This window comes from Phragmites australis, chromosome 11 (assembly GCF_958298935.1).
Source record: "Phragmites australis chromosome 11, lpPhrAust1.1, whole genome shotgun sequence".
NCBI lineage: Eukaryota > Viridiplantae > Streptophyta > Magnoliopsida > Poales > Poaceae > Phragmites > Phragmites australis.
The window spans coordinates 28,097,712-28,169,800 of record NC_084931.1 but is presented as its reverse complement, the minus strand read 5'-3'; the positions used below and the strand labels follow the sequence as shown (position 1 = coordinate 28,169,800).

At 44.7% G+C, this 72,089-nt stretch overlaps 3 protein-coding genes and 2 pseudogenes across 4 annotated transcripts; 2 read left to right on the top strand and 3 right to left on the bottom strand.

The window, feature by feature from the left end:
• Positions 1 to 9,213: 9,213 nt before the first annotated feature.
• Positions 9,214 to 10,393, bottom strand: LOC133885807 (cytochrome P450 89A2-like; annotated as a pseudogene).
• A 10,513-nt stretch (positions 10,394 to 20,906) lies between these two features.
• Positions 20,907 to 21,837, top strand: LOC133885564 (uncharacterized; annotated as a pseudogene).
• Positions 21,838 to 36,470: 14,633 nt separating this feature from the next.
• LOC133884271 (uncharacterized) lies at positions 36,471 to 41,588 on the bottom strand. 2 transcript variants are annotated; one of them, XM_062323622.1, is made up of 3 exons: positions 41,241 to 41,588; positions 37,366 to 37,739; positions 36,471 to 37,292 (listed from the first exon to the last, which is right to left on the bottom strand). In XM_062323622.1, exons 2-3 carry the CDS (start codon positions 37,702 to 37,704, stop codon positions 36,738 to 36,740), a joined length of 894 nt encoding a protein of 297 aa, XP_062179606.1. In that variant the 5' UTR covers positions 37,705 to 37,739; positions 41,241 to 41,588; the 3' UTR covers positions 36,471 to 36,737. The 2 variants fall into 2 exon arrangements, with proteins under 2 accessions (XP_062179606.1, XP_062179604.1); XM_062323620.1 differs by lacking the exon at positions 41,241 to 41,588 and having other exon boundaries at positions 37,366 to 38,491.
• Positions 41,589 to 43,043: 1,455 nt separating this feature from the next.
• Positions 43,044 to 53,155, top strand: LOC133884118 (uncharacterized). Its single transcript, XM_062323487.1, has 12 exons — positions 43,044 to 43,168; positions 43,949 to 44,073; positions 50,237 to 50,405; positions 50,508 to 50,781; positions 50,904 to 50,985; positions 51,102 to 51,232; positions 51,329 to 51,410; positions 52,017 to 52,395; positions 52,506 to 52,576; positions 52,694 to 52,769; positions 52,887 to 52,954; positions 53,071 to 53,155. The coding sequence occupies exons 3-12, from the start codon at positions 50,262 to 50,264 to the stop codon at positions 53,153 to 53,155; spliced, it is 1,392 nt and encodes a 463-aa protein (XP_062179471.1). The 5' UTR covers positions 43,044 to 43,168; positions 43,949 to 44,073; positions 50,237 to 50,261.
• Positions 53,156 to 65,297: 12,142 nt separating this feature from the next.
• LOC133885613 (protein NUCLEAR FUSION DEFECTIVE 4-like) lies at positions 65,298 to 67,434 on the bottom strand. Its single transcript, XM_062325343.1, has 2 exons — positions 66,133 to 67,434; positions 65,298 to 66,020 (listed from the first exon to the last, which is right to left on the bottom strand). The coding sequence occupies exons 1-2, from the start codon at positions 67,275 to 67,277 to the stop codon at positions 65,597 to 65,599; spliced, it is 1,569 nt and encodes a 522-aa protein (XP_062181327.1). The 5' UTR covers positions 67,278 to 67,434; the 3' UTR covers positions 65,298 to 65,596.
• Positions 67,435 to 72,089: the final 4,655 nt, after the last annotated feature.

The following is a 72,089-nucleotide window of genomic DNA, read 5'->3' as shown; positions in this document are numbered from 1 at the left end:
GCTTGAGTCGGTGGCAGGAGGCTGCATTGTAACATCCTCAAGTTCGACCAAAAAAAAAAGAATGATAAGAAGAGAGGAAGAACAGTGGCTCACCTGCTCTCATCGTGCCGCCGTCACTGTGCACACGCTGATGTCAGCCGTAGTGTTGCCCAAGCTATCGCATGTTAATCACCGCCGTCCATCACGCCCACTGCAGCCACGCCGCCGCCCATCCCCATCGCCTCCGGCCTGCGACTATAAAGGGAGGGTCGGTCAAACATAAATTTGATGATTTTTCTTGTTGGACTGATTTTTTAAATGTTAAGCCTCTATATCTTTTTAAAGAAAGTGCATTGTAGGTAATGACTTTAAAACAAGATTACTGGAAGATGTCTGGATTCTATTTTTTCCTCTTAGCTGCCCTCTATAATATTTGTTTAAATAAAACTTATTTTGTTCATGAGGTTACTATGAATCAATGGCCGGTCTCCTTTAGGAGATGGATCACTAATGATCTTTTTGATCAATGGAGACTTATAACTATTAGGTTTCCCAATTTTAATTGTCTACCGAGGAAGATACTGTGGTCTAGAGCTTTAATACTTTTAGTAAATTTTTTGTTAAATTCATGTATACTTAGTTGATGAGAGACACTCTCAACCATTCATATAAGCATATCTAAAAGGCAAAAATTCCTGAAAAGATCAAAATATTTCTCTGGCTCCTTAAGCATAATGCAATTTTAACTAAAGACAATATGATAAAAAGAAGATGAGCTGGTGATGGTACATGTTATTTCTGTACATAGCTAGAGAGTTGTAGGCATATGTTTTTCATGTGTCCTATTGCAAAGGTAGTGTGGGGCTTAATGGCTAGTTGGTGTGGGGCTAGCACCACTGCTAACTATATAAATCAATATTATAGGTGGATTGAATCACATATGAAAATTGATAAATCTTTCTATACCATGGGCATTGCAGTTGTTTGCCGGTCTATTTGGAAAGCTAAGAACAAAGTTTGTTTTGAAAAGAAGCTGATTCGTCATCCTAGTGAAATTTTATTTCATACTTGTTTGCTAACCATGTGGGTAGATTTTTCTTAAAGACATGACCAAGAAGGAGTTGATTCGAGGTGCCCATAGCCTGCTACAATCTATGTTCCAGATGCTCGCACAACATCAGACACCACAAGCTCCTTATGGCGGTCAGCCGAGGCTTCTTCATGAGGATAAGTAGACTGATAATGAACAGGAGAATGAGGAGGTTGCAAAATAAGTGCTTACGTTTTGTTATCTCTGTGATCCCCTAGTTATGTTGGTTTAGTTCTTGTTAGGTGGTGACTATCCATTCATTTAGACTCTGGTTTCTATGTCCTGCTTCTGATTTTGCTTCTGGTAATTCTGGACTAGTTCTTCCTCCTTTTGTCTGCGTCAATATGTTTGAAACTATGGACTGATGATATTCCATTACTATGTTAATAGAAATGGGGTTTCCCCGCCTTCGATAAAAAATAAAGGGAGGGCCCGAGCCCAGTCGTATCCCCTCTGCACCATCCCCTCGCTCCTCACCTCGCGTCACGCATCGCCGAGGAGAGGCTCCCCCGACCGGAGCTGCCGCCGGTGGCCTCCCCGTTGATCGGATTCGTCACCGCCATCACCTTGCCGCATCGAGCCATCGCCGCCACCAAGGTGAGGGCCTCCTCCCCTTTTCGTTTACCCTCCTCCTTTTGATAGCCCTGTCGTCAATCTGCTACCGCTGCTAACCATAGCCACCGCCTCTGTTGCTCTGTGCGGGAGAGAGAGCAAGAGTGAGAGAGAGAGCGAGTGAAGAGAGTAGACTGAGGGAGAGAGATAAGAGAGGGAGGGAAGATTGTCCAAGGCCCATATGGCATGTCGGGCCTAGTAAAGAGAGAGAGAGCCCAAGAGAGGGAGGGAGAGATGGGTCGAGCCAAATGCTGGCTTGGGAAGAAAACGGAGAAAAATAAAATGAAAAGACAATCCAGGAGCAACCCACATATATAGTGACGTTTAATAATTTTCTGGTTCATTTTTAGAGCTAGTTTATTTAAGATTTATGCCTAGAATCAATTAGCAAGTAATTAATACTAGTTTATATTGTAATTAGGCCGCATACTACTGAGAGTAATTACATTAATTACATACCATAATTAATTATCGTAATTACAATAAGTAATATAGTTTAATTAGGGACTATAATAAATAACCATGATGTTTAGAAAATAGTTTAATTTATTATGACTTAGGTATAAAATATTGTATATGGCCATGTATATACATGCGCCTCTACATATGTGCATATATGTGTACTTGCCTACCTATATAAATGTACAAATACATGCATATACGGGTATGTACAAACCTACTCACACCTATGTATGTATGGGAAATCACAATTACACTCATATAGGATCACCCGCACATGTACATAAGTATATAAATATATACATGTGTGTGTATGCGTATAGATGCACATACCTGATCACGCTACACGAACACGAGCAACATTGATAATTGAAATCCTATAGCTAGTAGATGATAAAACATGACAAAAATAGATATTTGATCAAATTTTCTCTTCAAACTCAAATAATGATGAATAGTATAACTTTTGCTAAGTCGTCAGTAGGATGACCATCCAACGAACGATAGTGTTTTAATGAACTGAGCAATAGATACATTCCTAGATTCACATAGTACTAATGAAAGAATTCATAACCAAATAAAGAATATAACACCACTAAGACATAGCCCTAAATCGTAATGTTGTTTTTAAATTGGATGTTATTTCTTAGATAGTTATTGGATGCATCGTTGTCATGATATTAGAGTCCAAAACTACCGAGGAGTTGATCGAGGACCAGGAACAATGCTTGGACAGCGTGGAGCAAGGCAAGTCATCACATTGATCATATTGCACTTACTTGTGAATATTATTTTGATTTAAATTATCACGTTGCATGCTTTACTCTTATGCCAACTGAATTAGTAGCTTTGAGTAGTTCTCCTATCATTGAGATGTTGGTTAGTAATACCATGTCCTTAACATGTTGAATAATCATTCCTTGCCATCCTAGATGGAGTCATGATGTCGTTCGGACTTCCAAAAGTGTTCATGGATATGCTTAGCCCTGCTTATAGTCTCAATCACAAACATATGAGTTACATTCATATTTCTCAACCGGAGAAATTGCGAATGGGTAGCCATTGGGCAGATGGATGGTGCATGTGTCTTTCCAAAAGTGTGTGGTTATGGGATGGAAGGAGCTAGGGGGTAAGTATGGACTAGAGAGAATGATGAGGGTGGAATGGTGTCGTTGGCATGAGAGTTCGGTTTGTGGAAGTTTCGCCCTGGTCGATCAAGGATTGAATCCCATGACCATTCACTAAGCATATATAATGCAACCATAGGTGCTAAAGTGGGACGGCTCTAGCCAAGTAATTTGCAAAGTTCCAGGGCTAACCCTATTCGGTGGAGTACTAGAGGAATCGTTCGGGCTGGTGTGGTTAGTGGTTGGCAATATCCCAGAGAATCGGTGGGCCTTTGGGGACTGATGTCTCGATAGGGTGGGGTACCAGCTAGCACAGGGGGACCCTTGTGAGGCAAGGTCACAACCTATCTGGTGTGCAAAAGGGGACACTCGCTATGGTGTTCTGAAGGCATGGAGTTAGGACTAAAATGGCACATTATAAAGGCCTTGTTATGACACCCTGATACACTCTTCGTGTCGAGTATATCACCAAAGGAAAGTTCATGATCGGTGGGTAAAGTGCACAACATCTGCAAACTGTAAACTATTCGAATATCCGTGCTCACAGTCAAGTGCGGGGCATGGTGTCATTAGGGATATAGACTTGTGATTGTTTTAAAATGGGAATTGGTGTGAGCCTGGGTAGATGCGAATCATCGAGCCCAGTGATGGCCGAGTCTGGTGAAGTGAGGTTGAGGCAATGGATTGGTAAGGGCGTTGACCCTATGATTGATGGATTGGAATGGTGTGGCCCTTGGTGCAAGTAATGTGTTGGCTATGAGAGTCATGATGGTTTAGATGATGGTGTAGTCGCCAGTATGAAAGAGAACCCCTTGATTCAATATAGGATGGTCATTTATATGCTAAGTCATAGGTTTTGGTGATCTATGATAATGATATTACAACTTTGGTTTTACGCGTCAAAGGAACCTTAGCCTTTCATTGTTAAAGTTGTGCATAATATTATCTGTATTTTCTATTGCGGTGACTTGCTGAGTACAGTGAGTGATATTCACACTTTCTCAGTATAAATAAACCAACAGAGGAGGAGGATCATACGCATATGAGAGACAAGAAGACGAAGACAACACATTCTAGGTCGGAACCCCAATCGCTTTCCTGTGGCATAGCATGGGGCTCCATCACCTCGATTCTTTTCCGCTGCTATGTTTTGGCTGAACTCAAATTATCTATTCAGCTAGTAGGCCATATGTACGTCAACCCTTTGCGATTGAAATTGTAAGCCACAATATATGCGTAATCCAAAACTGTGATGTATGATTACTATTACCAGAAAAGCTTATGCGTACATGGTCTAATGTTCTAAGAGCATCTCCAAGAGACTAGCCAAATAGCACACTCCATATCTTCATATAGAGTGCCATAAAAAAAGATGCCCCCTCCTATCTCTTCGCACTCCAACAAACTATCCATATTGCACCCTACATATTCCATTCTCCTATATTTTAGAAATTTCCTGTAACTAACTATATATTTGTAACAACTATATTTTCAAAAGTTATATTTCGATGGTCTATATATGCAAATCCATCCGCTATTCCTAGTTGTATCTTCTCTACCACATCGCAATGAGTCTTCGCAACCCCATCCTGCAAATGCTATTGGATTTGTCATCATCCTCGTACGACGACGATGAACTCATTTTTGCTACAACATTTGTTGCACACAATGAATAGCAGCAGTAGAATGCTCCATACCATGGTGGTTCCATACCAGGACATCGGGTTATTCATCACGCCAGACAAGCCAGACATGATAGACTATAACAAGACTACTTTTAGAGGCTCCTCCCTACAATTCAACTATCTTTCGGTGAAGGTTTGCAATTAGTCAATATATTTTTGTTCACTATTCTTGTTGATCCTCCCGTCTTATTATTTTTTACCACGTAGGTTTAGAATGGCTCGATCTCTATTTTTATGCATAGTGCATGTTGTAAAAGACCATGATATCTATTTTGTGCCAAAAAGAAATAGTGCTGGAATTCTTGGGTTATCTTCTTTGTAGAAGATTACAACAGAATTTTGAATGCTAACTTATGGAGTAGCAGCATATGCTACAGATGATTATATTCGGATTGGAGAAAGTACCGTTATAGAGAGTCTTAAAAGGTTTGTGAAAGTAATTGTTGAAGTCTTCATATATGAGTACTTAGATCTACAAATGATTATCATATTACTATATTACAAGCTAAATGCAGTCATATAGACCACACAATTACACAACATCACAAGATCCAAATCCATGCCCACCCTACAATATCCATGATGGCTTGCTCAAACAACAAGCAAGGAAGAGCAAGCTTTTGCCAATTGCCTCAATTGGAGAATCAAGTTGTTACTACTTACATTCTTAGCTCATCACACATAGAGATTCCTGAGGTCGCATTGCTAAAATCGGAGCCTCAAACGGTGACCAGCTGCCATGATCAGTTGCCTGTCGCTGGGATCTGAGCTCAAACTGCTTGGACCAGCTGCCATCTGAGTTCCATCTGAGCATGCTAAGATCCCTAGGCTACCAAATCACCGCAAGTGGTAGGGGAAGGGATATGTACCTTTTTTGGACGAAGGCGAGGTTGGAGTGGATGTCGAGACCGGCCTGGCAGAGGTAGGCTCCATGAAGGCAACCACCAGGATGCAGGCTGGATCATGGAGGCCGGAGGGGAGCCATGGAGGCTGGTGGTGTCGAGGGGCTCGCGACGGAGCTGCGAAAGCCAGAGGTGTCAGTGTCCCGGGGTGGAGCCGCGGAGGTCAAATCGTGGCAGGAGCGCATGGGGGCGAGCGGGGAGTTGGAGGATGTCATGCGGGAGGGAGACACCAGATTTGGCGTGCGAAGGGAGTGGGATAGCACGCCCGACAAAATATCTTGGGCGATGGAAGCACTACTGGAGAACCAAATTTGCTGAATTTGGCTACCAGGTGGGACGGAGGGTGTCGGTGTATCAGGAACTGGGGGTCCCCGAATCCCGAGAGCTGGTCAGCCATCCGCCACATGGTGCCATCCCGCGAGGTCTCTCCTGTAGGATGAGAAAAGGTCAAGTCCCGGGAGAAGGTGCTCGGGGCCACAGTCGGTGGCCCCCGAGTACACCAGTTCCCCGATGATCTACGGAATCCAAGTACCGGGAAGAAAGTGCTCGGGGAGGTGTACGGTCACCCCCGAGCACCCTAGTCCCCCGACGATCAAGAGTGCTCGGGGCTGCATGCGGCAGCCCCCGAGCACTCGGTTCCCTGAGGATTCGTACAAGAGTTCTCGGGAGAGAGTGCTCGGGGTTGCATGCGGCAGCCCCCGAGCACTCTGTTCCCCGATGGTCCGTACAAGAGAACTCGGCACTCCGAGGACAAGGAAATGCATTCTCGGGAGAGAGTGCTCGGGGATGTGAACAGTACCCCCCGAGCACTCGGTACCCTGACGACCTAGAAAGGCCCCCGAGGGGCCCACCGATGAGGTGTCAACCAGTCAAAGACCCGAGGCCACATTTAATGAGCGTGCGTGGCCTGTCGCCTCCAACTGCTCCCGCCGCGCTCAGCGTCAGTTCTTGTCATGTTTTGGCAGAGAGGCGTGGGGTTATTAATTACACGGGTCTCGTCCCGTGCCATCCGGCCTATCTCGGGATAACGTCGTAAGAACCAAGGCGTTCCGTCTGCCACGCTGCTGTGGCAGGGGAACAAGACAGAGAGGGCACGCCGGGTTGCTCTACGGCTGCCCGGTGGGCCCTCTCTACGGCGCTCATTGCCAGGGCATTTATGGTGACAGATGACCGGACGTGCGACGTATTTTCCACCCCCGGTCACTTCGCCCAGAGGAAATGATGATGCCCTTTCCATTTATGTCGTCTCGAAACTCGAGCCCTCTCCTTCCGTTCGGGGCATGTTACGGCTGGCGAGTACTTAAAGCAGCCGGCGGCACAAACGGAGAACAGGAGACGAAGAATAGCAAAACAGAGACCAAGCGAAAAAAGAGCAGAGCTGAAGAAGACGGTTAGAGGTAATGGATAGACAAGAACACAGCGCAAGAGAAACACTGTGAGGAAGGCTGAGCCCAGTCCCAGCCGAAGAACAAGGAGCCTCAAGCTCTTAGATAAACCAACATTCTTGTAACCCGCAACATCCTTTAGGGACTTCCTCAGGACAGTTATAGTATCCATACAGGAGTAGGGTATTACGCCCCCGTGCGGCCCGAACCTGTCTAAATTCCGGTGCATTTACTCCTTCTTGCACTAGGTCAACACCCCCACCACCGGCCATTGCATTCATTCCCATTTATTTCTCCGACGAACGTGTTTAGGATCATCCCACCGGCCGAATCTCTAAAAAAGGGTCTCTCGGGATCCATGCGACTGGAGTTAATCCTTCGACAAAGGGCGTGATGGAGGAGGTGCTGGAGATGCTTTAAGGAATAGTGATGTGGCAACATAGAGGGACTTGGGTGTTATATCCAAGGTCCCACATGCATGCATGCCTACACAGACTCGACAGTTTCCCATTGTGATTCCTGAACCATCATGTAGTTCAGCGTCACGTTCAGGCTTTAGGCATCCTTTTCTTTTTTAGGGATATGAAAATCTCGTCCTATACCCATACAGTGCCAGTGGTGGACTCATTTTTGGGTTAGGGAAGGGAAGAAGGGGCATGTGCATTGTGTCGTCCATCCGTTGCTTGCAAGCGCGACGTGGCCGTCGAGCAGCAGCGTGTGGACCAACATCGCAACACCATAGCCCGGGGTCATGAGCGGCTATGGGTGGGCATGAGCCGAGTCGAGCCAGCCTGGCTCGGCTCGGCTCGCACGAGCTCGCTTTTGGATGAGTCGAGCCAAGCTCAGCTCAATCAACCTGTCGAGCTAAAAAACAGGTTCGACTCGGGCTCGGTGGGAATTCAAGCCAGCTTGCCTGGCTCACGAGACAGGGCTTGCTTGACACTTTCCTGGTTTGTTGGACGATATGAGGGCTATGGTCTTCATGCCTAACGTTGTTGAGTGTCCAAGCATAAAGCAAACACTTCTGTCCAAATGTTGTTGGTCAACACTCCTCTGTTCCACCGATCATGTGAAGATTCAAATGCAAAATCAAAACTCAGAAGCAAAGCAACATGTGAACACATATGCATTTGCAAAATTAGAAGCAAAAAGCCAGAGCCAAAACCAAAATGATAAGCACCTACTGCATCTCTCTCTCTACACCTTCAGCTCAGATCGATGGACTCCTCACGGTCGTAGTGCAAGCACGAAAGCCACTCTCGATCATGTGGGCCTTATCACGAGCTAAACTTCGTGCGGGTGCACAGGGAGAGGGAGTGGTGGTGGTGCCTGCCGCTGGCGTGCACGCGGTGCGACGAGGAGGAGGCCGACCCACCTGCTGCAGCCTGTGTCTCCCGCTTGACAACCGCACACAGTTGGAGGAACTTATCGACGGAGTACGGCAGCCGTAGCGGCCCTGCCGAGTAGTTGTAGTCGTAGGTGTCGCAGGCCGCCTCCGGCATCCATCGGAGAGGCACTGGTGGGTGGAGAGGTGGTGGGCTGACGACACAACAGGACTACGGAGTCTACGGGCTGCGGCCAGAGCAGCAGGAGTGCAGGATCTGAGGGGTGAGGGTGGCGGTGCATCTCTGGGACTGGGATATTGAGAATTGAAGGGGTGGGGAAGAGGCTTGGAAGTTGGAATGGGCAAGTGCTGGGGCTTTGTGGGTGGGCTGGCGACCGAGCCATCGAGCCACTTACGAGCCCGCTCGGGCTTAGCTCGTCTGGCCACCAAGCTGGGAAGGTGGCTCAGGCTCGACGCGTTTGGCCACCGAGTCGAGCCTATTCGAACCAGAGCTGACTCGCAAGCGCCTCGAGTTTTATTTCCAGTCCTACGAGTGGCTGGTCGACACAGGCGAGCGCGCTCGGTCAAGTATCATTGTGCAAGTTGCTAGAGTGCAACAATTGTCAAGAACACAACACACCAACATCGAAACGTGTACTCTTTCGTTTTATTGAAGACATAAAAATACAGTATGTGCCGTGACGCTGATTACACTGTTACCATCGCCGTTGTTTGTGGCACGACATGTGCACGGAGCGGGTTTTGCATGGTGGTGAAGAACCCATGTTCCGCCTCGAGATCCACCTCTTCCCCCTTGATCGGATGCCATTCGAAGGCCGTGACCATGTTTGCAAGGAAGTACTCTAGGTGCAGGATGGCGTATCCCATTCCTGGGCATATCCTTCGCCCAGCCCCGAACGGCATCATCATCACCTTGGCTGCCTCCTTGCTGCCGATGGTCAGCCTCACCCCTGCTCCTTCCCCGCCCGGCATGAACCTGTCCGGACAGAACTCCTCTGGAGACGTCCATACCTGTCATTTTTTATTTTGCAGTCTGTTATTAATTTGATTAAACAAATTTCCACACAATATAATGGATGCAGTAAATAAAACTGGAATTGTTGGCGCCATATATTTTGCTTGCCTTGCAATCTCTGCCGATTTCTTCCAGAGAGAAGTTGACCAAGGTGCCCCGCGCGACGCGGGTGCTACCGACCAGCGCGTCGCTGCTCATGTGCCGCTGCACCGACGGGACCGGGGGGTGCCGCCGCAGCGACTCCATCACCACTGCCCGCAGGTACGTGCACGCATCGCTGCCGGACGCTTCGACCTCGCGGCGCAGCCGGCTCTGGATGTCTGGCCGCCGCACCAGGTTCGCCAGCGTCCACTCCAGCAGGGCGAGGACTGTCCCCGTCGCCGCGCCCAGGTACTCCGACACGAGACCCACCATCTCGCCATTGGAGAGCTTCCGCCGCCGGTGCAGGTTGCCTTCCGCCGGGACCTCGAGGTCTAGGAGAGTGTCCACGTACGTCGTCGTCGTCGTCGCACCGCGAGTACGGCGCCGCTCCTGGCATGCTCTGATCAGTGGGAGATACATTTCTTCTTGCCTCCGGCGGGAGCAGACCAGCTGCTTCCATCTATCAAAGTACAGCAGCCTCGCGACCTGCAAAAAGTACAGCATGAATTGGACGAGCGAAATTTAATCAGTCCGGAAGACCATGATAATGCATTCGCATGTGTGTGCAGCAGACGAACCTTCTGAAAGGTGGCGAAGACACGGAAAGTCGGGAGGATGCGGAGGAACTCCCGTTGCGCTGCGCGCATGGCCTCAATTTGCTCGCCGTCCACACCGTCGCCGAAGCACGTGGCCACGTTGAGCGCGAACAGCGCGGTGTACAGGCATTCGCGGACGGGCACCACGCCGCCGCCGCGCGCGGAGCGCGCGGCGATGTCGGCGACGAGCGCGGTGAGCGCCCGCGCGCGGTGGGGTGCCGCACGCGCGAGGCCCCGGACGGGGTGGAACGCCTCTGAGCTGAGGTTGCGGCGGAGCGCGACCCAGTGCGGGCCGTACGGCACGGTGGTGATGATCTGGAGGCGGCCATCGGAGATGATGGAGGTGGCCCCTCCGCCGGCGGGGCGGTCTGAGAAGGCGTCGGCGCGGTGGACGAGCGCGTCCACCGCGACGGCACCGTCTCTGACGACGGTCGTCGGCACATCGCCTAGGCGGATGCCGAGGAGGCGGAGGACGGACTCCCTGGTTATTGCCGATTGCGACGGCCACTTACGTGCGCCGAGCTGCCTAACGAAATTGCAAAGCACCGCAATTATCAATGTGGAAAAGGAAAGAATAAACGGTGAGGCGGAAGGCAGCAAGCTGCTTTCCATGGCCGTGCTCATGCATTTCGATCACACTCGATCGAACTTCTTTTTGTCCAGAGCGCGCGCGTACCTAAGTATTTATGCATGTCTATTGTGGCTGGAAATATCAGCAAGCAAAAAATCAGATGTTATGACATATATGGTGGATTAGAGCAGGGTTAAAAAACCGTCGGTAACCGTCTAAAAATCACGGTTACCGAACTTCTCGGTCCAGTCCGCTTTCAGAAACCGAACGGTAACCAAAATTTAAATTCGAAAAATTCGAAAAAAATAAAACAAATTCAAAAAAAATCTTAAAAAAACTAGACACAATTCTAAGACCTTCTGTGAAAAAAATTTCAAAAATAATGTCGTTTGCATCATATTCTATAGGGAGAAAGTTTGAAAAAAAATGAAAAAAATTGAAGCATGCGGCTCAATTATTAACTCACGTTAAGGAAAAGTGTAACATACAAACACATATTTTTCTTGTATAAAACGTATTTTAAGAGAATATTTAAAATTGATTTCACATTATTTAGAGTTTTATTAAATTCTCTATAATTTTTACAAAGTTCACAAACATAAAGTGAATATGTTAAGAAACAGCACTGTAATTAACCTTTTCATGTCTATTATTATTTTTTCTACGTAAATCATAGTATAAATAAGCTAATGAAAGCGGTTTCACTAATTTTTGAGGTGTGATGGGTCAGTTATGAATTAATCTAGTCGCAACACATTTACACAATCATGCATGTTACAATAACTAATTCATGAGTTCATGTATTTTTAAAAGATATAGGATCATGTAAGAAGACAAAAAAATTAGTTTCAAGATTTTTGGATTAGCAAAGAGTAAACTATGCATTTAACTTGGTTTAAAAAATAAAATTTCTCACAGAAAATTTCTCACATACTTTTATCATGTAGATCATGTTACAAGGAAGCCAACAAAATTTGTTTCACTTGATATGAAGCTCAGATGAATTAGTTATTGATTTTACAAGATTGAGCTCTTTTTTAGGTTTTTTGTTGAACTGCGCTGAAATTCGATAAAACCGCTCGATAAATCGAGAAAACTGAGCGGTTACCGACCCAAACCGCTCGGTAACCGGCCAAATCAAAAATGCGAGAAAATCGCTCGGTAACCGACCCAAACCGCTCGGTAACCAACCAAAACCGAGCGGTTACCGAGAGGGCAAAAACACGATTTTTTTCGCAAAAATTCAAATTTTGCCGAATGAATTTTCTCTGATTTTTTTGAATTTTTGACCAGTAACCGCGGTTACCGCGAGATTTCGGTTACCGCCGGAGCTCGGTAACCGAGCTCCGGTCGGTAACGTGAACCTTGGATTAGAGCGGAGGAATGGATGTTTTTTTTTCATTTCTCTATTTTCTGTATTGTTTTTTTAAGCTGATTTGTTTCGGTTTTTCTCGGTGATGGTAGTGTAATGGCTCAATGCATCATTGAAGTCCTATTTGTACGGAGGTTGTGTAGGATCGATAATGGTAACCAGAGAGAGGGGTGAATATACGCCTCACATATTTTTTTATGATCTTCTCCTATTTTATCATCCAACGCATCTCAAAACCAAGAGCGGAAGCAAAAATCAGAGAGAGATGAGTTGCTATGGAAATCTTCACGGAAAAATATGGCTCTCCTAGATGTAAATGAACTCTAAGTTCTATTGTAAATTATTCCACGAGTCATTACCATAAAAGATAGCAACTTGAAGAAAGAAATCTAAGACTCAAAGAAAAGATCAACGGAAGAAGAAATTCTCCAAATTGATGATCTAGAGGCAATTGAATTCAAGACCAACTCTGAATGTGAATTTTATGCCTCTAATAATATAAATAATAACTTCACAAAGTGAGAAAATTTTAGCTCATCGACCAAAACGAAAATCACAGCCCAAAAAGAAAAAACTCACAACACAGCAAGAAAGCCAATAAAAAGAAACTAGAAGTATATGAACACAAGCATCGAAAGAAACATGCACTTCAATTGTTGCAAAGGTCTGCCCTATTTTCAGAAGATTACAAAGTAGTTTCACTTACAAAAGCTCCCATCTATATATAGACTAAGCTATCATCTCCCTCTCCTCTAAAACCATAACACAAAGCTCTCAAATGGTTGGCTCAAGCTACCCTCACAACCCTACCACTCTATTTATAAGTCTAGGGAGGTAACTTAGCACTTAAGTTTTTCTGTTACCAAAATACCCTCTATTCTAATGCCTACCATCGGGACATTTTTGTCCTATTTTCACTTTGTCCATAGAACAGCTGTGACTTCTTCATGACTTAGCTTCACATCGACGCAAGCTTCGCGATGATGTTATGTGCACTCTATCCGTCTATGGTTTTGAGATCAAACCGCGAAACCGTCTTGCACGCTTCTCAAAACGTGACTCACTACCACTTGCTTAAGCCTTAAGCAAGCATCCTGATATCGACACATGTACTTCATCTTGCGATCTGGGCCACCGACAAGTCTCTCCCGCTCTCGATATCTCGGGCCGCCTTGTTATTTGCATCGACATCTCTTTCTCTTGACTTTGTCAACACGCTGTCATCATCAACCTTCACATATTTTGCTTGACTTCCATATGTACAACTAGGATCACTCTTGACTCTGCCCAGCCTCCTCGATCGTCTGACACCAAACACCCTACTTGGCCCCGATCATTTCGTAGTCAACACCAAATTGCATCCATCACCTGTACAACACAAGATAAACAAATATGAATTTCCAACATCATTTAACTCTGTCACAAGTTAGTCGAAACAAAATCTCTGTTGCACAACACATCCAACAGAAAAACGTGAATGCCAGATGTTCCGGCGTGTTCTGGTTTCTGAACGCCGGATCATCCAGTCTATGCAATATTTCCTCTGCTGAAAACCTCCTGAAAAACACTTCGGGGAAGCCTTCGGTGTGCACAAAGCACATCACCGGACCATCCGGTGAGTACAATCTCACTAGGGTCAATCGTGCACCATATCTGGAAAAATTACTCCGACGAAGCATCCGGTGAGCACACTTAAAACGTCGGACCATCTGGCGTGTACATCTTCACCAGACACGCTTTGCATCTTCTCTGGAAAAATTAGTCCGGCATCCATTTCACCCCATCACCGAACCATCCGGTGTGTAGATTTTACCCTAGGCACGTTATGCAACTTCTCTAGAAAAAATGCTCCGACCTGTACTTCATTTGAACGCTGGGCCATATAGCGAGTACTTCAACTTTTGCTTTTGATTTAAAATGCTCCGGCGTCAAACTCTTCTGAACGCTGGACCATCCGGCGAGTTTAATTTCCCGAGCGTCAGATCATCCGACGAGTGCAATTTTACTAGCTCAGAAATAAAACACTCTAACTCTATTTTATTCTGCAACTTTGATTAGTCATGATAATCATTGCAATACATAGACATGCTCATGTAATATCAAAATCATCAAACCAAATCAATCAACCTTATCAATCACTCATCATAAATAAACATAGACATATTTTAATTTAGTTTCTCATGTCAGAATTTATACTTCCATAGTCTAAAAATTATGTAGAAGTAGGTGCTAGAAAATAATTTGTAGGAGATGGTATTAAGTCGCCCCTTCACGAATAAGGACATTTGGGTAATATATTATATTATTATTTGAGTGTTAAAATAAGTCACCATATTTGCTCTCAAGATTATGAAATTACCATATTAATCACAAAAATCTAGACCACTAGTTGTTATAGACATCTAACAGTATAGATTAAATCAAAGTGTCAATATCAAATACGATTTTATCAAATATGATTAATAAATAGTTAAATTAAAAATTATTGAAAATTAGCAATTTTATTTCTATACAGTTTTGGAAGTAAAATATCTAAAGAAATAGTCTAAATAAAATAAAATAAATAATAATTGAAATTAAGGTTATAATAGAAAAAAGAAGGATCCATACCAAATATAGTCTTAGAAAAAAAATCAAATTATTATAAAATTAAAATACCTAAATAAAAATTCAATGTAAAATACAATTAATCATAAGTCATCGTGAGAAAAAATATTACAGCGATGCTACCCACGCTATTAGCGTACTCCACCTTGCTAGTTTTTTTAATTTGAGCAATAACTGGCATCTATATTTTTAGGGAGGGCCTGTACTCTATGCATCATTTGAGTAATTTCTTGGAAAAGTTAAATGGATCAATTCTATTTGTTGTATTCCCATCCAACCATCCATTACACTCCTTTACTGTTTTTAATTATTTATTTATATTTATCGATCAACTGCCTGTCGCTCTCCAACGACCCGCAGATCGGGCGTCTCAGTCCCTTCCACCTCCCTCCATCTATGGCTGGGGTGGGATCGATGAAGGTGAATCCCGGCCCAAACTCTAACCCCAGTCCCTCGTCGCCGGTCGCCGTCGCTTGAGACGACCAACAGAGAACAAATCGTGGTGTCGAGTGAATCATTTGATATTTTCAATTGATCAAGGAATACACTAGATCGATGACATCTAATTAGAGCCAGCCCTCTTTGGGTAAAGATACCTTCTTTATATATGTGTGCGTAAGATGCATACTCTACAATGATAACCAAGGGATACTTTGTCAATCCAAGCAATAATCAGATGCACTCATGCAAGTGTCTTGAAAATTCAGACGATGTGAAACCGATGGGAGAACCACAATGCATGCTTTTCTGCTGTTTCACTAAAATAATCGGTCACCCTTCATGAAGTCGTTTTCTTTTTACTGTAACCAAGCCAACAAAGGAAAAATATCTATGCGCTACATGCATTTCATTATTTTTTTCCTTTTAACGAACTGTGGTCACAGCAGATTGATTCCACCTCAAGAATGCGAATCGGAAAAAAAGACATCGACTAAATACTGACCGTGCATGCTATAAACGGATAAGCATGCACACTTTTAATTAGAAAAATATTTAATTAATTATTTTTCTAATTAGTTAAATTGGCATCCGCACGCAGAGCACGTCTGCGACAACACCTGAGAAAAAAACGAATTTCTATGTTCATAGGCAAAAATCCTATGTATTGAAAAAAGCATTTTATATACTATGGAAAAACATTTTATATGCTGTGAAAAAGCATTTTATCTGACCATCTTTTCATTTTTAGTAATCCTAACAAAGACTAACAGAACAATATAGCAAAGAAGAGAGGCGCACCCAAGTAATCTAGAAAATCCAAAAAGCAAATTGTTTCAATTTGCAAAACTCAAATCCGTGTAAACTCATAAAAAAACATATGTTCCAAATTACAAGCAATTTATATGAACCTAGAAAAGCATATTACGTGAATTTGAAAAGCAAAATTAGCATAATTGGGTACAGATTTGAGAAACACATTTCGACGAATAAGCAATTTTTGTAAAGTCATGAGCAAGTTTTCAAAAAATTGTAAGCAAATTATAATACACACAGAAGCACTATTTTATATGAAATTGATGTTAAAAAAATATCATCAAAATATACTGAACTGGGGTCTAGTTTTGAAGCTCTTATCGCACGAATCACAATGGTGCAATCGGATTTTAATTTAGATGCTTGGTTTGGAAAATATAGTTTTTTAAAGTTTTGAAATGGAGTTGCATGTGAATGACGTCACCAATTTTGTCGTATTTCTCTTCTTTATACATGCAACAGCATACGAGCCAATAACATCTGGTGCTCAATGAACGGCTTATACGAACGTGCATACCGTATGATAAGAGCATGCATGCTCAGAATTTAGTCTTTAGGAAAAAAGAAACGTACATGCCTAGCTTCCATTGGAAAGCAATGGACTAACCTTCAGCTGAAATTTTGATGGGACCTGGTGCTATTTGCTGTGATGGCTTTGTCAAAATGATATATGATTTGATAATGAAAAGATGTAATGTTCTATACAGGTTATCTTAAGGGTAATGTTGGACTAGTTTTTTAGCGTTGCTATAAAAAGAGGAGCGGGGCACAATGCACACCGCATGTCGCCTGCTAGAAATAACTATGATGTTTTTGTAAAAAAATAGATGAAGGTTTAACAATAAAATACATGCTTAATATTGAACATTTGCTATTTATTAAACCTCACTTGTTAGAGGATGGTGGTGGCTATAAGGTAGATAGATGTCTACGCATAGCAAAACCATGTGTAATAAGTTTCAGCTAAGTAATGTAGACGCCCGGTTAATGAAATAACTCTCTTTTCTAAAAAAAAAAAACCCTGTAACATGAATGAGCCTCAGGAATGCAGGTATTGACGACGTAGCGGGCGCGTAGATGCTTGCAATGGGTTAAGCCTAAATCTCGTAGCTTAGGCCCGTCAAGGACTATATTCTTCAGCCTTTGTTGGGCTTAATTTGTGTAGCTCATCGGGCCATTAGATAACTAGATTCTTCAGCCGAAGGCTGATGTCGACAATGAAGTCAATGAACCAAATAGAGTTACCAATTTTTTTTATTATATATATATATATATATACTTTTTTTAAGAATATATGCCCATTTCAAAAACTACAAGAGTAGGCTACTGTCACCTGTTCATCAGACGAGAATAAGATCTCGTCCGATGAATGAACGACACTTTGTGGATCCCTCCAGTCAGTAGATTAAAAAATACGGTGAGACAACATGTCACCCGTTTAGTGGGCGAGATATTTCTTGCCCGCTAAAGGGCAAGATCTCACGCAAGGGGGCCATCCAAAAAGATATCACCCACTTATTGGGCGATAGATTTTTCGAATATAAATGCTTCGATAGTTATGCGTCCGTAGGCTTGTGTCTATTGTGTACGTGTGAGTTCTGTTTTTTTTATTTAACTCTAAGTTTTATTTACGAGTATTAGAGTGATTCAAAAATTTAAAATATTTTTATGAGTAAACGAGAGCTCACTAGCAACCTATTTTAATTAGTTTGATAAAAAAATCTTAGCCAATATTTAATTAAAATTCTTAAAAGAACTCTACTTTTATAACTTTTAGAAATTTTTCATACCTCACATAAATTCCCATAAATTGAGGAAAATTCACTAATATTCTTATAATGTGATTTACTAATTTATAAAAATGTTTCCAACCCTAGATTATTTGGATAAAATGTGAGTTCCTTTGTAGTGCTCTATTTATATGTATTTTTATCATTTCATATGATATTATCTTTTTTAATTCAATTTGAATTCAAATAAATTCAAACATTCTCTTTTTAATTCAAACTGCAAAATTTAAATTTGTATTCTTGATTTTTTTTAAAAAAAATCATGGAGTTACGACCAACCGAGAGAGAACAAGCAGTCGGATTATATATGGGCCGTCCGGCCCATGTTCTCCATCAAGTTCAGGATTTTTATATTTTTATATTTCGAAAATAAAAATTATAAAAATAGACATCCATTTGAAAAAGACTAATATTGACCTTCTAACGGGTGACATGTGCAAAAAAATAAACTTGTCAGCTTTTCACTGGTGACATTTTTTTTTAAAAAAATTGCATTCTATTGCTCTCAAAATTCAAAAAATCTAAAAAAATTGGTGATGTAGATGATGCTATAATATAGCTCTCTGAAAATTTCAACTCAAAAAATTACTTGTACAATTAGAAATAAAAAAGATAAATTTTATTATATAGAATCTGATCGTACGAATCATAGTTATGTCCATTATTTTTTTAAGCTAGATCATAACATCTTCTACACCATCAAATTTTTTTTAGAAATTTTCATAACTATTTTGATTATATTTTGAATTTTTAGAGCAATGGAACATATTATTTTTTATTTTTAAACATGTCACCCATTCAACGGGTAAGGGTTGTCTGAAACGACGACAGTAGCCTAGTTTTGTATTTTTATCAAACGGGTAGTTATTTTTGTAATTTTTTGATTTCGGAAATATAAAAAATAAAATAATCTCAAGTTCAGTTGTGAAATTACGCGGCCCGTCTTTTCTCCCGAGCTCAGTTTGGGCCATACATTCATCTCCCAAAGAAGAAGAAGCTGTGCTATTATACAGCTTTCGTCAATGAGTGTACCTGTCTTATGTGTCTCTCTGCGCATGCGAGATCTGAGATCTGTTCAACACACAACGAGACCGACACAAACCGAAATTATTTTGGGCAAATTGCTCTCATAGCACTGGATACGAAGGGGTTTGCTCCCGTACCATTATTTTTTCACTATTTCAACTAGATTTGATACATGTCTTCTGCCCGCTGCTTCTAATATACCGTCATGCACTTCCTCCAGTGCCCTATCCCATGCACGCTTGTGCCCCCACTTCCTCGACGCTCGGACGTCCGCTCGCCACTCGTCCTCCTTGCACCCCACCACTCTGCACGAGAAGCCACCAGATCTAGCCTCCTCGCCCTCCTCAGCCACCACGCCGAAAAAGATAAACCCCATGTACATGGAGGTCAGGCGGAGGAAGTGGCCGGGAGGCCCTCCTCATTGCGCGCGGCGAGGGAGAGCGAAGCGAGGGCTCACAGTAGATGGTGGAGGGCGCTCGGGCAGCCATGCCCGACACGCCCTCCAGCTGCGTAGTGGCGGTGAGGCCGTTCTTGTTGCATGTGACGAGGAAGGGAGCGTCAGGGGTCCGCTCGCAACGGACAGCGGAGGGCATGTCGGGGTTGAATGATGGGCTGCCACTATTGGCAGTGTGCTCCTCTGCAACGGTGACCCAGTCACGACCTTGCCTCCTTTCTCCTTCGCCATGCTGCCAGATCTGGACGAGCTTGCTGCTCTGCACTGGACACACGTGTGGGAACTGACTCCGCTTGGCGGAGAAGAAGACATAGAGGTGAGCTACGGTGAAAAGGAAGAGGAAGCTCGCTGGAGAAGAAAGAAGTAACGGAGTTGTGACAGAGTGCTAGACGGAGAGAGAAGGAGAGGAAATCCAGTGGTATTTTTGAAATCGTGTAAAAAATAATGGTACAGGAGCAAATCCCTTCGAATATAGTGCTACAGGGAATTTTTGCCAGTTTTTAAGCGAAACAATGCCGCTTCCAGCATGCCAAAAATATTAAACTATTCAAGTGATGGTTATGGATCAGAGTCAGACCAAGGCGCTTCTTTATCTATAATTTTATAGGGCTGCCGTTACGTTCCCGATCAACATACAGCAAGTAACCAGAGAAATACCGGTACTTAGTGAACTGAGGGGTAGGGAAAGGAGAAAGGGGATTGGGTACAGAGGAATTAGAGGTTGAATTGGGGTTTAAAGGAATAGTAGCGGGGATTGAGGAATAGAGAAACAAACATGGCAGAGGGATCAGAGCTTGAGCAGAAAAAAAGTATGTTCCTGTGTTCTGTTCGTCCATGCCTTTGTTCGGCTCCCATCTGATCCTTTTTTAGTGCCACTCGTTTCCACAGCCTCACCTAGCTGGCAGCTACTCCCCAACAGGGGCCATCCGTGACAGCTCTGAAGATTACTCTGACAGTAATGTCCGAATAAGCACCTTTTGAAAATGAAGTGTGGCCCACGCATGAATTATCCTGTCCAAGAATTCCGCAGGAGCCTCGGCGAAAACGGAATAAGAGGCAGCCCCATCAGTTCAGTTCAACGGTTGTTCAGAGTTCACCGTACCATGCGGCAGTCCATAAATTTCCGTTCCGAATCGTCCTTTCCTCGATTTTTGGATTATCGCTCGTTTGAATTATGAAAGGCATGTGGGACAGGATGATCAGCGTTGTTTTCAGCACGTTGCTGAGGAGCTACAGTGCTTTCGGCGGCCCAGGCCAGGACGAGATGGGGAGCTGTTTGGTGGTGCCAAGGGCTTCTCGTACCGTGCACAAGTCGTCACTGTAATTGACCAAAGATTGTGCCCTCTAAAAAAACCACAAAGATTGTGCAGCTGGTAGCCGAACAAGTGAACAGTATCTGGGCGCTCGCCACATGCGTTTCAGTGATTCACTCTTCCATCTCACTTGGTATTCACTCTTCCATCTCACTTGGTATTCACCTTCCACCTCTGAATTCTCCTTGGCACGTGCCAACACGTCTCAGTCTCACTCCCCAGCTGCTCGCACGCGCGCCACCCATGCATCGCATCGTGGTTAAGGCTTGAGAAAGGTGTGGTACTGTATCTTAAGCCACAAGTGACCTCCAAAGCAGCGCGGCCCTGCGTATAAAAACGCGCCATTGGATCGCTCGAGTTCTTGGATCGTTCGCTCCCGTCGTCCCACACTCCCACACGCGGCGACGATCAGCGCCAACCACCACCTCTTCCACTGATCACCGAACCGACCGCTCGAGATCAAGATGCCGCCCACTCCAAATGGCGGCGGCGCGGAGAGGCCGCCCAGCAGCAAGCCGCAGAGCCCGCTCCGGATCACGCACGACGGCGAGTTCTACGCGCGGCTGCTCACCAAGGAGAGCTCACTCGGCAACCCGTCCTTCCGCTACTACGGCGCGGGACCCGGCGCCGTGCCCTTCGTCTGGGAGTCCCAGCCAGGCACGCCCAAGGACGCATACTCGTCCCGGATGCTGGCTGGCGTCGTCTCCCCGGCCATCACCCCGCCGCCCGCCTACCACCTGCGCGGCGCGCCGCACGGCCACAGCGTCCGGCGCCACGGCAAGTCCGGCCGTGGCGTCGGCGGCAGGGTAAAGTACTGCGGCTGCAAGCTCAACAAGTGGATCAAGATCGGCTTCATTGCCACTGTCTTCCGCCGGCTCGCCTTTGGCAAGTCCCGCTCCTCCCCCTCAGCATCGTCGGCGAAGTCCTCGTCCACCCGCTGGCTCTTCTCCGGCTCCAACGTCGCAGAAGCCCGCGACCAGGTGTACTGCTACGAGCCTGCGCCGCCGACGAAGGGGGTGCTCCGCCTCGGCGTCCGGCCTACCCCGTGGATGGTGCAGTTCTGGGGCGGTGGGCGGAGGGAGACCCCGGCTGGGTGTACGGCTGGCGCCCATAGGCCGGCCGGTCACTGTCGAGCGTAGCATATGTGCACCGTCCGTCCAGTCCGCGTCCATGCATCCAGTGGTTGGGTCGCCCTAATTAAAGTGATCTATAGGAGCTAATTGTTCGTGCATATGGATGTTCCTGTTCGATCCAGTGTCCGTTATTGTGCTTGGAAACAAGACAAGCTGTTCGTCTTGGTTGTTTAGTGATGTCGTGTTGCAATGGCCGGATGTATATATATACACATGCATCCTGGTGCGTGCTTCTATATATCTCTGGAACTCTTGTGGTTGTTGCCTAGTGGCGTATCGCCGATCGCGACTGGAGCTCAGCTGACAGTTCACGTGCTTCGAAGCTACCTGTCTCTGGACTCTGGAGTTCCTCTGCATTTTGGAGGTGTAGCCGTGTAGCTTAGCAGAAGTTCAGAACTGAGAGCACTGTCCATGAGCCAGTGTCCATTTCTCAGTAGCTGCAGTGTCGAGATGGATGCCGGACCCTCTTTCCTAGCATTGAACAGTTACGCGTCTCTTAACTGTGTGATTGGTTTTTACCCGGTGGTAGTACTCTCCGCGATTAAGAGTTTCAGACTACAAGTAATTAAGTAGTACTTCGTTTGTATTACCGCCGTGTTTATTATCGAGCTTGAATGCAAAGATGCGCGACAGTGATTCAATGGTCCGTCTACGTATCATACATAATCACTGCATCCAAGGAAATTAGAACATGCTGATGCCGAACCTTTTAGCTATTGTACATTTGTACTGCTTCGGTGACCACAGCCGTAATGTTGTCAAAAAAAAAAAAAAAAACACCCAACACAAGATGACGTGAGGACATCCGGCTACGATAATGGAGCCGTTACAGCCCCACCTAGCGACTACCACCCACTACCGAAATGTGCAAAAAAAACCCCAAATCCCATAAATCCCTCCAATATCCCCTCCGTCCCCCCCCCCCTCCATCGCCCATATCAGGTCCTCGCAAGCACAAAGACCCCATTTTTCCTATCTCCCTTCTCATTCTCATCTAGTTGAGGCCCCTCAAGCTACCGTTGCAGTCTCCTCCGCCATTCCCCGCTCGGATCGGTCGAATAACATCCAAAACCAAGCATATGACCATCAGAAAAGCAGATGCACCTCCCGCTACCCCCTTGTTGTGGCTGGGCAGGTGCGTGGAGATGAAGAGTTCAGTCGTCGTAGTTACGCCGAGGTTGTTAAGGGATGAAGCTTCCACACCGGCGGCACCGATCATAGCGATCAAGTGAGTTCTACATCACCTACGTGCCCACATTCAAGACGAGCTGGGTGCACGACAAGCTACAGCGATGGTAATAGAGGCAACACCTTTGAGTCAAATCCCCCCTTCTCAGGATGTGGCTCCTCCTCTTGTCAAGAGGTTGCAAGACAAATCAATGCTAGGAGGACTTCTAGCCACTATGGCATAAATGTTCCTTCCTCAAGCCTAACGCGTCCGGTGCCTCCTCTAGGAACCTTCAGTTCATCGTGGAGGACTATGGGCCGCATGGACCGTCACTATTCTCCTTCTGCAACCTACAGTGTCAAGAGCCACCAACACTCTGGCCATCCCCATGTTGGCTTACATTCAGCTCAACAGCTCCGCCATGGCAGCAGTAAACGCACACTTGACAAAGCAAACCTCACAAGCAAATGTGACTCTTCAAGACAACAACACAAGACCAACAAGCAGCACCAAAGACACCTACCAGTTTCAAGTGCCAGTTCAGTTTCCGCTCTCTTCTTAGCTGAGTCCTCCACCGCAAAAGAGCATTGGGCTCAATATCAATCATTAAATGCAGACCAGTGGAGCAAAGTCAGGCCAAGATACTGGTGGAGGAAGGAGAGACATCTATCAGGACAACCAATGTACTAGGGTGCATCACAGAGGATGCTGAAGAAACCAAGAGTGAAGCCCTTTTTAAGAAGAACTCAGGGTAAATGTTTCAATTACCTCGCACCAGACCACAATGTTGCAGACTGTCGGGACCCAACAAAATGTTGGCGCTGCTTTAGGTCCGGTCATCGCTCTTTTGAATGTAAGTAGAGATCCCTCACTCACCACCTAAGTGTTTCACAACAATCTTCAAACCCACAACCCCTCTCGCATAGCTCTGCCACTAGATCCATCTCCATGCTCAAAACTGATCCAGCACCCATGTTCCCAGTGGCCCAGTGGCTTGACCCGTGGAGGACTTTTCTGCAGTGACGACGATAGGGGACATCAAGCACTACATGGAGCATCTGGTCAGCAGGGTAGCAATCTACTGGCTTGCAGGCTCCCGGTCTAATACGGAGACCTACATCCTATCCGACACCCTGTCGTAGGAGTTCCGACACCCGGAGGACTGGCTAATCATTTTCAACAGTCAGTTCGTGAGGGATGAGGTCATTCGCACCAACTGGCTACCTTATCGCAGCCGTGATTTTAGGTTTGCAGCTTGGAATGAGAAGAGATATGCAGAGTCCACTTCTTTTGATTTGCATGTTTGTCTCAGGATTGAAGGTCTAACAGCGCACGCTTGGTACAAGGTGATTGCACTCGTTATCAGACGACGCTGCAGCATCCACTACATTGAAGAACATTCAAGGCGCAGCGAACACACAAGAACTTATGATCTCTGGGCTTGGTGCAGCAACCCAATCGAAGTCTCGATGGTCATCTGGCTCACCATTACTGATGCAGATCATGAGTTGCCATCAACTTCCATCTCATTACCTAGGGTGGAGATCCGCTATGACCAGCCCACTAGCGTAAAGAAGGGGCAAACCTGCAAATTACTCATACATAAAGAGGTCTTTCATGACCTTGCTTTTCTCTCTGCTAATCCCTTGGATCCCATCGAAGCAACAGGCGTTGGGAGTGCATCCTTGCTTGGCAGTATAGCTACCCTGATGGTGGCGTGCAGCCAAACCATGATCCACTGAGAGGGCAACATCGCCAAGGGGGCAGTGACCACCGGGACGGCGATGGTGACCTGGACGGGGACTACAACAAGCAGGAGACTCTGCGCCACTGTAACCACTCCTTATGGGCACGCCTGTTGTGACCTGGCAGCGCTTCTCAAAATTTTGTGCGGGCGGGATGGTAGGTCCCATTATGGTCGGCGCCACACGGCTGACGCACAGGACTCGATGTCACCATCAAGCAACCCAACCCATCGCATTAAGTAGAGCTTTACGAAGAAGAAATGGGCCCCAAGGGTCACTTTCTCTTCTCCTCTAGCCATTGTGCTCGGGAGGGGGCGCAACCACTAGTCATGCTATAACAATGTTGATGCTCTCATGAACTCCATCCTGTTGAGAAAAAGGCGCGACCGGATTACGAGCCCGCCTATTGACTCTGATCCTATGCTTGATGAGTTCGCCGCTGACCTCGTGATCACAGGTGTGCCTGACGGCAGCGTGCATGCTCCTACACTGCCAAGCCCGACGACAACAGCACCAACCAACTCTCCTACACCGGTGACCTTGCAGCACAACCAGGAAGATCTACACCAGCTACCTACACTGTCAATCCCAATGTCATCGCCTCCAACATAACCCCCAACACAGATGACGATGTAGCAGCTCATCGATGTCGATTTTGAAGGGAAAGTCCTAGGGGAAGGTGGGAAGAGCACTTAAGTTGTTGCAGACAACTCTAGATGCACTACTCAGGACGTCGAAGAAGTGACGGTGGCTTTCAACAACCTCGTCTTCGCTAACCTATAGCCTCCAGTTCTCTACATGCTGGTGCATCAAACCATGATGGCTTCAACAACAGAAGTCGTGACGGAACCCACAACTTGTCGCTGAGTGCGTGGCTGGCTACTAATCCATCAACGATACCTGTGCCAAGCATGCGACTCATCGCCTCATCCATCATCTTGATTTAGTGGGAGCTGATGAGCCGATTGGGGATGAAGCCATGAAGATTTTCGCTAAAACCTTCAAGAAACCCCTTTCGAGTAAGACCATCGTAGCTTCACGTGTTGTGACACGGCTAAACAATGGTTTGGTCTTAGCTGCCTCTGCTACTCTTGCAATAGAGGGTTTGGCAGCAGAAACTGGAGGCAACATGATGTTTGTGTTGTTCCCTTCCTAATGTTGTGTCTCCTTTTTTTTCCAATGTCAGTGAGATCTTTCCCAGCATCAACCAACCTTGTGTCGGGTATGATAGGTTTCCCTTCTAGTTTATGGTATGTGGATGAGTTTGATAGGGGCTTTGTTTTGGAGACTTCGGCGGGCTGCCCTACCGCCTCGAGTTGTGTTCGGCTGTGTTACTGTCTTCTATTTTCTAATGTTGGGTTGCTGGATTACTCTGTAGTCACCATGTCTACCAAATGAGTAACACTGAACTCTCCGTTTTGAATTGGAATGTACGGGGGCTGAATTATCCTGCTCGAAGAGAGGCTGTCCTTCAGATGCTTCAGTCGACCAAGCCAACCATTGTGTGTTTGTAGGAGACTAAGCTGGACGCAGTCAATGAACGTTTGGCCCTTGAGTTTTTGGGACCACGACTTTGCAATTTCACTTTCCTTGCGATAGATGGCACCAGAGGAGGTATTATGCTAACTTAGGATGCCGATTATGTTTAGGTTAATGACTTGGTCCATTGAGATTTCTCGTTGACAAAGAAAATAACCCTACGCCTTTCCAATTCCTCGTTCTGTCTTACCACGGTCTATGGTCCTTCTTCGGATGAAGCCAAATGAGTTTCCTTGATGAGCTTTTAACTGTTGTTCCTCCAAGCGGAACACCATGGATTTGTCTGGGGGACTTCAATTTATGTTATGAAGCAAGGGATAAGAACAACTTAAATTTAAATTGGTGGTTGATGGGAATGTTTTGACGAACTCTTGATCATTGTGAGTTGCTTGAGATTTCTCTCCACAATCGCAAATAAACTTGGAGCAATGAACGTGAAAACTCAATGCTTGTCAGATTAGACCGTGTGTTCTGCAATAAAGAATGGGACTTGTCTTTCTCTTCCTTCTGTTTACAAGCTCTTTCATCCGATGCCTCAGATCACTGCCCTCTCTTCTTGTGTCCACAACAAAGACCGCCAAGGAAAGCACGGTTCAAGTTTGAACACTTCCGGACAAGGGTTCCTTGTTTCTTGGAAACAGTGAAAGAGGTCTGGGAAACACCTGTCTATGGCCGCTCGGCCCTGAACATCCTACATCACAAGATGCAGACCACAGTGAAGGCGTTGCGCACCTAGAGAAACTCTCTTTTCGGTGACACACGTTTATAGTTCCTCATGGCGAGCGAAGTGATCATATGCCTTGACATGGCACAAGATGATCGCACGGTTTCTGCAGAGGAGGCTGAACTACGTAAGGATCTCAAGATCAGGGTCTTGGGCCTAGCAGCGATAGAGCGGGCAAGGAGGTGACAATTCTCTCGTATTACCTGGCTACGAGAGGGGGATGCATGCACAAAAAAATTTCACATCAAAGAAAATGCCTGACGTAGAAAGAATTTCATCCCCAATTTAAAGTCACCAGATGGATCCTACTTATGGTCACATCAAGAAAAAGAGGTGGTCATACATACACATTTTCAACATATGATGGGCACAAAGGAACATCAACAATCCACCTTTCAATGGAATAAACTCGATCTTCCAAGGACGATGAAGCAGCTTGGTTGACAGTTTTACAGAAGACGAGATTTGGGGGGCAATCAAACAGATGCCTCCGGGACGCCAGGGCTAAATGGTTTCATCGGCTCTTTCTACTGATCATGTTGGGACATCGTCAAAATTAATGTGGTCAATGTGTTTTCTTGCATTCATCGGCTGCACACATGCCCTCTTCAAAGGCTAAATGTTGCATCAGTAGCCCTCTTGCCCCAAAAGGAAGTTGAAGAGACCACAAATGATTTCAGACCCATCAGTCTAATTCATTCTTTTGCCAAATTAGTTTCAAAAGTGTTGGCAATTAGATTAGCTGGAAAGCTGGATGGACTCATTTTAAATGCATAAAGTGCCTTTGTCAAAAGTTGATGTATCCGGGATAATTTCCTATATATCTGCAATCTGTCTCGTGCTTACTACCGGATGTGCACTCTAGCACTCCTCTTCAAATTGGATATATCAAAAGTTTTGACTCAGTTTCTTGGGAGTACATCTTCAAGCTGCTAGAACACCATGGCTTCCCTCCTCGATGGCGAGATTGGCTGGCCCTTATTTTCACCTCCTCCTCCTCATCAATTCTGCTTAACGGCATTCTGGGACCCAAAATCCATCACCAAAGGGAGCTCCGACAAGGAGACCCTCTCTCTCCGTACCTTTTCATCATAGCAATAGACAATTTGTATAGATCTTTGAATTGGCTATAGATGATGGATGCCTATCTCCTCTGTGCGGCGGGCAAGCAAAGCTCAGATTATCCCTTTACGTCGATGATGCGGTGGTGTTTCTTAACCCGATAAAAAGGGAAGTTGACATGGTGGTGTCCATCATGAATAAATTTGGGGATGACACAAGGTTACAAGTCAACTTCGTAAAAAGCTCGGGAGCGAAAATTTGATGTCAATCAATCAATTTGGAAGAGATCCTGTCTTCCTTCACGGGCTAGCGAGTTAACTTCCCTTTATCTTACTTGGGTCTGCCTTTAGCCCTCAACTGACTATGTTTGGTTCACGTTAAGCCATTTCAAGACAAAGCTTCAGCACGACTGACTGGTTGGCAAAACAAGCTTCTTAACCCACGCGGCCATCGTGTGCTTATGCGATTTATTTTAAGATACTTGTCAATCTATCTACTCACTATCATGAAGCCGAGGAAGAAGTTCATCAAGGGCATTGACAAGATTCGATGGCATTTCCTATGGGTAGGGAACCAACAGTTTCATGGAGACAAATATAAGGTAAGTTGGGCTCAGGTTTGCCGACCCATCAATCGTGGAGGTCTGGGAATCTCCAACCTTGATTTTTTCAGTCAAGTTCTTCGACTAAGCTGGCTTTGGTTTGAATGGAAGCATCCGGACCGACCGTGGTTTGGAATGGAACTTCCAGTCGACGAAGTGGACATGGCTATATTTGCAGCTACCACCCATGTTCAGGTCAACGATGGAAATATGGCTAAGTTCTGGACTTCTAGCTAGCATAATGGACTCTCACCGACTTTCATGCTCCCAAATTTGTACCGGCATAGGAAGAGGAAAAATAGGACAGTGGCGGAGGCGATGCAAAATGAACAATGGATTCGAGACATTTCTCATGACCTAATAGCTCCACTATCTCAGACTATGTACAACTCTGGTCTCTTGTTCAAGAGGCCGGTTTTGATGTTGCCAGCACTGAGCAAGACGAGATATTTTGGATGTGCTCTGCTTCAGTGAATATTTGGCCAAGTCAGCATACCTAATGCAATTTGAAGGTAGCCTGTTCTCTCCTTTTTCATCAACAGTATGGCATGGCTCCATCAAGATGTAAGTTTTTTTTTACTGCTCCTTCAAAATCGGATTTGGACTACGGATCGACTACTGCTAAGACAATGGCTAAATACATATTTCTGCACTCTATGCCACAGAAATTTAGAAACAGCCCATCACCTTTTTTTGACTTGTCCCATGACCTGTGAAATCTGGACTGCAATTAGCAATTGGTCCATTGTTGCAATCTCACACCGGCCTCTTGGCCGGCTTCTGACAATGTGGCAGTTTGGTACCGCAACCTAGCTGCCTCCATAGCGTCTCCAATAGCTAAAGGCATGCGCTCTTTAGCCGTCGCGGTTATCTAGAGCATTTGGAGGGAACGAAACGATAGGGTGTTCAACTATCATGAGAAAATGACGTCTCAGATCATCTTTGAGATACAAGATGAAGTGCGTGCTTGGAGCGCGTCGGGGGCAAAAGATCTACAATCTTTAGTTGTTCTAACAGCTGACCTAAAATCCTAATACATATTTATTTAAATTTGAACTTACTATATACCAAAATTAAGTTTTGTATATACCTAAATTTCCTGGTTCAATTTTCTAATTCAATAAAAAAATTAAAATAAATATATTCATACCTAAGTTTCTATATTGAGGCTTGCGAATTAATTAAAAATATAATTTGAGCTTCTTATATATCTTAATTTCATTAATAAATATTTTAAATCATTAAAAATTAAAAAATAAATATGCCCATAACTTAGGTAATTCATTAAAAATAAAAAATAGAAATACATAGCAATAGTGCCAGCTTGTGCTATTAATATTCAAAAAGTGAGGTATAATTGCATCTAAAACAAATTTATACATAGTAATTAATACAATTTAGCTATTTTGTCTTAACGATTCACCCTTCATTATGATCACGGCATATATAGGGAGGTTCGTCGGTGTCTTCCATGGGACCTACGTCGACGTCCTCTCCGAAAGAAGCTAACATGTCGAATTGATTGTAGTCTTTCTCATCAACAACATTCTCCATTCCGACAATCCTTTTTTTTCCTTGAAGTGTTCTTCCTAATGTACTTCTGCTTCAAAAACAACCAAGGAGGAAGGCTATACATACATAGAGTCACAGGCCAAGTGCTATGACTACTGCTCATGTTGCCGAATAGATTCATCCCATCCGTACTCAACCCAAATCTTATATTCCTCACATATTTTTTAAAGGGCTCCTTGTATTTCCTATCGATGTTTTTCCACTACATAGAACCAGCAGGGTGTCTCAGCATTTCATCATCCTTGCGCTCCTCGGCATGCTATCGCATCAGCTCGGTATGCTTTTTGTTCACGAATAAATGCTCCAAACGGAGGACTATAATAAAATACCACATCACATTGACGAGAAGCCTTTTATTCTTTCCTTCACCATCGATATCATCATGGTCACACTTGTACCGTGATGCACCACAGACGAGACACGCTTCTAAGTCTGCATGCTCTCCAGGATACAACATACAATCGTTTGGACATGCATGTATTTCCTGCACTTCCAACCCTAATGGGCACATAACCTGTTTGGCCTATTACGTGTTTTCTGGCAACACATTTCTCTTTGAAAGTACTTTCTGTAAGAACAGTAACAACTTTGTGAAGTTTGTATCAGACCACCCGTTATTTGCCTTCAATTATATCAGTGAAAGCAAGGTACACAACTTTGCGTGCTTCTTCTCGCAGCTCAGGAACAACGGCGTTTTAGAGTCCTCTACCATACACTGAAACTTTTAAAACTCTCTTTCATCGACCAACATATTTCCGACAGACGGCATATCTATGTATTCGTTAGCCGACATATCATTGCACAAGTCTTTGTCTTCTCTATTAATGTATTGCCCTTCTTGTAAGATCTCAGCTTCACCGTGCTCAGTCCAACGAGTATAGCTAGGTATGAAGCCCATTGGCATCAAGTGGGAATGTATCTGTTCGGTGGTGGAAAATTGTTTCTTGTTCTTGCAATTGATGCATGAACAACACATGTATTGAGATAGTATATTTGACTTGTGCACCGCGACTTGTACCAGGAAACAATCCACTTCGTTCTTGTACTCTGTGCTCATACGACTCACATCGTACATCCATCCTCTGTCAATCTACAATTGTATCATTATTGTAAATCCAAATTCATAACATATATAAGATTTTATGATCACTAACAAATAAATTACCTCGTCATCTCCTATCGGCAATTGGCCCGGGTTGGAGGAGCCGCTATTTGCATGCTTTAGCGTCCGCTTTCGATGAGTATTTATTGATGTCATCTCTAAAAATTTTCTTTATTATTCAACCCCTTATCTATAAATCATTAAGGAAATATGAAAAATAAATATGCTCATACATAAAGTTTTTATATTGGAGCTTGCTAATTAAATAAAATATCAAAAATACAATTGGATCTTACTACATACCTAAATATCATGGTGAAATTTTCTAATTCATTAAAAATCAAAATGAAGATCAACTTTGATTTTTAAGGTAACATTTTGAGTAAAAATGCTAAATATATGATTTACTTGGGGATTTCAAGTTACTTGAGCTCAAGAGGCTCATAGAAACTTACAGGTTTAGTTGCAAAAAAATGAAGAAAAGGCAAATGACTAAATGGAGAGGAAAGGAGAGATTTTGTTTGGATAGCTAGAGAGAGCTCATCTAGACCTTTTTAATCAAAAATGAGCTTGAGTGGTGGAGGAATCAAAGTAAGAGAAGGAATAAAGTGGGTGCTACCATGTGAGAGATTGTAAAGAGGAGAGAAAGTTCTGATCGAACTGTCTGTTAGCTCGAGCTTGAAGAAGGTGGAGAAGGGGGTATCACTGTCAGCTCATTTAACCAGCCGACAGTAATGTTATGCTATCAGTGTCGGTTGGTGGATTAAGCCGGTCGTGATGAGTGAGCAGGGTATCACTACCGATTTAATCTATCGACCGGCAGTGATAATACTTATCACTGCCGATTCATAAGCTACGATGGCTGATTTTTTCCGTACGACTTACGTACTAGTAGTAATGTCACATCACTGTCGGCCCATTAAAAACTGACAGCGATAAACCGACATATAAACCTGATTTTGTAATTATACCAGCTTCCGCACTGCCTTTGGTCCTTATCTGCATCTGTTTTTCATCTTACCTTTTATCTGTACTTTGATATATAGTGTTTGCTGTTCTTTAGACGGGAGGAGAGTTGTTTTCTAATACAACACGTCGTACACGTCCATGATGGTGTAATATGCCATATCAATGAATCTAATACTCTATTCGTGCCCAACTTCTCGCGCGGACAGGCCGTCCACGACAGCCAATTTTTCTTTGCCGTCCGATCACTGCGTCGTCCGGCTCTCATTGCCTCTCTCACGCGGTTAGGTGGCCGTGGCTGATTTTTCTACCGCGAGCTGGGTGTGGGATGGCCGTGGCCGATTTTTCCTAGCGCGAGCTCGGTGCGGGACGCTGCGTTCCGCTCTCTCTCTCCTCTCTCACCCCCGCTCCTTTCCGTCCGTTTTTTTCCTCGGGACGCCGCATTTTTTTGCTCGGGACGCGCGGCGTCGTTTGCTCGCGTTTGGCCCGGGACGCGCAGCGTCATGCGCTCACATTTGCCTAGCGGGCGGCACTTGCTCCCTTGTCATTGGCTGCTCCTGCCTTTAGTGGTTGCTCCGTACGTGCGGGGCGTCCATGGGTAAAAGCCTGCGTCGTATTGGAAACTCCGATCGATGTCTTTGTTTTCGTCCGTTCCTAGCTTCCTCACCACACCAGCCTGAGTGAGTTTTTGCGCTCATCGAGCCCGTACCTTGTCTTAGTGGGCAAATTTGGGAATTTAGACAATATACGTGATCGTATTTGCGAAAATAGACAACATGTCGACGTATTTACAAATCTAGCACTCGTATTCGGTATCTCAAATACCGAAATTTGAATTTCGGAAACTGAAAATCCGAAAACACCGTATTCGGCAACTGAGGTGCCGAATACGGCACTGTGGGCCGTATTCGGCACCTCAGTTGCCGAATACGCCGGCCGACCGATTTGCCACCGATTTTGCTACGTCGCATCAATCTCTTTTACGTCACATCAATCATTTTACATCACATCAATCATTTTTACGTCACATTAATTTGATAAATTAGAGTACTTTGATTATATAAATTAGATTATTTAATTACGTTATTAGAGTACTTAGAGTTTAATTAGAGTACTTAGTTTATTTAATTAGAGTACTTAGATTATACAAATTAGATTATTTAATTACGTTATTAGATTACTTAGATTAATTAATTAGAGTACATAGTTTATTTAATTAGATTAAATGAATTAAATTATTTGATAGATTAGAGTACTTAGATTAATTAATTACGATGCTTAGTTTGATTATATGAATTTGATTAGTCTATATAATTATATTATTTAATTAGTTTGATATCATGAATTTCTTTCAACATTGTAATTAGATTGTGTCCTTAGTATAATTATATGAATGTCCTTATCCGGTAAAATTAGAAAAAATTACGTGTACCTTTGTTTAGCAGATACAATATTATGAAGCTTGTAATATATTCTAATTTGTTGTTCACCTATTTGTTGAACCATGAAGCCTTAAATCATTATCATGGCTCATGGTGGTCTTCCCGAGCTTCTTCAGCAGCGGTACGACGAGAACCATAGGGGAAGGATGATATTCACAGGACAACAGGTACCACGTTTATATGTGCTATTTCATTGGTACGAGAATTTTGAACTAACGCTGTACATGTATTGGATAACTCATGCAGTTAGATCCGTTACGAGCCCGGAGTGTGCACAAGATTAAGGAGTTGGACCCTCGATTCCACGAGCCACTCGCACGGGCGGGACTACTACCTTTCGCTCTCATGATGGCCGGAGCTCCCATGGAGGTCGGTGGTAGGACACCTCTCCCGGCAATTGATGAGGCACTGCTCACAGGTCTCGTCGATCGCTGGCGTCCTGAGACACACACTTTCCACTTTCCTTTTGGTGAGATGGCAGTAACACTGCGGGACGTGGCCATGCTGACCGGGCTGCCAATAAGGGGTGCCCCGTTAATAGTTTCGCGACCCGCAAGGGAGCAGTGGAAGGGTTATGTTGCAGATAGGTAATTATTTGTTATGTAATGCATTTAAAATATTACAGTGCTATTAAAGCGTCATTGACCATCTGCATCTTATAGGTTTGGTGTGCAATATGACGGGAAGGATGCTGGCCTCTCCATGTCCTGGGTTCATGGGCTGACACAGTTCGGTCCATGCCCACTGGATGCGGACGAGAATACACTTATGCAACACTATGAGGTGTACTTATACGTCCTGCTCGGAGGCATCATGTTCTGCAACACGGCAGGCGATTATGTCGTCCCACATATTGTATGGTTAGCAGCCCACCTCGCGTCACATCCTTATGAGCCTACATCTTACAGTTGGGGATCTGCAGTGTTGGCTGCAACCTACAGAGGATTGTGTGATGCAACCCAGCGAACAAAGAGGAAGGCAACCATTACAGGGTGCTTACATCTCTTACAGTTATGGAGTTGGGAGTACCTCCCGATTTCCAGACCTTGGGTGCTCAAGTGCTACTACCCAGTTCACATCTCTGATGGCATTGCAGATGACATAAGGCCAACGATGGGGTATCGGTGGATTCATGCCAGGCTAAGATGGAGTCAGCAGCAAGACTATGGTAACTACTCCAGGGTGATAAGTGACCTGGACATCCTTAGCGCTGATCTAGTGGATTGGGATCCATGGCGTATGGCACGAGTAAAAGAAATTGCAGATGGTGGACTCCTGTCATCCTCTTGTAGCCGTAACGCAGACTTATGGTTGACCACATGCTTCTTGTTGTACATGAACTGCGTGGAAGTATATTCTCCAGAACGTGTACAGAGGCAGTTTGGGTACCGACAGGTGGTGCCTGTTCCAGCACCACGAGACGCCGGATGGGCGCACGAGTAAGTGTGTTATTGTATGTTGCCTTAGTACATTGGTTATCCATGTTAACAAATTATAACTGTTTATGTCACGTACAGGTGGAGCTCAAAGGGGGGCGGAGGCACGCAGGACTGGGCATCCAAGAATGCCGAGTACATACGGAGGTGGACAGAATCAGCTGCGGTGGATGTCATCATTACTGCTGGACAATACGACGAGGCCACGTACTGGGACTACCTTGCTTGGTACCGTCCGCGCACGCGTGCCACCTTACTCAGAGGACCTGTACAGCCGGGCCCCAGACCCTTCCCCGAGGATCGTGCCCGCCTACTTCATGTTGTGGTAAGTGATGCGTTACTTATATTGGTTTTCTTTGGAAAATCTGTGTATTACTGACATGTCCCTCATCTTATACAGACTGAAGAGGCGTATGAGATGCATACGCAAGCGGATCAACCTTTTGGGGAACCAAGCAGGTCATCATCGCAGAGGGATCGTAACCCTCTCCGGGAGTACATGAGGACAAGAGGATCCCGCTTCCTAAACGCTATACGTGGTCTAGGTGGGTGTGCCCCGCAATGGAGGGGGTACGACCAACATGCCATGGATCCGTCTCGTGCCTCCCACAGCAGGCGGTCCTCCCAGAGCAGGCGGTCATCCAGTGCTCGTGAGGAACCCGTCCGGTCAGAATCACGACATACATCTTCAGCTTCGGTGCGTCATGTCTCATGTTCCGGTGCTGAGGCCGAGGAGTGCACGCAGCCTCCTGCGCCCGAGCAGGTTACGCTGGGTTCACTAGCACCTCCGGCTACGATGACACCTCCGGCTGCAGCATCTACTCATCAGGAGGACGTCGTTGACTACACGCAGCAGACCCCTTGCTGGAGCGACCCTAATGCTTTTGACTGGGGTGCTGCAATGCATGCGACCGCCACCTTCACTGATCTACTCGGTGGACAGTCCTCCCATGATCTCAATGAACCTGGAAGTTCACATTGGTACCAGCATGGCGAGCCTTCGGCACACTAGACTCCATCGGAGCACGTTCTAGGGCCGTCCACACTTCCGCACGAGGATCCTTCGGCATGGTACATGCAGAGCCGAGTAAGCGGGGCGGGATACACGTTCGGTGGGGTTCCCACAGGGCAGGCAGATGATGATGAAGACGACCAAGGGCACGCAAGGCAGGGGCCTGCGCAGGTTGCTGGGATGAGAGCCACACACCCGCCAGACGCTTACACGCCTGGAGATTGTGTGAGGCATCGTCCCCGTTGAGTAGCCAGGACAATTTGTCATGACACATGTATTATTGATTTTAATGTCGAGGTCATCCCTATTATGTCTTATTCACTGTATTGTTAATTTAAGAAATTCTCAGTACAGAGGAAACAATAGTAGTTGTAAAGCATAAGTAGCATAGAACCCGGTACAGAGGTTACACATAAAGAGCGAACAACAACAAACATTATCATGTACGATACGCCTAAAGAACATAATATCATGCCTTAAGGGAATAAAATATATAGGGTTACAATAGATGCTTAGGGCGAAGGAAAGTGGCGACGCAAATTAGCGTAAGAATTCCAGGTGCGATGGTCAAAGCTATCCGGGTAAGATGGTTGTCGTCTCCGAGATGGTTCTGGGAAGTTGTAAAAATGAGTACGAGCAAATCCATCATCATTTTCAGGGTCATCGGTGTCCTCCGGAGATGGAAGCCTCGGAGGGCGGGGTCGTTGTGGCATGAAATCGTCGTCGTCGTCATCATCTTGAGGTATCTCCGAGGTGGTACCACGTCCTATTTCCCTATCAGTTGTATGGCATCTCGATGTTGTGCGTGAACGTCCTCTTGCAGTGTTCCTAGACCTTTCTCCTGTATTTCTGTTCGAACGTCTAGGCATGGGGGGCATGAAATCGTCATCGTCTTCGTCCTCGTCATTATCTGGATGATTCGTAGAGGTCGCCTCTGTACCCCTTTGATTCGCTGACTGTCGTCGTCTTCTACGCGAACCAGGCATCACACCCCCGCCGAAGAGCATACACATCGTCAAGAAGTGTGAGATTTCTTTGTTGATCAACTGTTCGTCTTCCGGGAAAGCCTGACGCAGAAGAGGACCGTTCGAATCAATGGAAATAAGATAAGTAGGGTGACCAAATGTTTATATGACATACCTGAATATGGGATGCATACTGGTCTGGCGACATTACTATCGTTCTTTGCCTCCTAGAGAAACCTATCACAGAAGGATGGTCGGCCAGTTCGCGGACCCTCAGATACATTTGACGCCGGTGATACAAGAGGGCCCTAAGGTCCTCGGTGGTTACACATTGGAGTGGCGCGGTTAACCTAGAACATATGGGTCTTGCATGCAATTTCGCCACGGCTTGGATTATGTTGTTCTCCTTTAACGGATCATCGTTTCCTTCGCGCACAACCTGTAAGGAGGCATTAAGTGCTATAGCGATCGTTGCAGGTGTCCATGGAAAGCCTGTACTAGAGGATCCCGCCATAGATTTCTTGCTCACTGACTACCTACGCTCTGTCTCTGCATCAAAACACGGATCCATGAATATTTAAGAAACACGAAATAAATAAATAAAATTACATTTACAATACAATGGTCACTTCTTGTCTAAAGGGGTACAGTGCAAACCACATAATGCACAATAAGTAGTACAACTAACAGGTGAATAACATTTTACAATACAAAGTCTCTAAGACAGTTCAGTTTGACAGTGGGCTGATAGTTTACTGACGGGTCGGGCAAGTCCTCCTGTCATGTCCAGGTTGTTTGCAAAGTTTGCACCTACGAAGGCCATCAACAGCATCTGCTTCATCCATGTCACCTTGCAGCCTCGTAGATCTAGGCCTTCCAGGATCTGTGCGTCGTGCTCGTGGATAAGGTACCCACTTAGGGCCCTCGATCGATTTGTAGTTGGTTCCGATGTTAAAGGACCGCATCTTTGGAAGCCATGTGCTCCTCAATGCATCGATCGTGAAGTACGGTGATACGTACTGTGATCCGTCATTGCCACCTATGTCCCTGCAAGCGGCTAAGACATGCGAGCACGGGATATGGTGCAGTTTTGGCTTATTGCATGTGCACTTCACCTCGTTAGGTCCAAGTTGACATTGCTGCACGGTGTCCCCGGCGCTATACCCTGAAGCATACCTACGGCGGCACATGACCTCAAAGTCATTGTTGGCCAAGTCGTAGATCCTCGACCGATGAAAGTGTGCCTTGCTCCTCCTTCTTGATATGATTTGCTCCACCTTAGGTGAAAACCGTGTGCTGCACTTCATAGCAGTATTACCACGGTCTCGAAAGTAGTCCGTCGTTCTGTAGAATGTGAGCTCAATAATGGCACACAACGGGAGGCCCCGTACTCCCTTCAGGATATTGTTGAACGCCTCTGCTATGTTCATTGTCATGATGGAGTACCTAACATGGGATACAATAATTTTAGAATGGCTATTTGCATAAGAATCGGTACAATATGATCATTACAATTCTATGCGCTAACCTGGCACCATGAGTGTCATGGATAAGGGCCCAACGCTCCGCCGGCTTCCCCGCTATCCACTGGCTAAATGTACCACGTGAACGACTAACGATAGTTTGGCCCCCAACCATTTGCGCCCGCAGTTGATCCTCCCCTGCTTGCTGGTCTGCCATCATCTTGCGAGTGGTCTCATTTAACTCTCTCCATATCTCGTTGAACTTCGCCTGCTGGTTCTGAAGACATAGCCCTTTGAATCTCTTTACAAGCGACTTGCTGCGGTACCTTGTGTACAGGTTCGCGCCCAAGTGTCGCATGCACCATCTTCTCTCCACATCAGGCCATGCAATGGAGCAGTTTATGCTATCATGCAGCACGTCCAACGCATGCAGAAGACCCTTGTTGCGGTCTGAGATGACGCAAACTCGTTCCCTATTTCCCACGACACGTGTCCTTACCAAGGTGAGGAACCACAGCCAACTATCATTGTTTTCACTCTCAACCATTGCAAAGGCGAGAGGAATGATCTGATTATTTGCATCCACCGCCATTGCTGTCATAAGGGTACCATGGAACTTGCCGCTTAGAAATGTAGCATCCACGCATACAACCGGCCTACAATGCCTGAATGCTTCGATGCATTGTCCAAAGGACCAGAATAACCTAATGAGGTATCGGTCAGTGGTGCTATATGACCCATCATCTAGCCTGATCGGCTCATCCGCCATGGCCCACTGAGTCCCTGGATTCGTCATGGCAATCTTCTGCAGCAGTCTCGGAGCATTGTTGTATGACTCTTCGAAGCTTCCAAACAGCATCTTCAACGCCTTCTGCTTCGCTTGCCACGCGGTGTGGTAATTGATAAGCATGCCAGTCTTAGTGTGCACCTCCCCCATAATCGATTTTGGCGACAAACAAATTTCTGTGCCAATAAGCGTGATGAGGAGTTGGGCTACGAACCTCGCATCAACGGCGTGGCTCACATTCCTAATAGCCTCTTCGCTGCATGTATGTGGGGTGTGTCTACTAATCACAAAATAGTTCTCATATTTCGGCTGATGTGCTCGTACGAAGTAAGGGCAATTCGGGTGCTTCGTACACCTGACCTCATACTCCGTAGGGTTAGACCGGGCGCACTTGTGGTCCCTTCTTGTTATTACAGCATAGTTGCTAATAAAGTGGATGACCTCCCCTCTGTTACGAAACTGTTGCCCGACCTGAATGTCGCTATTCTGGTATCCCCAGTTAGATAAGGTGTTATACTCAACGACGACACACTCCAGGAGCCCAGTACCACGAAAGTACTGGATCGCCGGGACCGGGTCATCATTGTCAGCAGCTTCTTCATCCCCGCTACCACCATCTTCATTATCCATGCATCCTGCATCGACCTCACCAGGGTCCACTCTACCTCCCTCTCTACTGGAACTGCCCTCCCCGACATGCCCTCCATCCTCTTCATGCATCACCTCCTGGCTTGAGCCTTCCACAGTGGTCACTGCATCACCTTGCACCAGTCGTGACACTATGTTTACGTACACCGCCATATCAAAGTTCTCCTCCAATGCCTTGCGTGAGTACAAAGCCCATGCGTTGTTCCTACTCATCTCGAACAACGTATGGACAATGACCGAGCTATTTGGAACAAGCCGCGGCCGTACACCCTCTAAGACAACAGTATGGGACTGCTGGTTCACACGCAAAAGGCGCATAATATGTGATTTCAGGCCATCTAGATCAATAGGTACCTCAACCGAACTCTCTATGTGCTGGCAGTTCTGAATTGTTACAAGTCTCCCGTGCAAAACTGTGGGACGTTCTCCATAATAAATATGGAAAATCATACCGTATCTCCTAAATAAATATACATGTAATAAATAATAAGTACAAAAATAATACTAATTAAATAGTGCAATATACAACTAATATGCATCTTTGTTGCTACTGGACACTATCTTGTACGGTTCTACCAAACCTAAGTGATTAAACTAATTAATCAAGTTAATTGATTAATTATATTACTTTAATAAAACTAATTACCTAGATTAAATCACGTAAATTCATGTTACTATATTAAGTAAAGAATCTAATCACACTTACTAATAAAACTTATATAACCCAACTAAATCATTAATTTAAATACTCTAATTTACCAAAATAATATAATTAATCAAATGTACTTGAATGAATTTAACAATATACTGACGAAATGACTAATATACTTCTGAACGAACTAAGAAAAATCTAATTATAATTACTAATTAACTACGTAATTATATTACTTTAATAAAACTAATTACCTAGATTAAATCCCGTAAATTTATGTTACTATATTAAGTAAAGAATCTAATCACACTTACTAATAAAAATTATATAACCCAACTAAATCATTAATTTAAATACTCTAATTTATCAAAATAATATAATTAATCAAATGTACTTGAATGAATTTAACAATATACTGACGAAATGATTAATATACTTCTGAACGAACTAAGAAAAATCTAATTATAATTACTAATTAACTACGTAATCTAAAAACTTACCTTAAGGAAATTGAGCGCGGCTGCTGCTCGCGTTGATCCTCTCCGGCTGCCCCCTCTGCTCGAGCTGCTTCTCCTAGCGTTGCTCCGTTGCTGCTCTCTTCTTTCCACTGCTGCTCTCTTTTCTTCTCCCTTCTCTCCTTTGCTGCTCTCTTCTCTTCTCCCTTCTCTCCTTTGCTGCTCTCTTCTCTTCTCCCTTCTCTCCTTTGCTGCTCTCTTCTCTTCTCCCTTCTCTCTTCTGCGAGCCAGGGCTTTTATTAAGCGCAAAAGCAGCATCCCGCTGGCACGCACACACCGAAAGCATCGACAGGACGTGAAAGTGACATGATGTACTGAATTCGGCAACTGAGGTGCCGAATACGACACTGTGGGTTGTATTCGGCACCTCAGTTACCGAATACAGCAGAGTACAGGGTGTATTTGGCAACTGAGGTGCCGAATACAGCCCATAGTGCCGTATTCGGCACCTCAGTTGCCGAATACGGTGTTTTCGGATTTTCAGTTTCCGAAATTCAAATTTCGGTATTTGAGATACCGAATACGAGTGCTAGATTTGCAAATACGTCGACATGTTGTCTATTTTCGCAAATACGATCGCATATGTTGTCTAAATTTCCAAATTTGCCTGCCTTAGTGAGTTCTTGCGCTGGCTGATGGGCTACTGCTGTTGCCTCTGCTCGTCTCTTCCTCATTCATTTGGGATGGGATTTACCCGGTTTACTCCTTTCGTTTTGATCTATTTCGATCTATTTTCGTATGTGGTCTTGCTCTCCTCGGTTGGTCTGTTTTTTTTCGTCCTTTATTGTTTTTCCTTTATAGTTGAGCCTCAGGTTGATTTTGTCGTTTGGTCTTTTTTTTCTTTTGGGTTCTTTTTTTAGATTCATCCTGTATATGGTTCTTTTTTCTCTTTTGCTCTCCTCTGTTTGTATGTTTCCCTTTATAGTTGGGCCTTGGGTTGATTCCGTCGTTTGTTTTTTTTTTTTTGGTTCTTTTTCTAGATTCACCCTGTATATGGTTCTTTTTTTTTCTTTCTTAGGTTTCTCCTATGTATGGTTCGGCTACTGATTTGCCTTCTTCTTTTTTGTTGGTGCCAGCTCCAAAGATCACGGCTTGCTACCTTATTGCTGGTTTTCTATCTTGGTGGTTGTTCGTGGTGTTTTCCACCCGGAGTAAGCATGGAGGGTGTGGGCTGAGGTTAGTGTTTACTGCACGTGTTTCGGTTTTCATTATCTTTTTGTCTTCGTTTGCTGACCGTAGATTTTTTTATTGTGCTCTTCTGTTAGGTTGGAGGGAGGCCTGTAGTGTGCCTGGCCGTTTGGTTCTCCTCCGGTCCCTAGTTCTTCAGCAAGGTACATGTTGTTCCTCATATTGCTATATGTCCCGTTGTTAAGGAAGCGTGTCCCTGTTCCTTACCCGCTTAGTGATTCAATGTTAGTAGGAACCTACATTTGTACGGGTATCTTGATGTGCTTGCCTCCATGTTTTGGTGTCACAGTGTGTACAGCAAATAGCTTTCTTTGCTACCTTCCAGCTTAGCAGTAGGGTTAATTAGTGGGCCATTTGTTTTAGCCTGGTCGACGCCTTAATTAATTATGGGATGCCATTTCATGCGGTTCTGTTAAAGGTTTGCAGGCTAGGCGTGATTGTATGTTGTTTCCATAGGTTCTTGCTGGTGATTTGTCAGGTTTTAGTGTCCTACTTACAGCGGGCTGTTAGGCACCTAAAAATGTGACTATATCTTTGAACCTATATTTGTATTTCAGATTTGGCTATGGGTGCTAATTTTTATTGTTGCCTCTTTTTCAGGATTGTGATTTCGAGCTGCACAGCTCTGTTCTGTCTCCGCTTCTTTTGCCTTTTGTTTTCTGGAACTCTCGGTTTTTTGGTCCGCTTGTGGGACTCTCGTTATAGTTTAAGCTGCTGTGATCAAGGTGAGACTTCATATCCATTCGTTCACCTGTTGGTTCATTGCCTGCTACATTCATGTTCATTGTACCATTATACATATTGCTTGTTGCGCGATTGGCTTTAACTAACGCCTTTCTTTTTATATTCCTTCCTTTTCCCCCTTCGTTCTTTCTTTGGCGCCATTGTTCTTTTTCCGTATTACTTTTTGGTGTCTTGGAGCCAATTTTTAATTTTGGTTTAGAATGTTTGTAGTGGGTGCGTCTTATGTTTCTTTATTACAGGCTGTAGTCAGTTGGTGCCACTCCGTGTCTATTGCATACTTGTGTGAGGTCGCTGATGATGGTGCTGTGCTAGGTGGTGTAGAGATAGAATTGCCCCCCTTGGATGCAAAGGCTACTCCTCAGTATGTCTCTGCTTAGAGATTCAATGTTAGTAGGAACCTATATTTGTACGGGTACCTTGATGTGTTTGTCTCCATGTTTTGGTGCCACAGTGTGTACAACAAGTAGCTTTTTTTCCTACCTTCCAGCTTAGCAGTAGGGTCAATTGGTGAGCCATTTGTTTTAGCCTAGTCGACGCCTTAATTAATTATGGGATGCCATTTCATGCGGTTCTGCCAAAGGTTTGCATGCTAGGTGTGGTTGTACGTTGTTTCCATAGGTTTGCCGATGATTTGTCTGGTTTTAGTGTCTTCCTCACAGTTGGCTATTAGACACCTTAAAAATGTGACTGTATCTTTGAACCTACATTTGTATTTCAAATTTCGCTATGGGTGCTGATTTTTATTGTTGCCTCTTTTTCAGGATTGTGATTTCAAGCTGCACAGCTCTGTTCTGTGTGTGCTTCTTTTGCCTTTTGTTTTCTACAACTCTCGGTTCTTTGCTCCGCTTGTGGGACTCTCGTTGCGATTTAAGCTGCTGTGATCAAGGTGAGGCTTCATATGCATTCGTTCACCTATTGGTTCATTGCCTGCTACATTCATGTTCATTGTACCATTATACATATTGCTTGTTCCACGATTGGCTTTAACTATGACCTTTCTTTTTTCGTTCCTTCCTTTTCCCCCCTTCGTCCTTTCTTTGGGACCATTGTTCTCTTTCCGTATTGCTTTTTGGCGCCTGGGTGCCAATTTTTAATTTTGGTTTAGAATGTTTGTAGTGGGCGCGTCTTATGTTTCTTTGTTGCAGGTTGTAGTCAGTTGGTGCGACTCCGTGTCTATTGCATATTTGTGTGAGGTCGCTGATGGTGCTATGCTAGGTGGTGTAGAGATAGAACCTGCCCCCCTTGCATGCAGAGGCTACTCCTCAGCATGTCTTCTTTTGGAGCTGTCCTCATATCACTTGCATGGCCCCTTATGGGCAGGCTGCATTCCAGGTTGTTAGTTTGCCATAAATGTTGTATGGGTTTCTTGCTACTCAGATAGCTGCTGGTGCTGTTCGTTGAATCAGTGTTGTTGCCCTATCAATCCCTGTGCGAAGTGTCCCTCGTGCAAACATAAATGATCTTTCACAGTCCCCCTTAGTCAGCTTTCTCCTCCTGTCTTGTGGCTTTAGTGAGCTGCCTTGTCGTTGTTTTTTTCTAATCTATTTGATATTGTTCTTCACCATGTAATATTTATCCTTTGTTTAGTGATCAAGCACGTAAATGATGTCGTTTCCCTCGTTGTGTTTTTTTTTCTTCCATTACATGGGATACCATGGTTCTTTGTTGGTTTTGCCTCTGCTTGTGCTATTTTGTTAGTTCATTTTACAATTTCCTTGTGTTTTTTTGATGGGGTATTTGCTTATGCTCTGCAGAGAATATTACCAGCTATAATGACTCGAGATTCACGGAAGAAGCCAAGTATGTGTGTTCATTTGAATTAAGTTGTGTTTATGTGCCGTTCCCTATATCTTTGCCCTGATATTACACTGGGGATCCTTTTATTTAAAAGGGGAGGTCATTTTACCGTGTGTCCCATCGGATATAGCCACAGAGAATCGCCATAAACGTTACAGGTTTTTTAAGCACAAACGGTACAACCTACCAGGTACTTTGCCTATAGAATTAGTGGTCTGTAGTTCTTAGGTCCCTACCTGAAGGATATTTCATAACTTAGATTTTTCCCGTATCCTGTAGGTCCAAATCAGGGCTGCGTTGTTACTAATTTGTATGCAAGCTTCACGCAGAAGTACATTGATTACCTTAAAGGTACATGAATAGGGATAGCTACATGTGTTCCTCTACGACTAATGTTCTATGCTTTCGCCTCATTCTGTTTGTCCCTCTATTTCCTGTTCCTATCAGAATCTTATCGGGGAAGGTCATACTATGGTTCTCCTGATTTTGAGTGTGAGCATTGCCATGCATTGTTCTGGTACCCGGAAAGGGTACGAGGATCCACCTCTGCTAGGGGCCCACCGCCGGCATATAGCCTTTGCTGCAAAGGTGGCAAAGTTCGCATACCCCCGTTTAAAGAACCACCATCGTTCCTTCGAGATCTTATAAAATTCGATGGCAATACTCGATGCAAAAAATTCCTCCGCGATATTCGACAATACAACTGTTTGTTCGCTTTTACTTCGATGGGTGCTAGAATAGATCATGCTATAAATAGAGGTGGAGGTCCATCTGTGTTTCGTATCAATGGTCAGATCCATCATCGTATAGGATCTTTGTTGCCGACAAATGGTGAGCCCCCGCAGTTTATTGAGCTCTATATTTATGATACTGATAATGAACTAACTAATAGAATCCATGCGTTAGATTCGTCTGAGAGATTGCAGGCTCACCTAGATACAGATATAATTGAGGGCTTGTTGCAGATGTTAGATGACCATAATCCCTTGGTTAAGAAATTTAGAATGGCAAGGGATCGTTTGAAAGAGTGTGATGGGGAAAATGTGGGTATTAGGATTGTTGGTGCTCGTGAAGGCGATCCTGTCCAATACAATTTGCCGACGTGTGATGAGTTAGCTTTGTTGGTTGTTGGTGATTTTTCTGTTGAAACCTACAAGCGGGATATAATAGTTCATTGTTTTGATGATAACCTTCATCAAATATCAGCACTGCATCCAACACTTATGGCTCTTCAATATCCGCTTCTATTCCCTTATGGTGAGCGCGGTTTCCAAGTTGGTGTTCTCTATGTTGGTGCTGATCCGACAAAATCAAATGCTCGAAACAAGATGACGATGCAGGATTACTACCGGTATTGTTTTCAGTATCGAAGAAACCAGCCAAATCCATATCTATGCTATGGTAGACTCTCTTCACAAGCCAAGGTTGATGCCCGGGCTTGTATTGATGAAGATAGGCTGCAGTGGATCATTGACAATCAGCCAACGCTTAGAGTAGAGCATTTCCAAGGCATAGTGGACGCTGTAGCTAATGGTTGTATAGATGGTGATGCTGTTGGCAAACGTATATATCTTCCTGCTGGTGGCAGACGATACATGCTACAGAATTTCCATGACGCAGTCGCGATAACTAGAGTTTACGGTCCTACGGACATTTTCTTGACTTTCACGTCTAATCCAAAATGGCCTGAAATTGCTGAAGCTCTTAGACTTGAACCTGGTCAAAAGTATACAGATAGGTCTGACCTTGTTGTTAGGGTGTACCATATGAAATTAGAGGACCTTTTAGGAGATATCAAAGATGGCACGGCCTTTGGATCTATTACCTCAGGTGTGTTGCTTTCCCTCCTTTTTTATGTATGTTTTCTTGTTTTATCTCTTCATCTGTCTTCCTTAGGTTCCTCTTCCATGCCCTTTTTCCCTTGTTTCATTGCCTTATACATGGTCATCTTTGTTTTACTTCACCAGTGCTTCACACTGTTGAGTTCCAGAAGCGTGGGCTCCCACATGCTCATGTCCTCGTATGGCTTCGTCTCGACACATCGGTGCCTACATCAGGCCTCATAGATTCGTTTATTAGCGCTGAGATTCCAGACCCAGTGGTTGATCCTCTTGGTTATGCTCTGGTCGCAGAGCATATGATGCATGGCCCTTGTGGGGAACATAACCTAAATTGCTCTTGCATGAAGAATGTTGTATGCTCTAAGGGGTATCCAAAATCATTTTCTAATGAAACAAGAATCGATGATCAAGGATTCGCTTTGTATAAGCGTGCTCAAAATGGAAGATATGTTAAAAAAGGAAAAGTTGATTTAGATAACCGATGGGTAGTACCTTATAATATGACTCTTCTAAAGATATTCCAAGCTCATATAAACGTTGAATTCTGTAACAAAACCCATGTTTTAAAATATTTGTTCAAATATGTTACAAAAGGCCCTGATTGCGCGAAGGTTTACCTTGAGCGAATACGAAAAGGTGAGGATGCACCGTTAGATACAACAACAAAGACTATCAATGAGGTGAAAGAATATCTAGATTGTCGATATATTTGTGAGCAAGATGCATGTTGGCGAGTGTTTGGTTATGATATACATGTGCATATTCCACCTGTAGAGAGGCTGCCTGTTCATTTACCTAATGAAAATTATGTCACGTACAGAGAAACAGATAACTTATCTCACGTAGTAGCAAACGAACGGCTTAAACGAACTATGCTAACCGAGTGGTTCCTTGCCAATCAGAGATATCCACAGGGAAATAACCTGACTTACTGCGAATTTCCGACTAAATTTACATGGGACGACACATGTAGAATATGGAACAAGAGAGTCCATGGCTTTAAAATAGGCCGCTTGTATTTTGTGCATCCAAGTGTTGGTGAGCGTTATTTTCTAAGGATGTTGCTAATGATTGTCAAAGGTGCGAAAAGCTATGAAGATGTTAGAGCTTATAACGGAATAGTTTATAGCACGTTCAAGGAAGCGTGTGCAATACGTGGCCTTTTAGCCGATGATAATGAATGGCTTACTGCTTTCAACGAGGCAGCCACATGGGGTTCCTCAGGTCAACTTAGACAGCTTTTTGTCACTATGCTATTATTTTGTGATGTGAGAGATGAATTTTCTTTTTTTGAACAAATCTGGTGTTACTTAGCAGACGATATCCAACAACGAATAAAACAGGCAGTGCGTAATCGGAATTTTGTTCTTCCTTTAGACGAATTAAAAGATATGGTGCTTGATGAGATTTCTTTATTGCTTAGTAGGCGCGGTGCATCTATAAAAGATTACAATCTACCTGCTAAGAGTGAGAAAGGCTCAACGTTTTATACGAATAGACTCATAGATGATGAAATGTCCTATGATTTGTCCGAGTTAGAGGCAGAGACCGCGTCATTGTGTCGTCGTTTAAATCCTGAGCAACTACGAGCTTTTACACATATTGTTACCTGTGTTTCTAATAGGAAACCTGGATTTTTCTTTGTTTCGGGTTTTGGTGGCACTGGGAAAACTTTTCTATGGAATGCAATTGTCTCATCTTTAAGGGCACAGGCAAAAATCGTCCTCACTGTTGCATCCTCTGGTGTCGCTGCTTTGCTTTTACCGGGTGGTAGAACTGCTCATTCTCGTTTTAAAATACCACTTACCATTGACTCTACTACTGTTTGTGATATTAAGAGAGGCACCATGCTTGCCAACCTGATCATCAAAACATCGCTGGTGATCTGGGATGAAGCCCTTATGACTCACAAAAAATGCTTTGAGGCTTTGGATAGGACTTTTCGTGACATCATGGCTGTGGAGGACTCTGAGGCAAAGAACCTTGTCTTTGGTGGTAAAGTTGTTGTGCTTGGTGGCGATTTAAGACAGATCCTTCCGGTTATAGAAGGTGGTACTAGGTCTGAGATAGTGAATGCTACGATTACTCATTCTCCGTTGTGGCATTATGTTAAGGTCCTAACACTGACAACTAATATGCGATTGTTCTCTTCTAATCTTGATCCTAATGTTCAATCCGAGATTGCTAACTTTAGCAAATGGGTGCTTGATCTCGGTGAGGGAAACCTTCTTACTCACAAACATGGTGCCAATACTGAAGCCACATGGATAGATATACCTTCTGATTTCTTAGTTCATACTAATGGTGACAACATTGCCTCTATTGTTTCTTCCGTTTATCCAGATTTTGAAAACAATTCTTCTGATCTGTCATATTTATGTAACCGTGCTATATTGGCTCCGACGAATGAAATTGCAGATGAAGTTAACTCATATGTCTTGTCACTTGTGCGAGGTGATCAGAAAGAATATTTAAGTTCCGATACAATCTGTAAGTCAACAGACACAGTTGAGGATGCAGATTTACTATATCCCGTTGAGTTTCTTAACTCAGTTAAGTTAAACAATTTCCCACAGCATCGTCTCGTTCTAAAAAAGGGTGTCCCTATCATGTTGTTATGTAACCTTAGCCAGACAGAAGGGTTGTGCAATGGAACACGGCTTATCATTACTAAACTTGCTGATCTGGTGATCGAAGCCATTATTATAACAGGAAAAAATGTGTTTACATCCCTAGAATAGTGTTATCATCACAAAAAAACAAAATGCCCTTCACTTTACAGCGTCGCCAGTTCCCTGTTAAAGTCTGCTATGCTATGACTATAAATAAAAGCCAAGGGCAAACCCTAGATAATGTTGGTGTTTACTTAAAAAGTCCTGTTTTTACCCATGGTCAACTATATGTGGCTGTATCTCGAGTAAGATCAAAGAAGGGTCTTACGATTCTAATTGAAAATGAAGATGGTTCGTCTGGTTCTAAGACTAAAAATATAGTCTATACTGAAATTTTCTCATGTTTACAATAGTTTGTTTCCCTACCCTCTATAATATATAATGTTGTTTTCATATGTATATAGTAGCTATTTATCATCTCCTGTGAGAAATATACATTTGTTTTTGGCCTGTAAATACCTACTACTTATGTTGTTTTGTGTCCTCATGAATACAGACCTTTTCCCCCTACGTTTAAGCCTTGGATATTCAGACGGTTCTGTGTTACATATCTGCTATTTTTTTTCGCTTTATGCTGATTGAATTCCTTATGTTTTTCTGACTTCTTCCTTCTTTACATATCTACTGGTTCTTTATTTGCTTTATACTTATTGTATTCCTTATACTTTTGTGACTTCTTGGTTATTTTCGTTTGGCTATGACGCCACATGGTGTTGATGATCCTATGGTGCCTATTTAGTTTTTTATTGTGGCTGTAAGAGCAGATGTCGATCTCTATGCTGAAAGATATACACTCGCGGGGTAGACACTGGACTGTTTGTACAAGGATGTCAAGGATGTGGGATTATCGTGGAGGCACCGATGATGGTGATGTACGGCATGTTGATCTTGTCCTACTAGATGCTGAGGTAACACACAATTTTCTTGTTTTACTATCAGTAATTCTTGGTCTATTTTCCATTCCTTATTGTCTACTTACTATTTTATTATGTGTCCCTGGTCTATTCTAGGGAACTGCTATGTATGCTCAAATTGGATCGGACAATGTGAAGGATAAGCAGCCTTTGTTTGCTGAAGGAAAAGTGTACATGTTGAAGAGGTTTAAGGTCCTCAAGTCTAAACCTTCTTACAGGCCTGTTGACAATGAATTCATGATTGAGATCACCTGCCACACATTGATTGAAGAAAAACATGATTTTCAATCTGACTTCCCAATGTACACATACAACCTGACGAAATTCCCTGATTTGCCTTCGCTTGTTGGTGAGACCAAGTGTTTTGTTGGTGCGTGCCTCTCTGAAAATATATTTGTTCACTCCCTTTTTCGTTAGTAATTATCTATCGCTATATTACTGTATTGTTGACTGCCTAGGCGTATGTCACAGATATTATTGACCTGATCACAGAGGTGGCTGATACAACCACAGTCCAACTCCATAATCAAAGCAGGGCTACGGTTCGAAGGGCAATTACACTGAGAGACACTAGGTACAACAGGATGTGCTTATTCTTGTTGGTTCCACCCTTTCTCTTTTCCCATGCTGAGGAGATCTTTCTTATTCCTCTCTATCTATTTACTTCTGATATTTTTTATTTGATTGTAGCAACTATGAGATCAAACTTTACCTTTGGGGTAAGAGAGCTTCTGAATTTGATGCTGATAAGGTGTATGCAGTTGGCCAAGAACAACCAATCATTGCTATCTTTGTTGGAACACTTATGAAATCTTATAAAGGTGTGATCCTACACACCTGGATGTGGTTTCGACTGCACAGACTATTGTCATATCTTTTTTTACAGGTACTAATGCATCTGTATGTTTTTTTTATAGGCGAACATTCGCTCAGTGGGAATACAGCTTGTCGATGGTACATCAATCCCGATGTTCCTGAAGTCCAAGCTGTTATAGACAGGTATTATTTCCTTATCCTGCTCTCGCCTCTTTTATTTCATACTACTTCACATCCTGTTTGTTATTCTTTTACCTCCTGAACCTGCCATCAATTAGCTACCTTATTTTTTTTGTCCACAGCCTGCACGGCACTTTTCAAGCTATACAACGCATTGCAAGAAGTGAACAGCTAGCTATTTTCCAGCCTGTGAATGTTGAGCCACAGCAGAAAACTTTAGAGGACATGTTTAAGATTAGCCCATATGACTTCCCAGCTAAGTATCCTTTGTAATTGTATCTTTCATTGTTCATACACTATGATAGACAGCCCATTCTGTGATAGGGTTTATTAGCCTCTTGCTAATTGCAGGCTGAAGGTTTTCGATGCACCATCACTATTTCAAGAGTCGATCCCTTTCTATCCTGGTGTTTCCCATCGTGTAATCGCTGTAGTAAGACTGCACTTCCTGATGGCATTGGATATAAATGTCCACACTGCAAATGCACAGGCTCTAAATTCAAGTAATAATTCCTTGCTGTACATATATGTGCCTCCAATGAATTCTTTAGTCAAAGTTAGATAACCCGGTTTGTCCCCGCATTCACTGATGCTCTAACCTCATTACAGGTACAAGATATGCTTGATGGGGACCGATGGCACAGATGAAGCAGAATTTGTGTTTTTTGGTGATATGGGTCGTCGTCTTGTTCTTAAAGATGTCAATGTGCTAATGAGATCTTGTCGCAGCGCTGATGGTATTCCAAGTGAAATAGCGTCGCTGGTATCCCAAAAGTACCATTTTACAGTTAATGTAACCAGCAAATGCTTTGAAAAGCCACAACGATCATACGAGGTGAAGCACATCCATTGTGCCTACGGCCGACAGACTACCATTCCAACAATCAAGAAACCCAGTGATACACCTACTGATGACAAACACAAAGCTGTTTTATCAATTGTCGGTTCATCCAGTGCTATGCAACCACACAAGGACCAACACGTTCAAGTACTTGCTCTACCTCAGCTACCTACATAACTGGTTCTCTAATTGTTACTATGGTGCTTACTATCTTGTCTTCCGTGATGTTCACTGCATTTGCCTTCCTTGTTTGCTAGAACGTGAAAGATACTCCCCCACCAAAAGACTCTCCAAGCTTTACACCGCTAAAGACCAAACAGCCTCTTTCGTAAGTTGAATATACATGATATATTTTCTAACATCGTTACCTATCTACTTTAAATTTTTATATGCTTATTAATCTGTAAGAAACACCCCTTGATTCTTATCATGCTGCTACACACAGTGAGCACCCAAGTGATGGCAAAAAAGAGAGAAATATACATAGGCGATTACTTATGGATAGAGCTTCAACTGATGCAGTTAATTATACTTCCTTTATTTTCCTTATTTCCTTAATTATATTATATTTGTTTTCCTTATTTCCTTTGATCCTTGTCTAAATATTTTGTGTCCTGCTTACCTATGTTTTTGTATAGAATTTAGACAAGCATGATGATTCTCTTGATGATAACCTGGAAGATTCTTTGGGTGATGCTACTGCTAGGTTAGTTTCGATAAGATCTCTTGTACTTACTCTCATTGTGGTTTAAATTATCAATTATTTCTGCCTGTCATTTTACCATCTCTCACATTAGGTTCCTGCTTTACTTCGACCCACAGGTCTCTCACTGGTTCTGATGGTGATGGTGGTTCCGATGCTGATGGTGGCGCCGATTCAGCTAGGCAGTCTTACTTGTTTTCCTAAAGAAAAAAAACAAACATCAGATAATTTTGATTTCAACTTCTTTACTAACGTCATTAACATGTCTTTGTTGCTGCTATTACTCTCGGCTATTTTACTTTATTCCTTTCTTTCTTATTCATTCTCTATCATTATTTCCACTTTAACAGGTGCCGGTTGTTCTTTTTTGGTGTTAATATCACTAGCGCAGGACCATCCAGCTCAGAAATATAGCCTGTTGGCATCCTGGTTGTAAATATGAAGTTAATGGCCAGCACCATCATTTTGATGTAAACATGGCTCTAACCTGAAAACTGTTCACCCTCAGCCTTTGTATATATAACTACTGTAACGATTAGGATCCTGGTTACGTAGCCTGCTGTTTCTATAATATGATTCACTGTCACTTTGCTACACTTTGCATATTTTGATTGTCGACTAAGTGAATGAATCCTGCTTTAATCGCTCGCTACTGTTTCTACCTGCTCACCTTCCGATGGGTTCTTTTGGTGTATATTCTTACGTTACTAAACCTTTCCGTATAATATACTAACGTGTCTTTCATTCTGCTATCTAGCATTGCAAAAATACAACACCGATTCTGTTTGTCTATCACGATATTGGGACGACCATCTTGTCTTCCCAACCGTAGTACTGATAGACTTTCATTCTAACATTCCAAAACCCTATGTTACTGTTATATGTCCGTATCTTGAATTTTTTTTTCTCCTGGTACATACCTCTTCCTCTGATTGTAATACTTTTTTCTATACCCTATACTTCCATGTTTATTCTTTAATGATTACGTCGACCGTAGTGTCCTAGCTTCAGCATGCTACAGCCAAATTTACCTTCTATAATCTCCTCATATGTCAAATTTACTAGCAAATATATTACCATCCTATACACTACTTTTTACCATCGTTATTCTCTATTGACGGCGCGCAAGGGCGCGCCGGTCTCTACTAGTACATACATATAATGGGAGATCCGCTCCTACCATCCTAGGATGGCAACATTGTTGCATCCGTGCGAAGTTTATTTCGTGCCCTAGTAGGATTGTACACGTGAGTTTAGTATCGGATGGTCTCCTAGCCTGATTCGTTAGGATCTCAGCAATATCTAACCGTTGTAATTTGGACCCATCAAAACTAATGGAATAGATGTTTTCTTTTTTCACAAATTAATGTGGTAATTTCTATGTCTTTTGTTCCGGCATTTGGCTTCATTTTTTTAATAATGGTTACTAGGTTAGCAAGGACACGGCCGGGCCATATTGCTGTTTTATCAGTAAAAAAACCAGACCGAGTTAAAAAAAGAACCATGCTTGGCCCGGTCCGGTTCATTAATAGGATTGTTCCAACTTTAACTACAGCAACTCCCGGCCGGCCGATCGTTACGCGTCATGCACCGTCGATCGATACGTGCGTATGTCTACTACCAGCATATATACGTGCATGCCTGCTGGTGAATTCTGGATTCTACCAGTGCAGCAAGCAGATCTGTAGAATCTTTTTTACGCGGCTAACTGTGCTCTTCGCGGTCGTACGTGTACGTACCTATCGCCTTCACCGATCCAATACCCGACTGGCCAATTGATGAACGAATTAACCAAAGCACGTACGGCCCACGCGGTACACCAGAGGTGGCCGGCGCGGTATGATCTGCATAAATTACACGCTGCATGCATGCTCACGCAGCCACTCGGTCGACGATCGACCAGAACCGATCGGCTCGCACAATGGTAATCTCTCTGAACGCCTAGCTAATTTGCGTGGCAGGCTCCATGGAGCAGACGGCCAGACGAACTTGATCTGAAAGAACTTTGCATCGTCGCGTACAGCACATACGCATGGCACGTCCGTCCGGTGCACCAACTCTCATCTGCTCACTCATCGAAGACGACGGGTCCGAGGTGCTTATCACGCGCGCCTGATCACCGGCCGGGGGCATGACCACGTTGACATTTCTCCCGCGACAACGATCTCCGGCGCGTACGTCCTGGAGAGGCCATGGCAGCGGCATCCCCCCAGCACGGCACAAGGAGCAGCTGCTGTTGGGTTCCGGTGTACTGGTCTGCGTGCATGGCCATTACTCCCCGCCGCTTTATGCATTGCCAGTGTCTTGTGGTTGGTAAGCAATCCTTGTACCGGTGCACGCGACTCCCTATGCATGCCAGTATCGACGATCGGGCATCGGATCGAGCGAGCCGAGTGACGATACATCACCGATTGGTGTACCGCAGTTAAGAGGGCTGCGTCTTGGGCACATGCATGCTCCATCACCTCTCCCATTGGTATATATAGCTGCTGTACCGCTATGAGTAATTGAGAGTAGGTTTTGCCGCGCGGGTGTAAGCTTCAAGTTTGGCGAGCTGATCTCCCAGCAGCATCCAGCGAACGAGGCTGTAGACCGGACTACGGAATCTGAATCGTCCAAGAACTGACTGGGGAGGCATCAAGCGTAGCTACACGTACGACACTGGCTGCAGGTCGAGGTCCGGTCCGTCGGTAGAACCGGTTAGAATATACTGTATAGGCTTAGCTTATTAGTATATTTATATAATTCTAAATAAATTTTAAATGTCCAATCCTATAATGAAGGTTTGTATTTTTAGTCTCACTTTGTTATTGAAATGGATGAAGATCACTTAAAAGTACTTCTTCTCCACCCATTTAGTATGTGTGGATGAGAGAACTAGAAAAACACGCGCGCACTCGCTTACCGCGTCGGGTCAGGCCGTGGCCGGGCGTAGACACGTGGCACATGCGTGAATGGTCCGTCGAAATCGGATACAGTTCCTTACGCAGATGCAACCTTCTTTTGTAGTTTCATTCTTTTTGATATGTGGATAAACAGATAAATATATGAAAATTGTGTTGGTCAAAACTCCGATCGTGGCGGCGTAACTGACTCCGATCGTGGCATGTCTTAACCGCGCGACTTTCCCTTTATATATATCTACCAGCCACCGTCACAAAGCAGAGGGGTCATACGCATTGCCAATTTCTCTCTGCTGTGTTGTCGCATGTAGTCTACTTCATTCTGTTGCGCCAGTATGCACCGACAAACGTGAGAACAGGTCTCCGAAACCCGTCGCCCTTAGAATCCTACATCGGGAGAAGGCGAATATGGTTTTTTGGAAACACTCGACGCGACTGTTCATGATCTGCTTCCTCAATATCACCGTGTGCTACTTCGTCTACATGATCATCATTATCGATGTCTGCTACACCGAGATCAACTTCGACTACTTTATCTTCGACATCGCTTACTGCATCAACATCATAGGGGTCTCTACATCTCACATCGTCATCGAGTACGTACACTGCAATCTTTACTATAGTATTTAGTCGAGCTCTACTCGAATGATAGTCGATCTAGTCGAGGTTTGTTGGAGTAAGTCGAAATCTTGCTCGAATATCTAGTCGAGACTCATCAAATGTAGTCGAAGTTCTGCTCGAGTATCTAGTTAAGATTTGTTGGAGCAAGTCGAATCTTAGTCGAAATTAATTATTTGTATCTGTTCTGGCTCATACTATATTAAAAATTAAATTAAGTTAAATTTGAAACGCGACAGAAGCAGCAGTGCTTCGTACGCCAGGATCGCGTTTGCTCACCCTACAAAACAAGTTGAAAACCGTGTTATGCGATTGGTGTGTCAGTTCTGCTGAGCATTTATGTACTTAGGACACATGCAAATCCCATAAATAAGATTAATGTTGTTTATGGATTTTTTTTCAGCTTTTGTGCAGAGATGTAGTGACAGCGCAAAGACTGGTTGGTGCGGGTCGTCCACCATAATTCCGACTGCTAAGCTGCGTTCCATACTTCCATTCGAGAGGACCGCTAGCATGTGGTCGGCCCTTTGCATGCCATAATACGGGTTTAACGCTGTGAATCAGGGATGAACTAGTTTTTGGCCAACGAATCCGTGACCGTGATGCTCCGTATTTCAGCTCATACAGTGAGTGAGAGTAGCTTACCAGATCTATCTGAAGAGCTCGAGTGACGTATGTTCCTGTGAGAAAGCAGAGAACACGCTTCGGTCTCTGGGCTTGCCTTCCCAGCCGTGAAATTCTTGAGCATGGCCCATACGAATTAAAGGAAAAGAATCTTGATCCAGGACGGGACACACCTCCGAGACCAGGTCAGGACTAAAATGGTGTCTTTTTTTTCTTTCTCAGCCATCGCCCAGGAACTTTGGGGATCTTGTGGGCTATTACACGCGTCCTAACGCCAACACGGCCCAAGGTTGGTCTCGGATGCGTTTGAGCTCTCTTATGGAGTTTGGTACCGGAATTAGTAGGCTGAAATGCAGGCCTCTTGCTTTGCCATTGAAGTTTTTTTTTGGGTCTTCCATTCCTTCTTTTAACTTTCATAGCCTTCTAGTACCTTTCATAACCAGCATACCTATGCAAGGGCACCTGTCACGCAGGCCCCAAATAGCGGCCCGGGTTCTCATGCTCTGTCCCTCGACGGGTCCATGGGTGGACGCATGCTGCAGCGGTGCATCGCAGACCCCAAATATCCCATCCGCACCAAGCACCAGCCAACCAATGCACACTAGCACGAAGCAGAAGTTCGAACTTCGAAGTCACACTCCTTTGTCCCATGCAGAAGTAGCAAGCAAAAAATCTGGAGACTGAACCAGCACCACGCTGGCACCCTGGCACGTATGTGCCGGTCATCATCGTGCATGCACTGACGCACGTTCGGCTAGGTCTTTCGTCAGAGAGAAGCAGCAGACCTCTCACCCCGGCGAACGAAACGAAGCTAGCGCGCGAAAAATCTCCGGAACGTAAGCTTCGGAGGCGTATCGCGTTACATCATCTAATGAATATATATCCTCCTGCTCCCCTTCGCCGCTGCAAGTTAAACCATCATTAACTATATTATCTTCATTTCATTTTTTTATTCTCCTCACTATTTTTATTTTTTTATTTTCTCTTATCTCCAACAATTTTCTTTTAAATAGATTCGTGATGAAAAAAAAATCCTATCATAAAGAAAATGATCTAGAAATATCTTCATGATGAAAATTATAAAGAAAAAATGTTAGCAGTGAAGAGAATAAAAATTTATTCGTGAAATAATTCTCGTCACGGTGGATTATGCTTTTGTCAGCTAAAACGGATGCCATGGTGAAGCAACTTTTGCGCTGGTCGATCTGTGCTAGTTGAGCTATGGAATAGAAGCGTCTAAACCGTTGGTAGTACTATGTGCAGTTCCTGATGAGACAGGTAAAGCTGCTCTGTTGAACCAGAGCTGGCAGCACCTCGTGGCGCAAAGGCCACTTCACTTTGACATGCAGTTCACAAAGAAAGCTGATCTCGGGTACGTGTATATAGTCCTCCTACGTAATTCTCAAGTACTACGTGCTTAGGGGCAATGCTAGTCCGCGCTCGCGCGCGCCTCCCGACAGTCCTCTCCTTTTTTTGAAAGTTTTTTTCTCCCTCTATCTTTTCTTTTTTTAAACATCTTTAAAAAATTCTATCAAAATTTTTGAGGAAAAAATAAGAAGAAAAATTTTAAAAAAAAAATTGCACGAGAAAATTTACAAGAGGGAATTTGGCTCAAAAGTTTTTAAAAAAATAACAAAAAAGTTTTGGTTTAACGTGGGCCCAACAGGAAGTTAGGGCTGATTGTTAGAACTTTTAGTGCAGTTTTTCAGCTGAAATTAGGGAAACTCTGTTAAACAGTAATTTTCAGTTTTTAACTCTATAAGTAGAATCCGTACGAGTGATTCTCTGAAATGAACTAGAAATTGGGAAACTAAAAAACCAACTTCCCCTGATTCACTTTTCACACAGAATCAATTCTTCCGTATATTTTATTTTAAAAAATTATTATAGAATTATTTTAAATCACAGAATCACTTACTCTAAAAAATCACTCCTTAAAAAAATTAAATCAGTGAAAACACTATCGAACAAGTCCTTCCTACCGAGGAAAGCTGATCTCAGAGTACTTGCACGGTGAGAATTCACAAGCACCACATATCGAAATTCAGGGCGTTTTGTTGCATCAGGGCCTGCGTCAGCGTGATTCGTATATAGCACCGGTCGGAAAATAGCAGATATCCACGAATGCACGTAGGTCCAGATATGTTCCGGTCAGGGTGGTGCTCTGATGTTCACGTACGATTTGTTCCGGCTCTGCCATTTGCGACCTCACGCATGGACCACGGCGCAGACGCACAGAGAGCCAGAATTAAGATGGGAACCGCGGGGGCGTCCAACCATATCTGGACCGCTAGGCAACAATTCCATGCATCGTTTATTGCCTTTCAAAAGAAGAAGAAATCCCATGGTTTATGGCATCACGGTCGCGTCACCGTGACGCTCCGCGGGAGCTGGGCGAGCACGTCGGCGTCAATTTATCCCATCGACCGGCACTCAGTGTGCTAAGCATCTTGGAATCCAACATTGCCGATCGTGTTAATCGCATAATGGCCGGTGTCACTGTCACACCTTCTCCGTTCCTTCAACTAACTGCTGAATGATTATGCTCTGCTAGTGCCTGCAGTAGTTCTTTTTGCGCACTCTAATAACTAGCTAGAATCTTATCGTGGTCGCTTTGTCGGCAACGCCAAGTAAAAAAAGATCTCTCTATCGCACATATCCAGTCCGGCCGGACTGAAATCGGCCGCAACACACGCGGTGGAAGAAGAAGGAAAACAACCGCGCGGGGGTCATACGCCATGCACGCGCGCGGTCGACGTCGTCCACAGAATCATCTCGGCATGCAGATCCAAGCCTCACAGCCGCGACGTGCTAGGTCTCTCTCCACCAGCGGCTAGCCACAGCATGCACACGGCCCCACGCGCGGAAGCGTACGCCTCCGGCTCGGCGTTCGCGTCGCCGTGTACGTAGGGCTCGCAGCCGAGACGTGCTCGTTCGTTTTGCTCCGGGCGGGCTGGGCTAATGGCAGTGTGCGCTGCTCTTTTAGGCTTATCCTTTCCCCTTTTTGATTTTTTCACATCTTCGCATTCAGCCGACCGAAAGTGTGATCGATCGGCATGCTACTTTTCGCTTTGATTGCAGGCGTCTCTTTCCCCTTGCTATCACGCGTGCGCGTTGTTGTGCGATGTGGTGCCGAAAAGAGCCGGCCGGCCGGCCGGCGGCTTCCAGTGCTTCGTTCTGAGATCGAAAGGACGACCGCTATGCTTAATGTCTGTGTTCGTTTTTACTTAAGTTTGAACGAATAGTCGGTCTCAAATTCAATATTTTTAGGTTAAAAAATCGTTTTACTTAAGGAAGAATTGTTTAGCCACATGACGCAAGTCACAAGCGTTTTTTCGCACAAAATACACTTGCACGTGGCTTATGAGAGTCAAACCTGCGATCTGATCTCTCGCGTGAAGCTTCTTTACCATCTCATCTTGCAGATATAGCTAATGGTTATGGTATGATTTATTATTTATTTTTTTCCCAAAACTTTGAATGATTATTTGGGTATTTATATAATTTTAAATGAAAAGATTACCAACTACAAAGTTATAGATATCGTCGACATCTACAGTTTTCATATAAAATTTGTCTCTATCGACTCCATATGAAAAAAAATTATGAACTTTCGAATACGGATTATCTAATACTATCACTGCTGATTCATAATACAAACTGTTAATAATACTCCCTCTATTAGTATTGCCGGTTGATAACATAAACCGGTAGTAACAAGTAATTTTCGCTGCTTGTTCTTTACGGATGAGCTATTAGTTACGATTCTTGATAAGAACCAGCGATGATACACTATCCCTACTGGTTCTAACCAAACCAAGAGTCAGGAAGAATATTTCTGTAGTAGTGGACGGCACTTATTTGAATCACCATGTAAGTGGGTACTTATTTGAATCACCATGTAAGTGGAGCACATATACTAGCCAACAGGGTAGACTAAAACCAAATCTAACGCGACGTTTTTTTAGCCCACTAGTGGTCTTATGATGCATTAGCTTGCAGTAAAGAACAGTCTATATATAAGTGGACTGTCAACATATAAAATCGCGCTTTAGTTTCTCCTTTTCTTGACCTTTTTCCTTCCATCGCATGCAGCAAAAGGTTTTGGATGTGAAGCTAGTGAACTCTAAACGGGTAACGGATCAGAAATTATCGGCACATCGTTGGGCAAGAGGTTCTAGAAAACGGAAGGAAAAGAAGAAAAAAAACAAGCGCCGCGTCTCGTCGCCACGCACCAACTCGCGCAGTGCCGTCCCTTTCCGGCGCTTACCACCGCCGGTTGCCTTATTTTTGGATTGTGATCGCGGCATTAATTTACTGGTTTCGCCGTCATTTCGCCGTGTGGTCGTGGATCGGCTGTTGTCGCGCTCCGGGGGTCTGCACCACGCCAAGGGCGTGCGATTGCGAGGTGAAGCTAAGGGGGGAAGGAATCTTGCGACTGTAAGAGCGAGGTCTCATTGTCTCTAGCTAGCTATCTGCTCGCTTATCCCACTTGGACCGGCCATGGAACGGTGGCTAGTGGTGGCAGACGTGCCTGGCCTGGCCGGGCACTGTCGCGACCAAAAACAGAGCGTTGTAGCTCGTATTCCCGTCTCGTTTCTCATGCGCCGGGGGCGTGGGGGTCGGATGATGCTTACCATCTTCCCGAATGACCTGAATCTCAACTTCGTATAGTCACAAATAAGTGAGGTTTTCGGTTGTGTAGTCGAAGTATCTAAATTTTGACCATCAATGCATAGTTTACATTTAATATTGGGCACTAAAAAGTTATACTGTAGAACATATCTGTCTTGAATAACAGTTTCATAATATTACGATTTTAACATACTTTTTAAATATATAACAATTAAAGTAACCCTTCAGTCTGAAATAAATATCATTTTGGACATCGACACGGTCTCTAAATATAACTTTAACTACTATTTTTTGTTTTAATATATTGATAAAACATAGCAAAAGTATACTGTTATAAAAATATTTTACAAAACAAATCTATCTGTATCATTTTCAAGTATCCAAAGTCAATATATATAAATTAATTTGTAGCCAAAGTTTGATACAGTTGACTGCACATAACGATTCAAAGCGACACTTATTTTAGACCGAAAGGGATAATGTGAAAGATATGTCTTGGAGATCTGGTTTTAATGTCTAAAACATCATTTACTTGTGATTGAATGGAGTACATCGTAACTGCTAGGTGACGTGCATATATGGTAAGACAAAGAAATTAATACCAACGAGTAGTTTAATTAGAGTATTAGACTATTCCCAATCCTTTGTATGTAACACAGTTTCCAAAGCTATCATATCACATGCCATTATGGAAGGTATAACTGATCTCCCAAACATTATATCGTAGGGTCTTCCTTAGGTCCCTCAAGGTAATTAATTGTTACATGTATATATGACTATAAATTATGGAGTCACTTGTATAGTAAAATTTCCAATCTCCTAATCTTTTGTATCGTAACACAATTTCCAAAGCTGCCATGTCATATGAAACTATGGAAGGTACATCCCCAATGCATTGTATCCTATGTTGTTTCTTAGGTCCCTAAAACAATCAATTATTGTTGTCGAAGGATGAACACCTCAAGCAGGGATACTGAGTGATCACTTTGAGATTCAGTTGGGGGATGATTTTGAATCTACCACGTACGTGGATTTAATGCGAATATGTGAGATGTATGAGGGACAGATGATCGGTTGCTAGTGGGAGTAAATGCTCGAGGAATTTTAGACAGGTTCGGGCCGCACGGAGCGTAATACCCTACTCCTGTGTGTATGCTATTAATACTCTGGGAATGTCTTTCTCTGGATCTCTTGTGTTACAAGATTTTTTGCCTAAGTCTAGAGCTTCGGTCTTCAAGTGCCGACCTCTAATTGTGTGCTAGAGCTTCTTCTTCTTCGATTCGTTCGGGTGTGTTTTCATCCTATCCAACTTGTCCTTCTCCGAGGTGCACCCCCCTTTTATCCTGTCGGGGGTGGCTTGACGTGCCCAGAAAGGAGGGCACGGGTTCCCATGAGCCATAAATGGAAAGCAACCATCATGAGATTGCAGCTTGATGTTACGGGAGGTTAAAAATGCGCCCTCGGCTGATCCTGTCGCCCATTACGCCACCTTTTAGCGGGTGCAGCAGGGGGCCCACCGGACAGTCAGCGAGCAACCCCCTATGCCCGCCCGGTCAGAGCAGGTCTGACACAACAGGCGGCAAATGATATGCCTCAAGCCCAGCGACGATATCTCCAACCGCGCAAGGTGACGTGCGATGGGACCCGTCGCATTAAATGTCCCCACGCCTTCCTGCCAGGCGGTGGCAGGGACTGACGTACTCAATATGACAGGCATGGGGGGAGTGGTTGGAAGCGATAGACCACGCTCCCTCTTAAATGCAGCATCGGGCCTCTTACCAATTGACACCTCGCCGCTGAGCCCTTATGGGGTCCACTGGCAAGGGGCTTCTTAGATCCTCGAGGAACTCTGGGTGCTCGGGGACTACTGTTCATAGCCCCGAGGGCCCTCTCCCAGATATGTCTCTTCTCGGTCCTCAGAGAACTCCGGGTACTCGGGGGCCACTATTCATGGCCCCGAGCACCCCTCCTTGAACTGTGTCTCCTCGGGTCCTCGGGGAACTACGGGTACTCGGGGATCACTATTCATAGCCTCGAGCACCCCTCCCGGAACTGGGTCTTCTTGGGCTGAGGGGAGACGGTCCCCGAGAGAAGGCGCCACGTGGCATTTGCTGTCCTAGCCTCGAGACTCGAGAATCTCTGGTTCCCATGTCACCGACAGTTGTCTGTGTTTGTGACTATGAATTGTGGGGTCACTTGTATAGTATAGTTTTCAATGAGTTGGATTTCATATCCATGTTATCTTGCGTAAGATATCCCTGTCTTCTCTTTCCTTATTAATTCTACATCAAGTCAGCAAACATTCATACTACCTCTGATCTCTAATATAGTCTACTTAGGATTGTCCTATATCAAACATTTTAAATTTTGACCACCAATTTCTAAAAAATATATAAATTGCTAACATAAAATTGATGTTATTAGATTCATCATAAAAAGTATTTTAATAATATATAGCTATTTCCATTTAAAATAATATATTTCTACAGATATTGTTAGGCAAAATGTTCTATTAGAGATGATGTCGATGTTCTAATATACTTATATTTGAGATCAGAGAAAGTATGTGGCAATGTATTTAATGTCTATGATACACTTACAGGGTGTAGCCTTATGCGTTAAGAGTGAGGGGCATGTCAGCGTTAAGGTATCAGGTGAGACATGTCCATCGATCTATACCGCACTTGCTCACACATAGACTGATCTGGCCAACCAGCCACGCAAATAAATCAGCTCATCGTAGAGACATGCATAGCACCTAAACGGGTATTGCTGGTGGGTCGGCATACTTTCGGCTCATAAATATATAGAACCTGCACATCAAAGTGATCAAGTGCTGATCATATCCTCCAAACACAAACAGGACAGTTTCACGTATCACATTTTCAAAGGTACAATTCTGTTAGGGGCTGTTGTAATGCTTTTGGTCAAGAACTTAAGCTTACGAAGGGCATGCTTGAGTTTTCTTCAGTGTACGGACTCCCAGTCACACCCATGGGTCATTAACCAGGAAATACTCAGATCCCAGCATGACTTAGTAAGAGCCATCACCTGCCAGAGGTTTAGATCGACAGAGACGGCCAGCCGCGCGGGCAATGCGTCTCGACGTGCCCGATATCACCAAGGAGAATTCAGCGCAAGGATACTACTGTCCACGGTTGATCGTTACATCACCTTCTCACGAGATGGGAGATCAATTTACCAACGCGGGTTCATTCCATGTCTCTTTCACGGGCCACGATAGATGCTGGCTTTTGCATGTAAGGACACGGCAACGAATAATAGACTGGATCGGTGTAATCGCTGCGTAGACGTTGCCGTGACCGTGTAAGCTCGATCAGTTTCAATGTCGTATTGAAGGGAGGGAGATACATGAAAGGGGGCACTCCAATACACATGACTGAAAGGAAAACATGTTGGTTGAGGCACGTGAGAGGAAGCGTGCTTGCGTTCCTTTAGCAACTGTGATCCGAAATAGTCACGTAAAAAATATTGCTGCTTTTTTTGCGAGGTGACAGTAAAAAAACAAAAAGAAATTCGCTGGATGATCACAGGAATGCTATAAATTGTGTTGGAACATAGAATTTGCCATAAGCATACACGCATTCTGTTCCTTTTCAACCATAAGCATACACATGCATGGAGCTTTTCAGAGCCCCCATGTGATTGTATATAAGTTTAGTCAATAAAGTAATAAAAAAATCTAAAAATGGAAAATGCTATATCACTAGCTATAGTCTGTAGATATTTTATTTTCCAATTAATTACGTGGCACCTAACCATCTAAACTCACGCATCAGTAACTTCTTGTTCCTTCTTATCATCATCGTCTAAGTTAGTCAGCCACCGCCGTACGCATGGCACCCTAGCGGGGTAGCCTCCCGGCGAAGCCGCGCGACCGCACGTACAGCACGGTGCAAAGCGCCGTGCCCACGGCGCACGTCGCGCCCCAGAGGAGGAACGTGTTCTGGTAGCAGGCGGCGCCGAGGCAGCGGTTGCTCCCGTGCGCGCCCCTCTGGTACATGAACGCGGCGAGGTAGCCGAAGCAGAGCGAGCCCAGGGGGATGTTGGCGACCAGCACGTTGTGGTTGACGCCGAAGTTCTTGGTGCCGAACAGCTCGCTCGTCGCCGACACGGCCACCGAGGTGATGGCGCCCGTGCACGTGCCGACGACGGCCGTGCTGGCGTACAGGAACATGTCCCTCGGGTGCAGCAGCAAGAAGAACGCGCCGGACATGGGGGCCATCAGCGACGCCATGGACGCCGTTCGTGATAGGGAGTAGCCGCTCCTGCTCATGCAAACCAACGGCATTTTATTGTCAGGACAAGTAAAAACTGAGACGTTGCATGCAAGATTGATGAGATGGGGTCAGAGGCTGTGATGAACTGAGCGGTGCTTACTTGGCAGTGTAGTAGTCCATGAGGGCGGGAAGGAGGCGACCGAAGAAGCCAAACGAGGACGACAGGGAAACCAGAGTGGACGCGTCGGCGAGTCCTCGGGACTCGGCGATCTGCCCTAGGTTGTTGAGGAAGACTAGACCGAGCGTGCCACTGAACATGTAGCTGAAGAAGTAGAGCCAGAAGTCAAGCCTCCTCAGCAGGCGGAGGCCGCCGACCTCCTCTTGACCACTTTGTTCGAGCTCCTGCCCTTGGTCCTGCTTGTCCTCCGCCTCAAGTTCGACCATCGACACCGCCGTCTCGGTCCCATCGGAGTCGTGGTCGTGGACTCGTTTCTCCCATTTGGTCTCCCGTATCTTGGTCACTCTCTCCCTGACTCTGAGCGCCAACGGGATCAGTAGAGGAAGGGCGAGCAACACGTAGAGGCTAACCATGTGTTCTTTGGACGAGAGCCCGATGGATTTGGAGCCTATGCTGCCAACGATGGCGCAGGCTCCGGTGGCCAGGGTGATCACGAACATGGCGAGGAAAGGCGCTTCGGTCCTCTTGCGGTCCTTGAGCTCGACCACACGGAGGGACGGCGCCGCCACGAGCGTGACGATCATCGGGACGACGGCATTGAGGAGGAGGTACACCTTCGTCGTGGAGTACCTCGCCGTCGCCGCCTTGGGGATCGTCTCGGCCATAGTGGTGTAGAACTTGGCGCTCAGCCCGAGGTAGCTCGTGGCGAGGCTCACCGCGACGCGGCTGTCGGAGGGAAAGTTCTTGATGCAGAGGAGGTAGCACACCGTGTTGATCCAGCAGATGCCGTTGCCGGCGAGGGAGGTGAGCACGAACAGGTGCCAGTACGCGAGTCCGGCCCTCTCCAGGAAGAGGAACTGGACGCCATACCCGACGAGGCCGAAGGCCGCACCGGTGATGGCCACCACCCACAGCGGGAGGTACAGCGCGGCCACCCCGGCGAACCAGCCGAAGAGCTTCCCGGCGTCGGAGGCGAAGGCGAGGAAGTTGAGCTGCACCTGGGAGATGCCCTTGATCTCCTTGAACTGTGACGAGTAGACGGGGAAGTCGGCGTTGGGGCCGTTGATGGTCTGGAGCCAAACGCTCCCGACCAAGCTCAGCCAATGGGCTGACGAAGGAGAAGACATACTGGGGAAGATTTTTTCCGTCGCCACACACTTCTCCCTTGCTACCGAGGCGTTGTACTTATGCGATTTTGGCGAATGGCCGGACGGCGATAAACGAACGACCAATGGCGATGGCGATGGTTGTGGCTGTGTGGATTCTTCTTGTCCATTATGCGCTACTACAAGCGGCAGCTTATATAGTGCTCTGGGCTTGGGCCTGGAACGACTGGTAGGCAGGCACCGGACGTGACGGCCGGACATGGCGCCGAGGTTGACAACGTACGTAGACGAGATGGCAGTAACAATGCAACAGTGGTACGGCAGATCATGCTACATATTTTCAGCAGGTGCGAGACCGCAGTAGCGAATGATTCAAACCGCTTGTCCGTCGTCAGTTTGAAGCTACCACCGTTCGTCAACTTTGGAAGCCGCTAACTTCTGGTGCAGAACGTGGAGCGTGGGCTGCAGCCGTAGGCGCGAGCGCGGTTCATGGCTCAAAACGTCTCGGAGCAGCTCGCCGCGGTCAGCCGGCGCCCACGACGACCGGACAGCCGCCTCGTTGCGGTCAGAGACTGAGTTTGTACTACACGTTAATCCGACGAAGGGACGTGTTTGGCTGTAATGCCGTAGGGTATAGTAGAGTTTAAGAGGGTAGCAAGAGATGGCGAGGCTCGTAACTACAGGGCACATTATACCAAGGAACTGCCCGGGTTAGTTGATTGTTGTGGCAGCATGTGGCTTACAGCGTTGTCACGGACCTCGGCGCTGATCACGCTCGAACGTCGCCGGGGTGGAGGGAGAGGGAGACCATGAAGCCGAGGAAAGGAGGAATTCCGGTCAGGCAATCACCTTCTTCGTTCAGTTCATAGCCAAGTTCACACTACTGCATATATCCTTATCAGTGTCGGATCAAAATCATCATCAGTGACATATTTTAAACTAACACTGATTATTCAGCACTGATAGTCTGATTATCAGTACTAGGTATTAAACAGACACTAAAAATCAATATCAGTACCGGTTCATAGATCGAACCGGCACTGATAGTATACATATCGGTACCAATTGGTAATACCAACTGGTACTGATAGATATTTTTCGTCCTTTTTAAAATATGGCGGTTGCCGCTAATACCGTAGCATTTTCAAATTTTAGTCGTTACCGGTAATATTATACAGTATATTTATAGACACACATATAAATTTAATTTACGAGACGTCAAGTTTTATCGCAGCATATATACACAAACACATATAAATTTTATTTTTAAAACATCAAGTCTCGCCACAGTATATATACAACGCATACATATGAGATTTCATTACAACAATAAAAAAGAGTTTAAGGCTTCTTGCTAATCGAAGGTTCTAAACTCTGCATTTTCTTGTTGGATGAAGGTAATGAGAGAGATGAGCCAAATTTATAGAACTCGCCGGTTGTCTTGGTTATTGATGAACCTGATAAGTTGTTTTTAAAGTGCGTTGATTTTAATAGCCATGAATCGATCTCTGGACAGCACGGGGAGCTGCAATTTCAAGAATCGAAGAAATTAATTCTTATGAACACGTGTCGGATATGAAAATTAGTCATCAAGATGTATGTCACATACCTCAGCATCGACCACCTGGTATAACGCGTATCTATTGAATCTGTGCATAAATTCCATTACATAAAAACCACACAAATTATTGAATCCATGCTCATGTGACTTACAGAAGGTTAAAGCAACTATTTGCTTGGAAATCTATAAAATCAGATGTACATGTATTTGTGTCATCCTGTTTGATATACCAACAAGCCAAACCTGATAGAACAAAATTGCCTAGGCTACTACAACCTTTACATGTACCTATTATGGCTTAGCAAATGATCTCGATGGATTTTATGGAAGGATTACCGAGGTCAGGTAATGCAAATGTTATTCTGGTTGTAGTGGACAAATTCTCTAAATATGCATATTTTTCCCCCTTATGTCATCCATTCACTGTTGCATCTGTTGCTAAGTCATTCTTGAACAATGTCTACAAGCTTTATAGCATGCCGTTGTCCATTATCTTTTATAAAGATAAAATCTTCACTAGTACCTTTAGGAAAGAATTATTCAAGCTAGCTAATGTGCTATTGAGAATGAGTACTCCTTATCACCATCAAGGCTAATGGACAGACTGAGAGGGTGAACCAATATTTAGAGACATTCCTTCGTTGTTTTGTGCATGCCTGTCCTAAGCATTGGATTTAGTGACTAGCATTGGTTGAACACTGGTATAACACTAGTTTTCATTCAGCTTTGAGTAGATTCCCTTTGAAGTATTGTATGGTTATACCCAAGACACTTTGGCATTACTGAGATGGATTCTTGTGATGTTACTGATCTCAATTAGTGGCTTCAGGACAGATATGTGATGTCCAGGTTGATACACCAACATTTGCTTATAGTACAAAGCCGCATGAAGAAACAAGCTGATAAGAATTGTTCAGAAAGCACGTTTGTAGTGGGTGACTTGGTATTCTTGAAGCTTCAACCCTATGTCCAATCTTCCTTGGCGCCAAGAGCTAATCAGAATTTGGCTTTCAAATTCTTTGGCCCATTCAAAATTGAAGCTAAGATTGGATCAATTGCATGCAAATTGCAGCTTCTTGCTACTAGCTCAATACATCCAATTTTTTATGTTTCTCAATTGAAATAAGTTGTGGGATTGAATCATCAGGTAATACCGTCCATTCTAGCTCACCTTGATGTTTTGCAAATGCTTGAAAAGGTCGTGAAGAAGAGGATCGCCAGTCATGGAGTGTAGTTAGTACCTCAAGTGCTCATCAAATGGTCTTATTTATCGAAGTCCTTAGCAACTTGGGAAGATCCAGAGGCCATTAAGTAGCGGTTTCCTTATGCACATGCTTGTGGACAAGCAGGATCTCAAGAGGAGGGGATTGTCAGGGAGCCTGAGGCGAGAGCACAGACAACTGACGCTGAGTTGAAGCAGGAGGTGGGAATGCAAACTTCTGGAACAGACGACATCCGGGCCATGAATGACTCTGGTTTGACTAGCAGGCCACGAAGAAGCCAACACGTAGCCAAGCCTAGCAAGCTATGCGATCTGGAGTGGGTTTAGGTGTTGAGTCCATATATAAACAAGACTGAAGAGAGGGAGAGATCATCATTGGTTGTAATCACTCTTACCATCTAATACAATACCTCTGCTCTCCCAGCATCCTCACGTTCTTCTTCTTCCTCCTCTCCAAGTTGCTGCCACCTCTCTGTCTGATCTCGCTTAAGAGCTCGAGCATCTGCATGTTGCTAACCACTTCTGCCAACATATTTGTGACATTGAACAGTTCAATAGCCATGTGTCTCGTGTTGTCGTGCATGCATGCAGTTCTCAATCCTCATGCAATCAAAGAAGCTGTAAAAAGCAAAATAAATTAAGAGAAATGCTATTTATTTATCGATAGATTTAGCCCCTGCTAAATCTGTCGAATTTTCAACCATGGATCATGCGTCGAGATTCATACCTGCCAGCTGGAGGTCGTCTTCTCTAGTGAATGCGAGGCCATTGTAACTCTTCTTCTCCAGCGAGCACCTCCATGAACTCCCATGCCATGCTCTTCTTCTCCAGCAAGCACCTCCATGAACTCCCATGCCATGCTCTTCTTCTCCAGCGAGCACCATTAACTCCAGCAAACTTCGATGACCTCCATGAACTCCGATGAAGTTAGGGGGTAAGGGGTTTGGGTTTCGGGGGGATTTAGAGCCTTCGGCTATAAATGGAGCTCCAGGGGAGGCCGTCGGCCCAGAGGTGGTGGCGAGCGGTGGGCGGGACAGCGAGGCAACGGGAGCACCGCCTGCCGTGGTGGTGGGAGATGACCAGTTGGCCTGTGGTGGTGGCGGGGGCGTCGGGATTGAAGAGGTTAGGGGCGGGCGGTGGTCGTGGGTGGCGGATCCGGCGGCGATGGCGCCGTTGAAGCTAGGAGGGGTGGCAGCGGTGGTGGGGGAGATAGGAGAAGAAAAGCATGGCACGAGTCGCCGTGAGGAGGGGGAGGGGTAGCAGCGGAGGAGGCAGGGTCGGTGGAGGTGGACGGGCCGCGCTGGCGCTGGGCATGGGGCCAGCGAGGTGACGGGATGGTGATGCGCGGTGCGGGGTGGGGGCAGAGTGGATGAGGCGGGGCAAAGCGGATAAGGCTCGGGAGGAGGAGTTAAAAGAGATGGAGGATGGCTTAGAACGTCCGATCTAGATCGAACAGTCTATAATTTGATAGATTTTTTCTTCTAAAATCTATCGACGTATAAATAGACACTCGCATAAATTAAACAAACCCCCTACCATCGCAAGAAATGGCGATGCCATCAGTCGGCCCACCGCTGATAAGCAGGGTCTCTGCAGCACCAGACCAGTAGGAACGCACACACCAATGCAGCATGCACCACCATCGGTCACCAACTCCGGCCGCTTGCATTTCACTTTACGTGCACCTGATTGACCAGGTCGTCAGGTACTCAGGTGGATAAACCACTTTGCACTTGCCAAAGCTCCTAGGCCTTAACGAGAGTGCACACCGGCCCGTATCTTATGTGGGGTTACCTTGCCCCTGCCGAAACAAAGAGCTGTTCGCCCTGCAAGCTAGATAAATTCCACGACTCGTTACTCATCAGCTCGATCGCTCTGGAGCCACGCCAGATGTACTAATGTACCTACCAGCGTTATGATGCCAGCTAAGACTAATTTAGCGAGACTCTCAGAGTATAGTAGCAAAAAGATCTGTATAATTTACGTAAAGAAAGGATCTGTATTAACAACACTGGCCATGTATCTCAGTCAATACGATCAGCAGCGGATG

Bases quoted from the DNA above. Each gene is read 5' to 3' on its own strand.
- LOC133884271 (XM_062323622.1), bottom strand. From the start codon at position 37,704: ATGGCGGGATCCTCTAGTACAGGCTTTCCATGGACACCTGCAACGATC. The intron at 37,293-37,365 runs GTATGTCATATA...CTTCTGCGTCAG, and splicing joins AGTATGCATCCCATATTCAG to GCTTTCCCGGAAGACGAACA.
- LOC133884118 (XM_062323487.1), top strand. From the start codon at position 50,262: ATGTCGATCTCTATGCTGAAAGATATACACTCGCGGGGTAGACACTGG. The intron at 51,411-52,016 runs GTATTATTTCCT...ACCTCATTACAG, and splicing joins GTCCAAGCTGTTATAGACAG to GTACAAGATATGCTTGATGG. The intron at 52,577-52,693 runs GTAAGTTGAATA...TGCTACACACAG, and splicing joins AAGACCAAACAGCCTCTTTC to TGAGCACCCAAGTGATGGCA.
- LOC133885613 (XM_062325343.1), bottom strand. From the start codon at position 67,277: ATGTCTTCTCCTTCGTCAGCCCATTGGCTGAGCTTGGTCGGGAGCGTT. The intron at 66,021-66,132 runs GTAAGCACCGCT...TTGCATGAGCAG, and splicing joins ATGGACTACTACACTGCCAA to GAGCGGCTACTCCCTATCAC.